Source organism: Arvicola amphibius, chromosome 1, assembly GCF_903992535.2.
Source record: "Arvicola amphibius chromosome 1, mArvAmp1.2, whole genome shotgun sequence".
Classification (NCBI taxonomy): domain Eukaryota; kingdom Metazoa; phylum Chordata; class Mammalia; order Rodentia; family Cricetidae; genus Arvicola; species Arvicola amphibius.
In genome coordinates, this window is record NC_052047.1 from 177,799,037 (window position 1) to 177,870,467 (window position 71,431).

The 71,431-nt window shown below is 42.0% G+C and overlaps 2 protein-coding genes across 2 annotated transcripts; both read left to right on the forward strand.

Annotated features, from left to right (window-relative positions):
• The first annotated feature begins 1,019 nt into the window (after nt 1-1,019).
• Nucleotides 1,020-51,314, forward strand: Kif11 (kinesin family member 11). Its single transcript, XM_038343930.1, has 22 exons — nt 1,020-1,132; nt 11,972-12,104; nt 12,273-12,370; nt 12,461-12,539; nt 15,045-15,230; nt 15,339-15,463; nt 17,292-17,382; nt 17,624-17,866; nt 19,277-19,372; nt 23,597-23,685; nt 30,602-30,689; nt 31,704-31,892; nt 32,333-32,540; nt 37,294-37,466; nt 40,208-40,333; nt 40,410-40,568; nt 41,898-42,004; nt 42,544-42,823; nt 44,238-44,460; nt 46,792-46,937; nt 48,059-48,175; nt 50,946-51,314. Exons 1-22 carry the CDS (start codon nt 1,056-1,058, stop codon nt 51,075-51,077), a joined length of 3,165 nt encoding a protein of 1,054 aa, XP_038199858.1. The 5' UTR covers nt 1,020-1,055; the 3' UTR covers nt 51,078-51,314.
• A 13,164-nt stretch (nt 51,315-64,478) lies between these two features.
• On the forward strand, nt 64,479-69,463 carry Hhex (hematopoietically expressed homeobox). Its single transcript, XM_038335247.2, has 4 exons — nt 64,479-64,899; nt 66,916-67,094; nt 67,279-67,329; nt 68,954-69,463. The coding sequence occupies exons 1-4, from the start codon at nt 64,536-64,538 to the stop codon at nt 69,167-69,169; spliced, it is 810 nt and encodes a 269-aa protein (XP_038191175.1). The 5' UTR covers nt 64,479-64,535; the 3' UTR covers nt 69,170-69,463.
• Nucleotides 69,464-71,431: the final 1,968 nt, after the last annotated feature.

The following is a 71,431-nucleotide window of genomic DNA, read 5'->3' on the forward strand; positions in this document are numbered from 1 at the left end:
ACAAGAGAAGCCCTTGGTTTGATCCTCAGTCCAGTATAAATGGGTATGGTGGTGAATGCCTATAATCCCAGCTCTGGGGACGTGGAGGCAGGGTGATCAAAGTCATCCTCAGTTATACAGTGAGTTCGAGGTCGTCTTGAGCTACGTGAACTCCTATCCCCCCAAAAAAACCCAAACGTCTGGGCGGTAGAGGCAGGTTGGTGTTCAGCCTGGTCTACAGAGTGAGTTCTAGGACAGCCAGGACTACACAGAGAAACCCTGTCTCGTACAGATAGAGTTCCGGTATGTCCACTTTGTGGGACATCTTTAGATGCCAGTGAGTCTCTGGGATACGGTAGTTTATCCGTACACATCTGACCGTGATTAGCCGAGAGGACCAGGGGGTCCGGACTGTGGAGCAGGTATTTGGAGGATACGTGGGCACTTCTCCCTGCACCCGCGAGTTGCATAAGCTCCCGTGGAACAGAAACGCATCTCCGGGCACCCACTGCGGCGGAGGAGTCGTCCTTACAGTTCCCCCGGCCCAGTCGCCGCCTCCACAAACCCCGCCGAGTCATTCGTTTGTCAGCTCTCCGGAAAGCGAGAGGTCTCAGGGGGCGAGCAGGACCCGGCGAGTACGGCGGCGTAGGCGTCCCAGGCCCCAGCAGCCAACGAGCCGCGGCTCTTCACCGCGTAACTAGGAGCACGGCTCCCTAGCCGGCACCATTTCCCTCTCCCTTCGGACACGCCCTAGCGTGCCGCGGTGACGACACGGCGTCCCATGATGCCCTGCGGGTCGTGCTTCGCCGCTACTGGCTGCGTAACTCCACTCCTTTTTTTCAAATTGAGGCGCCGAATCGTTGCTGGTTTCCGTGCTGAGGCCAGCTCGGGGGTTTCTGGCTGTCTGCTTGTGGCGGGCCGGTGGCCACGGCCAGAGGCTTGCGTGCACCGCGGGGACGCCGAGCTGCGGGTCTCGGTCCTGCAGGTCACGGCAGCATCGGACGTGAGGAAGCGGGCCCCCAGTGTCCCACCCCGTCGGAGTCGCCGCCAGGGCGGCAGGTTTGGGCACGAGCGTCATGGCGTCCCAGCCGAGTTCTTCTTCGAAGAAGAAAGAGGAGAAGGGCAAGAACATCCAGGTGGTGGTGCGCTGCAGGTAGGGAGAGGCTGGTAGGAGTCCGGACGGGGAGGCTTCTCTCTTGGGCTCCCTCTCGGGCCGTCTGCGGGAGCGCCTTGTTTACATTTTCTGAAAAGATGTAAATGGCCCGTTTCTAGGTTCCCGGTGTTTTGTTCGATAAAATGGTACCAGGTTGAGTTCTACATTAAGGTTTGTTTCTGAGGGGAAGAATGTTAGAATGTCACTTGATTGCGCTTCACTGAAAAGCGCGTTCCCTTTTAAAAGACCAATATCGTCGAAGGTGTAGGTGTCACTGCTGCTCTGTGCCACTGCATGCAGTTTGTCAGTTTGGGAATAAAGCTTCGTATCGACTTTGCAGATAGTTTGACCCTTGCTTGCCTTGGGCTTATTTGCACCTCGGGAAGAGTAAGTTGCTAGTTTTCTTTATTCTCGATGTGATAGCTTACTCATCTCTAATTATCCACGTAGACGTCACTGAAGTTAACTTTGAAAGCAAAGCTGTAAAGTGGGTTAATGAAGTTCACAACCGTTAAGGGACTTGTTTGTGGTGCAACATCTCTCTTTCTCTCTCTCTCTTTTTTTTTTTAGTTTTTGGGACAGGGTTTTTCTGTGTAGCCCCGACTGCCCTGGAGCTCGCTCTTTAGACTAGACTGACCTCGAACTCTCAGATCCGCCTACCTCTGCTTCCCGAGTGCTGGGATTGAAGGCGCGCGCCACCACCGCCCGGCCCTATTTCTCTTTTTCTCTGTCTTTGTCCACAGACTAAAAGAGAATTGTGAATAGAGAGAGGGTGTGGGGCTTCAACTCTTCGCCTGACTGACATCCAAATAGCTTACTCGAATTTTTTAATTTTTTGAGTTCTTGTGACGTTACCGTGTCCGGTCTGGAACTCCTGGGTATAAGCTAGCCTTCTTTACTGTCTCAGCCTCTGGCGGGTAGTTGGGATTGCTGGCTCACCGTTACAGGTACCCCACTACCCAGTTTTAAAATGAACTCGCGGAGAACGGATGATACTTGTTGAAAATGCGGTTTAAGTAGTGATTGATTCCCCCCCAACATTTTAGTGCTTTTCCCAGTATATTGTGTGTGTCTTACATCTGCTTTGGTTGCTGTTGAGAGTTGCAACTTTTTTTTTTGGTCAGTCCAAAAGTATTCACCAAACTGAAATATTATATAAAACTTTTAGGTTATATTGCTTACCAAGCTTTGGTGACTAAGTGTAGATATTGAAAATGATAAGGTTTGGTTTTGTTTTGGTGTGTAGTTTTTGAGTATGTGTGTGGGTTCCTTCCATTTTTTCCTTCCTATCGCAAGATTCATGAAGTCCACACTAATCTTGAGCATCTTGGCATAGCGCAAGATGACCTTGCAGGCCTGATTCTTCTGCCTCTTCCTCCTAAGTGCTGGGTGACAAATGTGTGCCACTGTGCCTGTCATTTTGGTGGGGTTTGTTTGTTTGTGTAACAGACCTAGTTGTCCTGGAACTCACTCTGTAGACCTGGCTGGCCTGGTACTCACAGAGATCCACTTGCCTGCCTCTGCCTCCCAAGTGCTGGGATTAAAGGAGTGTGCCACCATACCACTGTTAGTGTTCTTTATAACTCACATATTTTGCAAGTGATGAAGGAAACAATAGTACACAGAAAAGATAATACTCATAGTAATAATAAAAATTAACAAACTGCAAAGTAACTGTAAAAAGTGAGTTTGGGGGGCTAGCAAGATTGCTCAGTTTAAGAGAACTTCTCATTCTTCCAGAGGACTGAGGTCTGTGTCTGGCCCCTACACCTGGTGGCTCACAACCACCTCTGACTCCAGCTTTCAATTATCACTCAAACTGATAAATACAACCCCATGTGTCCTTATCCTCCTACACTTCAAGTCTTGCCTTAAGAGATTTCTTTTATATTTTTTACCAGTGAAAAATGTTGACATTGTGTCTGTCATGTACAATAATTTTGTCATAGGTTTTTCATTTTCCTTTCTAGCTAGCTTTTTCTCTATCAAGTAGTGTTTCTGGTGCAAATCTTGTCATTAAATATTATGAGATTTTCTCAGGCTGTTGAGTGTTAGATCCAGTTTTTCCTATATCTGTGTTTGGTGGCAGGGTCTCTCACTTCATAGCCTTCTGGCTAGTCTCAAACTCAGTTGGCTGTCCAGGCTGAGTTTCAGCTCAAGTTCTCCTGCCTCTGCCTCCTGAGTTACAGAGTTACATGTGTGAGCCACTATGCCTGTTTTTAATTCTGTTGCCTGTGTGTTTGGTGTCTTATTCAAGGAATCATTGCTAAAGCCAACATTGTCGGGCTTTTTATTCCTTCTCTGTTTCACAGTCTTAGTCTTAGGTGCAAGTCTTTTGTCCATTTTGAGGGTTTTTTTTTTATATAGTGTTAGGGGAATATTTGGCTTTGTTGTTTTATATGTGGATACTCAGTTTTCCTAGCACCAGTTGTTTAAAAAAAAAAAACTGTTCTTTAACTACTGAACAGTTTTGGCACACTTGTCTAAAATCATTTGCCCACATATGAGTGGGCTTATTTGTGGGCATTCTGTTCCACTGGTTTTTGTCTGTCTGTCTATGTCTGTCCCATATAGTTTTTTATTACTTATAGTTTTAAAATAAGGTTTTTTTTTTTTTTTTTTTTTTTTTTTTGGTTTTTCGAGACAGGGTTTCCCTGTAGTTTCTAGAGCCTGTCCTGGAGCTAGCTCTTGTAGATCAGGCTGGCCTTGAACTCAGAGATCCGCCTGCCTCTTAAAAATAAGTTTTAAAACTAAGAAGTGTGAGTTTTGCAGGTTTGTTGGTTTTTGTTTTTAGTCTTTTGTTTTTGGTGTCTCTGAAACAGGCTCACAAAAGCCTGTTGATCTGCCTGCCTTAGCTTCCCAAGTGTTGAAATTTGCTATAACTGGTTTCAGTAATGTTTTGTAATTTCCATTTTACAAATCTTTTTAACTACCTGATTAAATTAATTTGTTCTTGATGTTATTTCAAATTGAATTAGTTCTGTAACTTTCTTTTGGACTGTTTACTGCTGGAATATGTAAGTGCAATTGATTTTTACTTGCTAGTTTTCAATCTTATTATATGTGTATATGATGTGTACGTCAGTGCCAGCATTCATGTGCCACAGGGTGTGTGTGTGTGTAGAACAGAATACAACTTTTGGAAGTCTATTGTATCCACTATGAAATCCAGACTTTTAACTCAGGTCTTATAGACTTGATCCAGAAAATGCTTTTGCCATGTTACCCTTCTTAACCTGCCCTGGCTGTATCTTGATACTTTTGTTGAGTTTATTATTTAAAACTTTTAAATACAAAGATTTAATTTCATTACGTGAATGGTGTATGTCTGAACGTCCACCATATGTGTGCCTGCTTGCAGGAGCCAGAAGAGGGCACTGGATTACTTGGGGCTGGAGTTGGAGGCTGTTACGAGCCACTAGACTTGGGTATTGGGAAGTGAACTCAGGTCCTTGGGAAGAGCAGTAAGCTTTCTTAGCCTCTGACCTATCTCTACTGTCCCTACTTTTAATTTGTAATTAAAAGGTTTTTGTTTTGTGTGTTTTTAATTGCATGTGTTCTGCGTGTTCAAGCACATGCCTATGCACACATGCCACGACAGCCTTTAGCCATGCAAAGACAACACAGGAGTTTGTTCTAGCCTCTTACCCTTTGGGTCCCTGGAACTGAACCCAGGTTGTCAGATTTGGTGGGACGTGCCATTTCCCATTGACCTACCTCACTGGCCCTTAATTTAAAATTTTTGTTCTGGTTTAAAATACGAAGTATAGGATTTCATCATGGCATCTTCATATACTTATGATTTGATTGTTTTCTTCCCCCACTGCTCTCCCCTTTGACCTTCCTCATCTTTAGCTGATTTCGTTTCTTCTCTCAAGTAGTCTCTGAATTAATTTACTTGTCTTACGTGTATGTGTGTTTTATCATTAAGGGTCTCTCCTAGTTATTTAAGAGGGCAAGGCAAGAGGAGTGTCTAAATCCAGGAGTTCAAGATCAGCTTAGACATCTAGCAAGATCCTGTTTCTTAAAAAGAAAAAACAAAAACAAAAAAACTGGGGTGAGGATGTAACTCTGAGGGGAAATATTTACCCAACCCAGCTTGTAGAAGGCCTTGACCTTGGTCTCCAGCACACGTGCACTATACCTGTCTGTGTCTGCCTGCAGAGGGCAAAAGAGAGCATTGCATTACTTGAAGCTGAAGTTACAGGCAGTTGTAAGCCACAAACATGGGTGCTAGAAAACTAAACTCAGGTCCTCTGGAAAAGCAGCAAGTGCTCCTAAGTATTCTGTGAATTTCTAATATTTGACTTTTTAAAAAATGTATTTAACTTTATTTTATGTACGTTAATATGAGGGTGTCAGGTCCCCTGAAACTGGAGTTACAGACAGTTGTGAGCTGCTATGTGGGTGCTGGGAATTGAACACTGGATGAACAGTCAGTGCTCCTAACCCCTGAGCTATCTCTCCAGCCCCGTTTGGCTTTTTTTAAATTATTTATTTTTATTTTATGTGCATTGCTGTTTTGTCTGCATGAATGTCTGTGTAAGTGTGTTGGATCCCCTGGAACTGGAGTTACAAGACAGTTGTGAGCTGCCATGTGGGTGCTGGAACTTGAACCCAGGTCCTCTGGAAGAGTAGCCAGTACTCTAAACCGCTGAGCCATCTCTCTAGCCCCCCCCCCCAAAAAAATTTGGCTTTTATTAGAATTATTTTCCTTGTAGTTTTTGGTCCTTGAACATTTTTAACAGAAAGTGGATTTAAATTTTGTCAAAATACTGTTTCTGCATCAATTAACAGGAAAGTTTTTCATTGATTAGCTTTTGTAAGTCATCCTTGCATTGGTCATGTACATAATTCATGCTTCTAAATTCAGTTTGCTAATATTTTGTTGACTCCCCCCTTGGTGGGAGGGCAGTACACCAGAATCCACCATCATGGCTCTATGGTTTTGAATTCATAGGGAATAGTGATAATGATCTGTAGTTTTCTTGTGCCTTTATGTAGTTTTGACATCAGGATGAACCTTCTTAAAAAGAAAGAGAAAGCAAGAAGTATAAGGTATGAGTTGGGAAGTACTCCCTTCCTGTATCTGGTAGGGTTTCTATTGTTGTGAAGAGACAAATCTTATAAAGGAAAACATTTAATTGGGGCTGGGTTACAGTTCAGAGGTTTGTTTAGTTCATTGTCATCATGATGGGAAGCATGGTGGCATGGAGGCAGATGTGGTGCTGGAGAGAAAGCTGAGTTCTATATCTAGATTGACTGGCAGCAGGAAGAGAATGTATCTGGGTGTGGCTTGTACCTGAAACCTCAAAGCCCACTCCCAGTGACACACTTCCTCCAAGGCCACACCTCCTAATAGTACCACCCCCTATGGGCCTTTAGGGACCTTTTCAAACCACCACACCTCCCTTACTTTTTTTTCTCAAAGGGCATGGAAATTAATAATAGTTCTTGAATTGTTTGGCAGAATTCTCTTTGAAACCACCAGGTTCAGGGGTTAGTCTCTCCTTCCTTTTCCTCTTCCTCCATCCGTTTTCCTGGGTAAACTAGCTTTACTAGAGAAATCCAGGACTTCACAGGACTTGAGAGTTGCCATATAGGAGGAGCACCACACTGACAGGTCCCAGGTGCAGTTGCCACCCAGCTCAGCCTGTCTTCTCTTGAATTGAGATTTGGGAGCCAGACTTCTCATTTTTGCAGAACAGAAAACCATGGGCTTTTACCTTCCAGTTTGTCCTGACTACTTTTGGTGAGGGTCTCTCTCTCCCTTGCACTGGCTTAGGGTCCATCATTTGCTAGTAGTGTGTCTGCAAGAAGTATATCTGCTCTTTCTGGAGTGATGCTCTCCCGTGAGGGTGCACAAGGGTTGCACAAGCCTTGGTCTGCGTTGTCTTCCCTAGCCAGTTTCCTCTAGAGTCTATAGCTCCTGGAGCCTCTCAGCCCTGCTGTTCTCAGAAGATGGAGCTGAGGAAGAGGACTTCGTTAGGAGATGATGCTACCACTCTCACTTCCCGCCCCTGCCCCCACCTCTGATTTGGCCTTAAGTTTAAGTTTTTGTATTTCTTCAGCTGAGCAACAATTGTTGGTTCACAGTTGTTGTTATTTCTGTAAAATTAATAGAATTATCAGCACTTTCACCTCTAGTTAAATTTAAGCCATTTTCTTAGTACACCTAGCTAAGGCTTGCCAATTTATTCATTCATTTGTTTTTTTAAATTTATTTATTATGTATACAATGTTCTGTCTGCATTTTGCCTGCACACCAGAAGAGGGTACCAGATCTCATTACAGATGGCTATGAGCCACTATGTGGTTGCTGGGAAGTGAACCCCAGGACCTCTGGAAGAGCAGCCAGTGCTCTTAACCTCTGTGCCATTTCGCCAGCCCCTTGTCAATTTGTTGATCTTCATTGTTTTTCTCTAGTTTTCAGTTTTATCTTTACTCTTTATTATTTCCTACCTTCTGGCTTTGAGATTTATTTGTCTAAATTTTAGTGTTAGGCTGTCCTTGGATCTTTCTTGGTTCTTAATATAAGGATTTATACTGCTTAGCATTGAACATTCACTTTGCTTTATTATAGCCTTTTTTTTTAAAAATCAATTTTGCCTGCCCCCCTTCCCCGTGTGTGTGTGTGTGTGTGTGTGTGTGTGTGTGTGTGTGTGTGTGTGTGAGAAGGTTTGCATAAGAGCCATCGCTCATGGTTTCCTGCAGGCATTTCCATACATATTATGTATGTAGGCTTTTTCATTACTCACCTCGCTACCAGCCCTCATCTTCCTTAACCCCTTTTGTTGGGTCGCCTTTCTCTAAATGCCCCCTTCTGCTTTCAGGTCACATATAGTTCCCTCCCCTACCTCGGGGTGTGCTCTGTTTTAATTTCCAAATGTTTTCTTATTTTCCTTCTGCTTTCTTTGTTGATTCTTGATCATTTAAGCACACTTTATTTACTTATTTATGTGTGGTACTAGCAAATTGAATTCGAAACTACAAATTTTTTTTTTCCAAACTAGGTTTCTGTGTAGCCTTGGCTATCCTGGAACTTGTTCTGTGGACCTCGAACTCACAGAGATCCGCCTGCCTCTGCCTTCCAAGCACTGGGATTAAAGGCCTGCACCACTGCCTCACTTGAAACTACAGTTAATGCATCTGCTGTGCATATTAAGACCCTGTAGTTTCTGTTGTCTCTCTGGAAAGCAATACCTGCATGTCTGATCTCTTCACATTTAAATTCTGCTCACATGTCACCTCATTGGGAAGCATCTCATGATCACCCCAAAATACTACTCATCTATTGTCTTATCACTTCCTATGCCCCCTTAGTTTGCTTAGTTTTATTTTTAGTATATTAGTAGCTAATATATTTATTTGGTAATCTCTTCCAACTGTTGTAAGTTTCCTGAGGAGGATTTGGTGATATGTTTTCGTTTAGTTTTTCTTTTTTTCTTTTGAGATGGAATTTGATGTGCCCAGTGGTGCAGCATAAATAATTAAAAACCCAGAGACAGATATTGGGATTGAAGCTGAAGATCAGAAAAGCAAAATAGCCCAGCCACTAAACACGTCTTGCCTCTTCCAACGCTGGACGACTGCAGACTGAGCCCTGAGCCTCTGTCCTTTTCTGTCCTATGTTCCCCTTTAGTGCTGGGATTGAAGGTGTGTGACACCACTGCCTGGCCTCTACTGGCTTAGTTTTACCCTCTGCTCTTCAGGCAAGCTTTATTTATTAAAACATAAATAAAATATCACTATACAGTGACCTTGTTCTTAAACACCTTGTCTTTCTGCCTCCACTTCCTGAGTGCTGGGACCACTGGTGTGCACCACAGTGTCTATTGTATGTGGTGCTGGGGATCAAGTCTATGGCCCTGTGCATCTTAGGCAAGCAAGCAACTCCTATCAGCTAAGCAACAGCCACAGCAGCCCTTTTAAAAAGATTTTTATTTTTAAGTATGTGTATATGTGTGTATAGTTAGGTGCATGGGAGTTTGATGTCCCTGGAGTTAAGAAGAGGCTGTTGGATCCCCTGGATCCAATGTGGGTTCTTTTTTTGTTTTGTTTTTGTTTTTGTTTTTTGTTTTTTGAGACAGGGTTTCTCTGTGGCTTTGGAGCCTGTCCTGGAGCTAGCTCTGTAGACCGGGCTGGTCTCGAACTCACAGAGATCCGCCTGCCTCTGCCTCCCGAGTGCTGGGATTAAAGGCGTGCGCCACCATCGCCCAGCTCCAATGTGGGTTCTTAATTGCTGAGCTAGCTCTCTAGCTCCCAACTTGTTTTCTGATTTTTGTTTTGTTCACTAGTTTATCCCTACTTTCTATCATATAATGAGTATATGATGCTGAATATTTGTGGAGTAACATTAGACTTTTAAAAATTTTTTAAAAAATCTTTAGTGTCCCTCCCTTACCATTTTGGCTTGAAGGTTTTATCTATCTGTATTGAGGCCCCAAATTGATTGAGTTTGTCAAGATAATTAGCAAGATCCTTGCAATTTTTAGTTAGAGAAATCTGGGCAGGAAAATAGTAGATTGGAAGTACTTTTTTTCTGGTAGCCCTGACAGTCTCTAAAGAATATCTCGAGAGTTTTACAATTCTATCCCTACCCCCACCCCCACCCCCATAGCTGTCCTGTACCTTGCTATATAGACAGGCTGGCCTGTAATTCAGTAATTCACCGGCTCCTCCTTCCTCTGCCTCCTGAGTGCTAGGATTAATGACATGTGTCACCATGCCCAGCATGTGTTTTCATAATTTTTAGTAATGTGTGATCTGTATAAATTTCTTATTATTCTTTCCTGACAATTTGAATGACATGCGTTCTGTAGCTTAATTTCTTTTTTTTTTTTTTAACAGAGTGCGGTTGAATATTCAAGGGGGTAATGAAGGGGGAAGGGAGATGGGGAGAGAGGTGGAGGCGAAGCCGCCTCTCCGAGAGGAAGATGGAAAAGAGCTGTAGCTTAATTTCATATTCATGCAAGAAAGTAATGTAGAGATGCTGGGAATAGAAGACTAATTGGAAAAGCTTTAGTTAATGAAAACAAATCCATTATACTTGATAATCTTACTGCAATAGACTTAGTTTTTAGTGAATTCTTCGTAATGTATATTCCCGTTGGTACTGTGCATTGTGCAGGCTTCAGTATAGTGACAAAATGACAGCTACTCTTAGCCAGGAGGTCACAGATTTGTTCCTCTGACCTCCCAGTAATATGTTAGTGAATTAGGTACAGGAAAAGTCGAGGTATGCATCATAAATGAATAACACCTTGGTTGTCTAGCAGTGAGGGAAGAGATTTTCTACTTAGACCTTCCTTATATACTGAGTGGGATAAATAACCCAAGTTGTTTCCTTTGGCTCAGGTAAATATTAAGTGTATAAGTGAAATGTTAAGAATGCTATTCTGTGGACTATGGTTTTTTGACAGGGATTAAATGGAGCTAAACTGATAATGCTATAGCAAGACTGTTAAAGGTTACAGTTCCCAGAAATAAAATAGGTTGTTTTAATTTTCAGTTTACTTAGTTTTTTTTATCATTCCTCTTGGGATGACATTTATTAAGTAATATAGCTTGACATAGAGCCAAGCATAGTGCTGGGTCCTGGGATATAGTAAACTAAACAAATATCCTAGTCTGAGTTCTGTTAGACACTAACAGGTGATTATGAGAGATGACGTTTGAAAAGGAATGTGATGGGAACATACAGCAAAAATTGAATGTGGCAGTGTTTATGGGGAGAAGAAGACTATGAGAAGGAATCCCTGGGTTTCTTTTTGAGACAGGTGCATGCCAGACATACTTCCAGTTGAGTTTCATCATAAGCTCAGGAAATAAAAAACATTTATTTCTCTGTTCATTTACTTTTGGTTGGAGGCATATGTAGAGGACGGAGGACAGCTTGTGGGGGTAGATTTCTTTCACTGTATGGGTTCTAGGGGTTGAGCTCATCTTCTCAGGCTTGGTGGCAAGCACCTCTACCCAGGAGGCTTACACATACTTGCTTTTTTTTTTTTTTTTTTTTTTTTTTTTGTTTTTCGAGACAGGGTTTCTCTGCAGCTTTTTTTTTAGAGCCTGTCCTGGAACTAGCTCTTGTAGACTTGGCTGGCCTCGAACTCACAGAGATCCGCCTACCTCTGCCTCCCGAGTGCTGGGATTAAAGGCGTGCGCCACCACCGCCCGGCGCCTTTTTTTTTTTTTTTTAAGTAAAACTATTTTTTATTAAAATAGAAAGCAGTTCAGATATTCCCCAGGGACAGACCATTGGCATGGATGGAAGAGAAACAAACAGAACAGCCGACCAGATAAGCAACCAAGACATCTGGATGCAGAGCACAGGCGAGCATCCCAGCGAGCCCAGAGAACAACACTGCATCTTCTCATCAGATCTTCTCAGACATCTCATTCAACTAGGCTTTTCAGTGAGCTCTGGGGTCCAACCTGCTCTTCACTCTTGGACTGCCAGTACTTTATTCACTGATCCCTTGAGCCCTTCGGAAATAATACTACTTTAAGTCTAGGCATTTCTTTAGAATGAAGACTACAGATGTCTTCTTCTGGTTTTTTGTTTTTTCTATTTGTCCCGTATCGCCCTCCCCACCCCGCCCCCCGGGTTTTTCAATAAATGGTTTCTCTCTTTAGCTCTGGCTGCCTAGAACTCACTTTGTAGACTAGGACGGCTTTGAGCTCAGAAATCTGCCTATTTACTTCCCAGTGCTGGGATTAGAGGCCCGAGCCACCACTGCCCAGCTGTGCACATTTTCTTGATTAATATAGTTAAGGATGTTATTTCACTTGTTAACACTTGTTAACTAAAAGTTCCTAATGTTGTGTATTTTTTTTCAGACCATTTAATTTAGCAGAGCGGAAAGCTAACGCCCACTCGGTAGTGGAATGTGACAACGCGCGGAAAGAAGTCAGTGTGCGCACTGCAGGGCTGACTGACAAGACCTCCAGGAAGACGTACACTTTTGATATGGTGCGTACCTCTTCTGCCTTCTCTGCTTACTCACTAAAGTAAAGTGATCCTGGGAGAATGGTATATACTTCTGAACTTTGTCTTCAAGTTTGTTGAGCGAGTTTCTAGTGGGCAAAATCATTACCATGAATGATGTGTTTTCAGTGCATTTCTCTCTTTCTTAAATAGGTGTTTGGAGCATCTACGAAACAGATTGATGTTTACCGAAGTGTTGTCTGTCCAATTCTAGATGAAGTTATTATGGGCTATAACTGCACCATCTTTGCGTAAGCAAAACAACTAATTTTCAAGTTGATGAGAAAGTTTAGATGTGTGTATTTGTTTTTGATTTAATACTTTTTTTGAAATCTTGACAGATACGGGCAGACTGGCACTGGAAAAACTTTTACGATGGAAGGTGAAAGATCACCTAATGAAGTATATACCTGGGAGGAGGTATTTATTGTTTATAATGTCCTTTTATCTTGAGTGTGGCAAAATTTTGGCCAACTACAACCTGGTTATGGGTCTCTGAGATGCAGAAGATCAGAGAATCATGTTAACCATGAACTTAAGTTCTCTATATTAAAGTACAATAAATGGTACTTAAGTAAAATTTACTGATGTATCAGAAATGTATGGTCTCAATGAGTGAGATAAGAACAATGCATACAGGGCTGGAGAGATGGCTCAGGGGTTAAGAGCATTGCCTGCTCTTCCAAAGGTCATGAGTTCAATTCCCAGCAACCACATGGTGGCTCACAACCATCTGTAATGAGGTCTGCTGCCCTCTTCTGGCCTGCAGACACAAACAGAGTATTGTATACATAATAAATAAATAAATAAATTAAAAAAAAAAAGAACAATGCATACAATATAGTTAAGTGATAAAAAAGAGGGGTCTAGTTGCCAGGTGGTGGTGGTGCATGCCTTTCTTTGATCCTAGCACTCAGGAGGCAGATGCAAGAGCATCTTGCATTCCATCCTGGTCTCAGAGTGAGTTCCAGGAGAGCCAGAGCTGTTATACAGAGAAACCCTGTCTCAACCTTCCCCTTCAAAAAAAAAAGGAGGGGGGAGGGGTCCTACTTACACTTCAGAATAGCACCCAAGCGGTGGTAGCACACACCTTTAATCTCAGCACTTGGGAGGCAGAGACAGGTGGATCTCTGTGTGTTCAAGGCCAGCCTGGTCTACAGAATGAGTTCCAGGATAGGCTCCAAAGCTACACAGAAACCGTGTCTCAGAAAAAACAAAAAAATGAGACAAAAAACAAAACAAAACAAAACAAAAAATCCCTCCAGAATAGCAGGAGCAGAATGTAGTCCTTCCCTCTACCACCCTGTTTTATCTGTAGGGAAATGGTTTAGTGTTTCAAGACCCATAATGGGTACCTAAAATAGTGAATAGTGTATATACCATTTCTTTTCTTAACGGGTGTACCTATGATTTCATCTACTTCATAAATTTGGCATAATAAAAATTTATCAAGAATAACTAGTACTATAACATAAGAAATGTAACAATATTATATAATGTGTTATTCAGATATGGTTTCTGTTTCAATTTTATACTATTTATTGTGCTTTAGCAATAGTTTAAAATTATTATCATTACTACTATTATTATCAGTATTTTGGCTTTTTGAGCCAAGGTCTTATACTTATAATCCAGGCTGGCCTGGAACTCACTATGTATCACCTTTGGACTTGAAATAGTTGTTATATCATAGTGCTGGGAGTAAGAGTTACTCAAACATTTAACACTGTCCTATCAGAACATTGGTTCTGATAACCAATAGTGCTACCAAGTGGCAAACAAGTATTATAACCAGATATAGGCAAAGGCGTGATTCATAATGACCTGGAAGGATGGTCATTATTTTATCATGCTACTCTGTATTATGCCCAATTTTTAAGTTTCATAGCTGTTTATTTCTCACTTTTCTGTTTTCTATTTTCAGACTATGGTTGACTATAACTGAGACTGAAGTGACCTGCTTCTCTGACATGATGAGATTAGTTAGGTTTTTAACTTGCCTTGGCATGTTGATCCCTCAGTAGTTACCTTCAATATCAGGGGAGAGGAGCTGATTCTAGTACACACACCTAAGTTTGAGGATGCTCAGGAGTTTTTATCAGACGGGACAGTATTTGTACATAGCTTAAATCATCTGTAGGTTCTTACAATACTTAATATAATGCAAGTACTATGTAAATAATTGTTGTGCTGTGTTTTGGGAGGGGGATTTTTTTTTTTTTTTTTTTTGGAGACAGGTTCTTATGTAGCCCAGGCTGACCTTAAAATTGCTATGTAGCTGAGGCAGGCCTTGAACCCATCCTCTTCTCTGTATCCTAAGTGCTGCGGTTCTTGGCGTGCATCACCACGCTCAGTTTATATTGCATTTTTTAGGGATGGTGACAAAGGGCAATGTCTGTACATGTTCAGTACAGACAGAATTTTCTTCAAGTAGTTTGTTGTGATTGGTAGAATGCAGAACAAGTGGATAAGAAGGGTTAACTGGCTGATATTGAAATGAAATATAAACCAGGTGTGGTGACTTGTGCCTGGAATATAGTCCTTGGGAGGCTGGGTTAGGAGAATTGCAGATGGAGGGTCAGTCTAGGCTATATAATAAACCTGAAATAAACTAGGCTTGAGTATGATGGTGTGCAGCCATAATTCTAGATACCCTGGAGACCGAGGCAGAAGTATCTTGAGTGTGGGGCCAACCTGAGCAATGTAAGGGAGACTCCTGCCTCTGAAGAAAAACAGGGATGGGATATATAGCTCATTGGTAGAATGCTTGCGTAGTATGTGTAAGACCTAGGGATCAATCCTCAGTATTGCAAATACAGTAATAAACTCTGAAGGAGGGCTTTGTCATATTTTAACTGTTGTAGCAAATGGCATTTTGAGTTCAATTTTTTTAGTTTATTTTAATTCTTATTAATATAATTTCAGGATCCTTTGGCTGGTATAATTCCACGCACTCTTCATCAAATTTTTGAGAAACTTACTGATAATGGCACTGAATTTTCAGTCAAAGTGTCCTTGTTGGAAATCTACAACGAAGAACTTTTTGATCTTCTTAGTTCGTCTACTGATGTTTCTGAGAGGCTGCAGATGTTTGATGATCCCCGGAACAAGGTATCTCAGTTTGAGATAAAGTTTCTGAATTTTAATATCTGAGTCTTTGAAAAAATCTATGTACTTTTTCTTTACAAAGTAATAGATATTCTTTTGATATTTGATCAGAGAGGAGTGATAATCAAAGGTTTAGAGGAAATCACAGTACACAACAAAGATGAAGTTTACCAAATTTTGGAGAAGGGGGCAGCAAAACGGACAACTGCAGCAACCCTGATGAATGCTTACTCCAGGTAAGGGAGTAGTTTCCTTTGCTCCGTTCTCCTTTAGGAGAAATCCGGAGGCGTCAAGTCAGGACTGATCAGGGAACTGCGTTCTAACAAGATTTGGTGCTGTAAGGGGAGTTCTTGGTACTCGACCTCCATCAGAGTCAAAATGGCGGCAATTTTGGAACATTACTGAAAGGAAACAAAGATTATTGCAGAAGTAGTAAAGTTTTTTGGTTTTTCGAGACAGGGTTTCCCTGTATTTTCTAGAGCCTGTCCTGAAACTAGCTCTTGTAGACCAGGCTGGCCTCGAACTCAGAGATCCGCCTGCCTCTGCCTCCTGAGTGCTGGGATTAAAGGCGTGCGCCACCACCGCCCAGCAAGTAGTAAAGTTTTAAAAACAGAATTCTTTTTCAAATGATGGTCTGCTGCCTGTGGTGTGGTGGTTCATGTCTGTGATTCCAGCATTTGAGAGGCTGAGGAAAGAGGCTCAGGAGCTGGAGTTCAGAAGGACATATATAAGTAGGCCAGCTAGGCTACACACTGAGACCTTGCTTCCAAACAAAAGAACCTTAAAACACAAACTGTCTTATTTCTAACCCTTCTGTTGACTCAAAAACCCAACCAAAGATGGGCCTGGTAGGGTTCACCTTAATCCCAGCCACCTTAATCCCAGTACAGAGGCTTGGAGGCTGGTAGGATTTTTGGAATTTGAGGCCTTCTAAGGTCACATAGTGAGCCTTTGTCTCAAAACCAACCAAAGAACCAACAAAACAAATAATTTAAATGGAACCATATCTGCTGGGAACCCCAATTAAATTTTAGGATGAAATGCACAGAGGCTAAGCTACCTTTTTAGAGTGGCCTCTAAGGCACTGTTATATAACATGTACTGGAAAAAAAATCCTATGGTCTCAATAAAAAGAAAATCACATGTTAATTTTCATTCTTTTGTGGTTTTTTTTTTTTCAGGTATACTGGGAATTAAATATGGGACACATATTAGGCAAGCACTTAATCACTTGATTGATAGAATCTGAGAGCAAGGGGCTGGAGAGATGGCTCAGAGGTTAAGAGCACTGTCTACTCTTCCGGAGGTCCTGAGTTCAATTCCCAGCAACCACATGGTGGCTCACAACCATCTGTAATGAAATCTGGCTGCAGGCATACATGGAGGCTGAATACTGTGTACATAATAAATAAAAAAAAAAAAAGAAAATGAGAGCAAATCTTTGTTTTAAAATGATTTTCTGGGGCTAGAGAGATGGCTCAGTGGTTAAGAGCACTGGCTGCTCTTCCAGAAGTAATGAGTTCAATCCCCAGCAACCACATGGTGGCTCATAACCATCTGTAATGAGATCTGGTGCCCTCTTCTGGCGTGTGAGCATACATGGAGGCAGAATGTTGTATACATAATAAATAAATAAATCTTAAAAAAACAAGAATTTTTTAAAATATAAAAAAGAAAATTAAAAGTTACTTTATTTTCCACTGCTGATCACATTAACAAATGCAGCGATGTTCTGGATGGGAGCTATCTTCTCTGAGACATTCATTCCTCTTTTTCAGAGGTGCCTGAAAATTCTTTGTGTGTGTGTTGCTGGGGATGGAACCCAGGAACTGGTGTGTACTAGATGTAGGCTTTACATCTCCAGCCCTAAAAGTTCTAGGGGAGTTTAGATAGCTTTTTTTTATGGTCAGTATTGTAGGTAGCAGGTAGAAATTTTATCATTGCAGGTTTTATTGTTGTCTTCCTTTGTGTGTTTAGATCTTCCTTTCCGGGTTTTCAGTATTTTGTAGAGAACGAGTAGTGCTTTACATTGTAATGATTGGACAACCTGGTCTTGTTTTCTAGTCGTTCCCATTCAGTTTTTTCTGTTACAATACATATGAAGGAAACTACAATTGATGGAGAAGAGCTTGTTAAAATTGGAAAGTTGAATTTGGTAAGCATCCTGCCTTAATGCCACTGTGTTATTCTTGATTACTTCCTAGAGATGCTTGGGATTTCACTTACATACAGTATTTTTATAGTTAACTCCATTAATTACTTTGGAGTAGAAGAAGAAATTTGTGGAAAGTTTATTTTGCTAGCCATTTAGTACATTATATATAATAAAAGATATAAAAGAATACAAATCTTTGAATCCAAATACAATAGATTGACATTTTCTTTTTAAATTAAAGGTTGATCTTGCAGGAAGTGAAAATATTGGGCGTTCTGGAGCTGTTGACAAGAGGGCCCGGGAAGCTGGGAATATCAATCAGTCCCTGTTAACTTTGGGAAGAGTTATTACTGCTCTGGTGGAAAGAACACCTCATATTCCTTATCGAGAATCTAAATTAACTAGAATCCTGCAAGATTCTCTTGGGGGGCGTACAAGAACATCTATAATTGCAACCATTTCCCCTGCGTCTCTCAATCTTGAGGTAAGCCCTTTGAGAGAAAGCTACAGATGTGGGAACTGTAAGCCTTTCTTAACTGTCATATTTTTAAAGTTCACTTTACTTGCTTCATTCTATACTGTAATATATAGGAAGCTGGACATTGTATATGAACATATCTTGAGGTTGCTACTACAATAAAAAGCTGGTGATGACTTCCAAAGTGGTTCCATTTTTTCTTCTCTCTCTCTGTCTCTCTCTGTCTATCTCTCTTTCTGTCTCTGTCTCTCTCTCTCTCTCTGTCTCTCTGTCACTCTCTCTTTGCTAGTTTTCTTTTGAGGTAAAATTTTCTGTGTCTTTCAGGTTGGCTAAGACTTGTGTTCTTCTTGCCTCAATTTCCAGAGTGCTGTGACAGTAGGCATGTGCTGTATCAAACTGGCTTGATAATTTAAAAAAAAAAATTCTTTGTTTTTGTTTTTCAAGACAGGGTTTCTCTGTGTAGCCCTGGCTGTCCTGGTACTCACTCTATAGATGAGGCTGCCTCTGCCTCCTGAATACTGGGATAAAAGGCGTGTGCCACCATCACCCAGCTAAAATAACTTTTATATTTATTTGTTTACTTATTTTGTGTATGTATGTGTGTGGGTATACAGATTGGGATCAGAAAACAACTTGTGGTTGTCACTTCTACCATATGGGCTCCGGGGATCAAGTTGAAGTCATTTGACTTGATGGCAAGTGCCTTTGCTCATCTTGCTAATCCTTCATATATTAAAAAAAAATTGCTGGGGCTGGGAAAATGGCTCAAAGATTAGAACCTTTGGCTGCTCTTCCAGTGGGCCCTTGTTGGATTTTTAGCACCAGCATGGTGACCCACAACCATCTATAACTCTAGTTATAACTGATGTCCTCTTCTGGCTTCCTTAAGCGCTAGACCCACACAGAGTGCACAGTTTTATACATACAGGCAAAACACCCATACACATAAAAAAATTGCTGAGGGTCAGTAGTGCTGCATGCTGTGTAGGGGTTCATTGAGAACTCAGACCGAGTCAAGACTTTTTTTGGAACATTGACTTATACTTAGCACACTATTTTCATTATGATATATTATTGTGCTATGTTGAAATTGTGCTACATATCAACACTACTTTCTTTTTATGGGTGTGTAATATTTAATTATATGGATATAGGTGTTGTGTGACAGTGTTCCTTGAATCTCATGGACAAATGTCCACTCACCTCAGATAGAGTGCATGCCAGACCAAAAGCAAAGACATTGCCAGAGCTCACCTTGGTGAACGAATGGGTTTTATTGGGGTTACTTATAAAAGCAGAAATGACTCAGACAGCTGTATCACCAAAAGCGTTCTCCCTCTCCCACGTACGTTTTAACAGAAGTGTCTTATCTTCATCCTCATGCCTTCAGTAATTAATCTTTCCTTTTCCTGACAGGAAACTCTGAGTACATTGGAATATGCTCACAGAGCAAAGAACATAATGAATAAACCTGAGGTTAATCAGAAACTCACCAAAAAAGCTCTTATTAAGGTAATTGTGAATTTGTATGGAATAATGTAATTGTGTTTGGCATGTCTGAAATACATGATTAGCAACAGATATAGTAATTTTCTTTTTCCCCTCAAGACAGGGTTTCTTTGTGTAACCCTGGCTGTCCTGGAACTCATTCTGTAGACGAGGTTGGCCTCTAACTCAGAGATCTGCCTGTCTCTGTCTCCCATGTGCTTGGGATTAAAGTCGTGTCCCACTAGGCCTGACTAAGAATAGCAACAGTTCACCTTTAATCAGGATTTGTTAAATGTCTTGTTGTAGACATTTGTTAATGAGTGATGGTCTCACTGACCAAGAGAAAGGGTTCTGCCCACAGTGGTTCTCGAGAACTGCTGCACTAAACTGCTACCAGCCCCATGTGGTAGGGCTTTTATATAGTGATTTAAAGTAAAGTAAATGCCTGCTGTTACAGTGTTCTAACACTGATATGTTGACATTCCCAGCTTTATGGCACAGTTGACACTCTTGACATTTGTGTTAACAAGTAGAAATTTTGTTTACATCTTTGAGCCGAAATTTACTCACCGTGGCATTTACCTCTTGTCAGCACTTATTTAAATATTTAATACATTAATGTAGTTCCCCAACATCTATACAATCCACTCTTAGAAGAAAATTAACATTGTAGTTTCCCGTCTTTATAGTCAGGTAGCCACTAAAATGCTTTCTCTGTGTCTATCTGTCTCTGTTTTGTTCTTGAGCAGAATCTTAAGTTTGTAGCCCAGCCTGTCCTGGCGTTTGTCTCCTTTCCCCCCTGCTCGACCTCTTTAGTTTTGGGATTGCAGGCACAAACCACCATGCCTAGTTTATCAATACACTTTCTAAAGATAGTTTTGATTTTCCTATACATTTCCTACACGGAGAATCATATACTATTTGGCCTTTACTTCTATCTTTTACTTGGTATAACATTTGAGATTTTATTTATGCTGTTGTTGATGTGTGACAGTAATTTATTTCTTTATGTTGATGAATAACATTCTTTTGTATGGATAATACTATACTTTGTTTAAACATACACAAGCCAGTAAATTATTTCCCAAAATGCCGTAAGATGCTCATAGAATTCTCTCCTCTCCTTAGTGCTAGTTCCTGCACTCACTACTCTGTTCTATAGTATTCTGTAGTTTCAAAAGTATTATTGAGTGCCGGGCGGCGGTGGCGCACGCCTTTAATCCCAGCACTCGGGAGGCAGAGGCAGGCGGATCTCTGTGAGTTCGAGGCCAGCCTGGTCTACAAGAGCTAGTTCCAGGACAGGCTCCAAAGCCACAGAGAAACTCTGTCTCGAAAAACAAAAAACAAAAAACAAAAAACAACAAAAAAAAATTATTGAAGGGAATTATATACAGTACATAAACTTTTGGAGTTGTCTTTTTAAATTTTGTATTCTCTGAGGTCTCACCCAAGTTGTCATGTATCTATCTCAATAGGTCTTTTTAGTGCTGAGTGTTTTATGGTGGCTAAACTATTTGTATAATTTGTGTGATCATCTTGAATGATATATTGAATAACTTCAAATTTTTTTTCTGGGGATTTGCTGACAGTTTCAAAAGGTTTAGTCCATGGTCATCATGGTGGGGAGCATGATAATAGGCAGGCATGGCATGGTACAGAAGTGACAGCCAAGAGCTCACATATGATCTGAAAGATGGAGGCCGAGAGAGGAAAACAGCCTGGCGTGCGCTTTTGAAAACCTACTGACATACTTCCTCCAACAAGGCTCTGACTCCTTCCTAACAGTCAAACTGGGAACCAAAGATTCAAACACATGCGCCTATGAGGGCCATTCTCACCCAAACCACCACAGCACATTTTCATTTAAAATTTTATTATTATTATTTTTTGTTTGTTTGTTTTGTTTTTTTTTTTTTTTTTTTTGTTTTTCGAGACAGGGTTTCTCTGCAGCTTTTTTAGAGCCTGTCCTGAACTAGCTCTTGTAGACCAGGCTGGTCTCGAACTCACAGAGATCCGCCTGCCTCTGCCTCCCGAGTGCTGGGATTAAAGGCGTGCGCCACCACCGCCCGGCTAAAATTTTATTATTAACTATTTACATGCCATGGCATACATGTGAAAGTCAGAGGACAGCCTTTCGGTGTCTCTTCCTCCTAACCCTGACCCAAACCCTGATCCTAAACCTAACCATGGGTCCAAGAGATTGAATTCAGGTTGTTAGGATTCTGTGGCAGATGCTGTAGCAGCCAAGACATCTTTTCTGTAATGCACTTTCATTTCTTTGTGTTAATTGTCAGAGAGTGAATTTGCTGTGGTACATGGTAACTAAGTACATCAGTCAGTATTTGTTTTTTCGAGATAGAGTTTCTCTATGTAGCCCTGGCTGTCCTGGAACTTGCTCTGGTACCAGGCTGGCCTCGAACTCACAGACACTGGCCTGCCTCTACCTTCTGAGTGCTGGGATTAAAGGTGTGAGCCACCACCACCCTGCTAATACTTCAGTTTTTAAGGAATGATGAGGTGGTGTTACTCTGTAGCTCAGACTGGCATGAAACTCTTATTCCTTCCACCTCTGCTTCCTGAGTGCTGGATTTACAGACATGTACCACTAAGCCCAGCTCTACTAAGCCATTCTTTAGAGTGGGTTTATAATCTTGCCTTCCCTCAACATAAGTGATATAGTTTTTCCATATCCTCATCAGCATTTGGTGACACAGCTATTTTTCTCTTTAGCTATTCTGAAAATGTGTGGTGGGTGTTAGTTTTATCACTTGGTTTTAACTTATATTTTTCTAATGATCAGTGATGTTGAACATCTTCTCTTGTACTTGCTTACTTGATATTCATGTCTTTTTTTATATTTTTTTTTCTCTTTTTTTTTATTAGATTTTTGTTGAGCTCTACATTTTTCTCTGCTCCCCTCCCTCCCTTTCCCCTCCCCCTTCAACCCTCCCCTAAGGTCCCTGTGCTCCCAATTTACTCAGGAGATCTTGTCTTTTTCTACTTCCCATATAGATTAGATCTATGTAAGTCTTGCTTAGTGTCTCATTGTTCATATGTCCTTTTTGTTTGTTTTGTTTTGCTTTGTTTTGTTTTTCAAGACTGGGTTTCTCTGTGTAACCCTGGCCGTCCTGGAACTTGCTCTGTAGACCAGGTTGGCCTCCAACTCAAGAGATCTGCCTCCTCTGCCTCCTGGGTGTTGGATTAAAGGTGTGTGCCACCACCACCCAGCTCAGGTGTCCTTTTTGGTGACATGTTTGTTTATGTCTTTAGCACTACTTCCTAATGGATTATTTGTTCTTTTTTGGTGCTTTAGAGTTGTTTTATAGATTTTTTTTTTAAAATATGAATGGGTGTTTTCTTTGCAACTACGTTTTACTCCTTTGTGGTATGGCTTCCCATCTTTCTTGTTATCTAGTTTATCAAGTTTTTTAGATTTATGTGGGCCTATTTCTGGACTCTGTTCGATCCCATATTTATTCATCTCTTTTCTCACTAATATTACTACTGCAATTGTATAATGATCCTCAGATTGTCCTGGTTAGTTTTGTCATCTTGACATAAGCTAGAGTCATTTAGACAGAGGGAACCTCTATTGATAAAATGTCCCAAGCAAACTGGCTTGTAGGCTTTTGAGGTTTTTGTTAGTGATTGATGTAGGAGGACCCAGCTCACTGTGGATCGTACTACCTCTGGTTAGATTGTCCTTGGGTATATAAGAAAGAGGGCTAAGCAAACCATGAGGAGCAAAGCCAGTATGGCCTCTGCTTTGAATTCCTGCCCTGACTTCCCTCAGTGACTGAGTATGACCTGAGGGTTGTAAGGTTAAGTGAATACTTCCCTCCCAAATTTCTTTTGGTCACAGTATTTTATCACAGTAGAGATCAAAGCTGGATAGGAAGTTTAGAATGAGCACATTTAAAGACTCAATAAGGCAATTGAAAGAATATTTCTAGACAAATTAGCATGAATTTAAAACTATATAGCTATATATAACTATATAAGTAGAGGTAAGGTCTACACATATGATCTCAGCATTTCAAAGGGTGAGACTGAAGCTTGCCATGAGTTCCAGGCCAGCCTGGACTTTGGAGTGAACTTCTATTTTTTTTAAAGTATAATTATGACTTTTTATGTTTGAAAAACATAAAGGACTATCATTTATTTCCTGTATGTTCTCTCCACACCGAATGATAGAACAAGAAAAAAAAAACCTAACTTGGTGTCTGTATATAACATGTTTTTGTGTAGGAGTATACAGAAGAGATAGAGCGTTTGAAGAGAGATCTTGCTGCAGTCCGTGAGAAAAATGGAGTGTACATCTCTGAAGAAAGTTTTAGGTAAATCTTTGGCTGTGCAGTTGATAAGTTTTTTTTTTTTAAGTTTACTTATTTTAAAGATATGTGTGGGTTTGCCTGCATGTATGTTTCTGTACCCTATTCAGGATGAGCTGTATGGGCCAGAAGAGGGTACCAGATCTCCTGGAGATGGATTTATAAACAATAAGCTGTAAGCTGCCATGTGGTCCTGGGAACTGAATCCAGTTTCCCAGATGAGCAGACAGAGCTCTTAACTACTGAGCCATTACCCCAGCCCCTTAATTTCGTTTTTAGAGATGGTTTCACTGTGTGTGTGTGTGTATGCATATGTATATATTTATGTATATACACACATACACATATGTATATATACACATATATGCATATGTGGATATGTGTGTACACACACACACACATGTATATATATATGTCCCAGGCTAGCCTGGAACTCTCTGAATCCTCACAGTTCAGCCTCACAGTTACTGGAATTACAGATGTGTCCTAATATACTCATCTCTAAAAACCATACCTTCAGATAACAGGTAGTTTGATGTAAAACTACCTATACTTATAAGTATGTAGCAATAAGGAAATGTTGTCTACTGCCAATAAGTGCTTCTTTTGGTTTGGTGTTCAAAAGTAGTTATTGGGCCAGCGAGGTGGTTGTTTGTAAGGGAACTTGCTGCAGAGTGTGACTTCAGTTTGATGCCTGCAACTCACATGGTAGAAGGAAAGAGCCCACTTCCACAAGTTGACCTTTGATCTCTACATATATGACATCATATTGCATGCGCACACATGCGCACGCACACACACAAAACAAATAAAAAAAAAATAGTTTTTTTTTTTCTTCCTAAAAAGTGGCATGCCCCAGGAGGCAGAGATGGAAGGATTGAGAGTTTGATGCCAGTCAGGACCACATACCAAGACTGGTCTTAAAGGTAAAGCTATGATCGATGAGATGTGTCATCAGATAAAGATGCTTGCTACTAAGCCTGAGGACCCAAATCCTCAAACCCACATGGTAGAAGGAGGGAACCAGTCAGGCCTCCAGAAGTTGTCACCTGACCTCCATATGTGTGCTGTATGTAGCACACACCATCTCCCTCACCAAATAAATGTTTGCACACACACACACACACACACACACACACAATTGCTATCAAACACTTTTTAAAAAAGATTTATTTATTTATTATGTATACAACACTCCTTCCACGTATGCTTGCATGCCAGAAGAAGGCACCAGATCTCATTATAGATGGCTGTGAGCCACCATGTGGTTGCTGGGAATTGAACTCAGGACCTCTGAAGAGCAGTCAGTGCTCTTAACCTCTGAGCCATCTCTCTAGCCCCATCAAACACTTTTTAGAAAGCTTTTTAGCTTTTTATTTTAAAATAATCATTGGTTTATGTGGAAAGTTCTCAGTGTACAAAGTAGCCCCATGCATAATGATCATTTATTTAGTCAGGGTCTCATGTAGTCTAGATTGGTCTCAAGCTCATTTTGTAGTCAAAGATGACCTTTAACTTCTGATCCGCTTACCTCTACCTCTAAAGTGCTGGGAGAAAGGCATGTGCCACCATGCTTAGTTTTATGGAGTCCTGGGGTTAATCCAGGGTTTTGGATGTGGAGCAAGTACTTCACCATTTGAGTCACATCCTCAGCCCTCTTAATATTTTTGTTTTTTTATGACAGGGTTTTGCTATGTGGTCCTTGCTGGCCTTAAACTCACTATGCAGGTCAGGCTAACTTTGGAGATATATATCAATTCTACTTCAGCTTCTGAGTACTAAAATTACAGTGTGGCTCATAACACCTGGCACCCCATATATGATTTACCCAGTTTCCACCAATATTCCTTTATATAACCATGACTCAGTAGTAAATGTAGGAGATTGGCATTGATGCCTTGTGTATATATGGTTCTATTCCATTGTGATACATGTATACATTTGTGTAACCATCACTGCAGAGAAGATACATAGACCTCTTTTTTGCCACTTCTTTGAAAAAGGTCATATTCATCTTCCCTTCTCCCTATGACCTCTGTCATCTAACAGTTCTAGACCCAGTCATTTCTCAGATTTCCTAACACTCAAGAAATCAGTGTAACCCATTAAAACGGATCTGGAAGGCTTATGAGTTTTGTGTTTCAAAGCATTGCTTCAGTCAGGTGGGATATCCCATGCCTTTACCAGCGTCTGTCTTTAAGAAGAAGAATCATTAGCCGGGCGGTGGTGGCGCATGCCTTTAATCCCAGCACTCGGGAGGCAGAGGCAGGCGGATCTCTGAGTTCGAGGCCAGCCTGGTCTACAAGAGCTAGTTCCAGGACAGACTCTAGAAACTACAAGGAAACCCTGTCTCGAAAAACTAAAAAAAGAAAAAAGGAAGAATCATTCATCATACTTTATTTTACCTTTTTTTTAATGGTTTTTTTGAGACAACTTTCTCTGTAGCAGTCCTGACTGTCCTAGAACTTGCCCTTAGACCAGGTTGGCCTCAGACTCAGAGATCTGCCTGCTTGTGCCTCCTGAGTGCTGAGATTAAATGTGTGTACCACCACTGCCTGGCTATTTTACCTTTTTATACTTTGATTTTATGTTCAAATATTTTTGTTGAATTTTATTTCTGTTACCCCATTTTTAGTTTGTAAGAGCTCTACCACATCTTTCCAGACCTTTAGAGAATATGGTGTCCTATTCTAGTGTAGGTAGATTGTACTCCTCAGAAAATTGTTAATATTGTTAAAGTTTACACTTCAGGATGTGTGTGTGTTTGTGTCTGTGTCTGTCTGTTTGTGTCTGTGTTTTCAAGACAGGGTTTCTTGGTGTAGTTCTGGCTATCCTGGGATTCACTCTATAGGCCAGGCTGGCTTCAAACTCACAGAGATCCATGTGCCTCTACCTCCTGACTGCTAGGATTAAGGTGTGGGCTATCACTGCCCACCATATCAGGATCTGTTTTACTTTTTGTTATTTCCTCAACTGTCTAATGAGTTTTGGCTGGCATTAAAATATGAATTAGTTTTGTGGGGGGAGAGACTTATAGTCTTGTAAGTTGACTGACTGGAGTGTAAAAAAAGGTGATTCCTGGAATCACATCGGGGCTTCCATCATGAATTTTCCTTGGTTGAATTTTTTGCAGGGCAAACCAATTGAATCTTTCTGAGAACACTCACCCAGTTCTCTGGTTAGAGAATACTCTAGCCACTATTAACAATTAGCATGGGGTTAAAGGAGTTCACTGGTCACTGGAATTTTCATTCAGATGCCTGGCTCTTCATTGTGAGTAGTGAGAGGGGAGCTGAAGTGGAGGCTCCTGGCTCTCAGGAAGGAGGTTCATTGCCCCCTAGAGGATATTCAGCAATATCCAGGCCTCTTATTTGTTCTAAGGCGAAGACTTTATTGGATGAGTGTTACACAGCATTCTTTAACATTTAACTTGAGCAGATGGAAGGTGAGAAGCAGGGTGCCATTCAAGTCCATAAACTGAAGCAGGCCTGTGAAGATGTAGATAAAAACGGTAGTATGAAGCAGAGCTCAAAAGTTGAAGTTGTGGGGCTGGAGAGATGGCTCAGTGGTTAAGAGCCAAATGTTCTGAGTTCAGTTCCCAGCAACCATTACATGGTGGCTCACAACCATCTGTAATGAGGTCTGGTGCCCTCTTCTTGCCTGCAGGCATACATGTGGACAGAATATTGTATACATAATAAATAAATATTTTTTAAAAATTGAAGTTGCAACATGGTAGCTTTTTATAGTGAAAATCTAGTTTGTAATAAAATGCCTTTGAGAAATTTGTCATGAGAAAAAAATGGGGAAAAAAAAGAGTATTAAAACCTGACCTTTCCTACTGCATTTTGCCTTTTTAGTATTGTTTTGGTTAATTCTATCACTCTGCAAATAAAGATTCCTAAAGTTTGAAAGTCTGCCTGATACAATCCGTGCAAAATTCCATGTGGCAGGGAGACACCTGGTTCCGGGTGAGCCTGAAAGGTCTGGGTGGTCTGAGTACAAGACTGTGTGTGATTCAGGGCTGCTCCCCACGCTGCTCCCTGCTGTAACAGTTCCTGGCCATTTGATAAGATATTGCCATGTGGAAGTTCCCAGAGCCATCACTCTAACACGAGGCCAGGACTTTGTAGCACCTGCAGTGCATTAGGATCCAAATTAAGCTCACCCAATTCAGCCACCGCCCCACCCCACCCGAATTTTCTTCTTGAATTATAAATCAGATCACAGTTGGGTTTATTAAATGTCCTAAAAATCACACCCAGAGCCCTTTGTTACTCCTGAGCATGAAAGATCATGGAAAGTTTGAGCTGTTAAGCCACGTGCTCACTCATCCACTGTATTTCTTCAGATGATTTCTGTAGGTTGATTTCTTTTTTGGCTTTTATTACTTTTCCTTTAGTAACCAATATGGTGTTATCTTTCTGGTTTAAAAAATAAATTAGTATTGCTATTAAAATTAAGTTTTATTATAATTAAAGCACTGTCAAATACAACATTTTTAAAATGTAGTATTACCAGATCGATTATGATTTTTCTCATGTTTTCTTCATTCATTAAAACAGAAACATTAGCTGCGCAATGGTGGCGCACACCTTTAATCCCAGCACTCGGGAGGCAGAGGCAGGCGGATCTCTGTGAGTTTGAGACCAGCTTGGTCTATAGAGCTAGTTCCAGGATAGGCTCCAAAGCTACAGAGAAACCCTGTCTTGAATCCCACCCCCCAAAAAACAAAACAAAAATCACCAGAAACATTAAGTGTTTTCATAGTATGTATTTAACAAAGATTACAAAAAGAAATGTGGTCTCTATTTAAGAATTCATGCTTCCCCGCACAAAAAGTTTAGGCTATTTTCATGGATCTGGTTCTGTCACTTGTTCCCCAGAGCCAAGGCCAACTTGACAGCTGTGATAATTTCTTGCACTTAGAAGTAGGGGCTCTAGCCGGGTGGTGGCGGCGCATGTCTTCAATTGCAGCACTTGGGAGGCAGGCGCAGGCGGATCTCTGTGAGTTTGAGGCCATCCTAGTCTATAGAGCTGGTTCTAGGACAGTCAGGGCTACACAGAGAAACCCTGTCTCAGAAAACAAAACAACAAATGAAATTAAGTAGAGGCTTCTTTTGGTGTAAAGTGGTCCAGGTGAGCACTGACACCGTCATCTTTTCTGGACAGCACTGCTCAGTAAGGAGTGAGGGGAGAGGTGGTAATAAGTCTGTCCAGCTTAGAATTAAGATCTAGCTTTTGAGAGTATGCATTTTCATCTCAGTATCAACACTAGCTTATCTGCTTGGATCAAAAATATGAAGAGACGAATGTAGTTATAAAAATGCATAAAATGTTCTATGCTAGTAGCAAATAAATGCATCTTAATATGTTCTAACAAGCAAGTATATATTTAAGGTAGTACAGTCAGTCCTGTTTTTATTTAAACAGCAACAACAATAAAAAAACCATCCCATCACTTTGCTTCTGGAATTGGGTGGGGCACTTATCCATCCTTTCAGCAGGCTATCAGGTCATCTTCCTGCTGTTCCTATTGGCTCCCTGAAGGAAACATTATGTTGCTGTTTCATAGCAGCACCATCTAAGCACACCTTTGCCCAGATCTGAGCTGATTAACAAAAATGTTGGAGAGAGCACAAAGGTTAAGTATGCGAAACAGTTCTACATTTCTGCACCACCCTAGACCTCACCCAGGCCTCTTTGATGGTCTCATTGGTATGGGTGGAGAATGCTACTGGCATCTAGTAGATAGGAATCAGTGATGTTACTGAATATCCTAACATGTGCAGGATAGCCCACAGCAAAAAATTATCTTGTACAAAGCACCTGTGCTGCTGAAACTGAGAAATTCTGCCCTGGTGAATGTCACAAGGCCCAGTACTAGGCGTGTTAACAGTATACCTAGCACTGGTATAATTGTGTGTGTGGCATCCCAGTAGACGAAGAGGACTGATATGGTTCCATAGACTTTGATTCAGTCTTCTAGGTGGTTTTCGACATTTATCTCACCCATTTCTTGTGATGTTTCATGTCTTCAAGTATTAATGACTTACAACATGGGGAGGCATCTTTATATTATGTATCACTGATTCACTGATTGGAGTCACTTATAATCCCCATCCCCAATCTCCACTTTGTGTTACCTTCCCTCTCTGTCAGGTTTTTTTCTTCTTAAATTTTGTTTTGTTTTGTTCTTTAGAGACCGACTTTCTCTGTATAACACTGGCTGTTATGGATGTCGCTCTGTAGACCAGGCTGGCCTCGAACTCAGAGACCGCCTGCCTCTACCTCCCGAGGCGTGCTCCACTACTGTTATTTTATGATGCTAAGGACCAAATCCAGAGTCTTTCTTGTGCTTGCTGACAAGCACCCTGTTACTGAGCTACTCCCCAGCTCCTTTGCATCTCTAATTGGGTTTGCACACCATACCTTTCTTTCATAGATAAAGGTCCTCAGTTTCAGGGTAGAGGTCAACTGAGAAATGTTACATTTATATAACAGCGAGGGACTGGAGGGATAGTTTAGTTCTTGAGATCCCTGGCTCTTCAGAGGATCCAGGTTTAATTTTCATCACTGGCATGGTGACTGACAGCCGACTGTAATTCCAGTTGCAGGGGGATCCGGTGCCCTCTTCTGGTCCCTATGGACACCACGCATGTAAGTGTTATGCAGACATACATGCAGGCATAACACTCATCCATAAACTAAAAAGGAAGCATTTTTTGCGTTTTATACTTATTTATTTACTATTTATCACCACTTAAGTCACACATGGGGGTAAGAAGTGTGGAGTTGATTTTATGTAGCTGCCATAATTTTGTTATAATATATGTTGTATTTTGTTATATAATAAGATTAAAATTTTTTAGGATTTAGAACAAAACATTAACTGTTAAATTTGTATTAAACTCTGTTTTAGAGCCATGAATGGAAAATTAACTGTTCAGGAGGAGCAAATTGTTGAGTTGGCTGAAAAAATCGGTGTTCTTGAGGAGGAGCTCAGTAAGGTAGGCACTCTGGGTGACATGCAAGATCACTTGAAAAGAAAATGCTGAAGGAAATTTAGAATTTGTAAGGACTTTTTCCCTCTTTTGAACAAAATTTTTTTTTTCTTTTTGATTCTTCAACTAAAGTTGTATTTTTTACCTTTGGTTGTAATGAAAAAGCTTCTGTTTGACTCTTATTAATACAACTTCAGAGGAAGTTAGTCAGACATTTGCTTAATGACTGGGTTGTGTTTTTGAGAAGTGTATTTTAAATGATTTCATTGTTGTGTAAATACTATAGAGTATACTTGTACAGACTTCCAAAGCCTGCTACAGGCCTAGGATTCATGGTAATAACTCAGTTTTTATTTTTAGTTTGAGACAAGTCTCTTGTGGTCTAGGCTAGACTCAAACACGTGCCTTTAATTACTTAGGAGGCAGAGGCAGATGGATCTCTATGAATTAGAGATCAGCCTAATCCAAGCTGTCCAGGGCTACATAAAAAGAACCCTCCTCAAAAGAGCAACAAAACTGTGTAGCCACGGATGACTTTGAACTTCTGGTTCTCCTGTTTCTGTCTGAAATTATAACAGTTCATCACCAGGCCTTGTTTTATGCAGAGCTTGGGGTGGGATCTACGGCTTTGTTTATGCTAAGTAAACCTTCTACCAGTTGAGCTTTCTCTCCTGCTCCTTTTCATGTTAAAGATTTCAGAAACTGGGAGACATTGGACACTTAGACAAGCAACCAGACTTCTGAACCACCCTCACGTGGCACCTTTATAATGACAATCCACTGAAGTCCTGGGCGGAACCTGAAGAACTAACTAACATCACCACATTAAACCTGTTATTTAAATTTTGAATAAGCTTTCTAGGAAGAAACCAGATGCCATTAAAATATTCTAATCAGTCTAGCAAAGTCTTGCATTTAAAGAATTTTTGTTTTCCTAATGTTATTAACTAGCTAAGTGTTTCACCAACCACCAGCATTTTTCTAATTCTTAAAAGAATTGTTTAATGTTATTATGTGTAGGTTACAGAGTTATTTGTGGATAGTAAAAATGAACTTGACCAGTGTAAATCCGACCTGCAAACTAAGACCCAGGAACTTGAAACCACCCAGAAACATTTGCAAGAAACAAAATTACAACTTGTTAAAGAGGAATATGTCTCTTCAGCCTTGGAAAAAACTGAGGCGAAGCTTCATGATACAGCCAGCAAGGTTTGTACTTTGTATTGAAAATATTGAAGATAGAAGTACCCTTGTTTACTTATGCTTTGATTATGAGATTTTAATTTATTCATTCTAAATGTTATTTGTGTACATTTATGAAACAATATTACACTATTTGACCCATGTTTCTTTTTAAAACTGGAATGAAAGTACTGCATTTTTTATCAGGTATACTTTTGAGGAGACAGTAAAACAAAAGGAAGAACATTTGTGTGAAACATAAATACTGGAATGATTTGCCAGCTCAGCTTTCTGTGTACAGACGGCTGGCTGGGAGAGAGCAGACTTGGTGGGGACTCAGCATTCGAGCACTGGATCATTAGAGTGTCTTGTTCTCACCAGAGACAGAGCCTTGTGGAGCACTGGTACATTGATTAGACTGTTTTTATGTTATCTTTTTCATTTTGTTTCTTTGTTTAAACATACAGTTACTTAACACAGTTAAAGAAACCACCAAGGATGTATCTGGTCTCCATTCTAAACTGGACCGTAAGAGAGCGATTGATGCACACAATGCTGAAGCTCAGGATATTTTTGGCAAAAACCTCAACAGTCTGTTTAATAATATGGAAGAATTAATTAAGGATGGCAGTGCAAAACACAAGGCTATGCTAGAAGTTCATAAGACATTGTTTGGTAAGTTTAAGCATTTCTGTGGGCGTGTGTCGTGTGTGTGTGTGTGTGTGTGTGTGTGTGTATGAATATAGAAGCCAGAGAACAACCTTAAATGCTATTCTTTTTTTTTTATCTTTATTACATATACAGTGTTCTGCTTGCATGTATACTTACAGGCCAGAAGAGAGCACCAAATCTCATTACAGATGGTTGTGAGCCACCATGTGGTTGCTGGGAATTGAACTCAGGACCTCTGTTAGAGCAGTCAGTGCTCTTAACCTCTGAGCCATCTCTCCGCCCCTTAAATGCCATTCTTTAGGGACCATCCATTTTTTAATTTTAAGAGTTATTTTATTTTATTTTTTTTTTGATTTGCATTTTCTTTATTTTTTCTCATTTTTTTTATTAAAGATTTCCATCTCCTCCCCCTTCCCTCCCCTCCCTTCCACCCATACCCCCACTCCACTGGGGTGAGTGAGGAGTTATTTTATTTTTGGTTGCATGTATCTGATAATGTCTGTATGTGTGAGTGCATGTACCCAGGGTGGCTAGAGGTGTTGGATTACCTCCATTGGAATGTGAGCCACCTGATAATGGGTTTGGGAATCAAAATCTGCTTCTAGTACAGCAATATATACTCCTAACCACTGGACCATCTCTAGCCCTCCACCTTATTTCTTTGGAGACAAAATCTTTCATTGACCAAGTAGACGAGGTTGGCTGGCTTAGTTGAACCCCAGGCTAGCTCACTCACTCACTCTCACACTCTCTTCTCTTTCTACCTTCTCTCCACCTTCTACCTTCTTTCCTCCCTCTCTCCCCCGTTTTCCCCCTCTACTCTGCCTCCCATTTCTTCCCCTCCCTCCTCTCCCCAGTCTCTCCCTCCCCTTTCTTCCTTCCCCCACCATTACACCAGCTGGTTTTAATAATCCTTCAGTCTCTACTTTTTAAGACCTAGGATTAAAGGAAGAGTGTCACTAAACTCAGCTTTTCTGGTCTTTTTTGTTTGTTTTTGAGGCAGGGTCACAGGTATCCTAAGCTGGTCTTAAACTTGGTGTGTATCAGAGGATGATTTCAAATATCTAGTCCTCCTGTCTCCCACCTGAGTACTGGGATTACAGGCCTATCCGTCATGCCTGGCTCTATGCAGTGGTAGAGATGGGACCCAGGACTTCATGCATATTAAGCAAGTGCTCTGGCAACTGAGCGAAACCCCCAGCCCATTCCTAGTCTTTCTTTATGTGTTTCAGATGTATTAATTCACAGTTTTCATCTTGCCCCTCCCCCAATAAAAGATGCCCATGTTTAATGCAGTGCTCCCGGGTAGCACTGGGAAAGTATGGCGAGGGAAAGAGAGAAGGGGAGACCACGAGTACATTCTCTGTGGGGCAGTTTAAGTACCATGTGGGAGTGGTCTTGACCCTCCCTGGGGAGGGGTCTTATTCCAGGAGCTGGGGTGAAGCCTCCAGGCAAACAGTCCAGACTCTGTATAAAAGGTGTTTGGGAGCTGGGGTGATGCTTGCGACAAAACATTCCAGGCTTTTTGGATAAGGGGGTACCAGCAGGCTGAGGTGAAGCCCCTCAACCAAACATTTTAGACTCTTTAGACAAAGGGGTGCTGGCTCAAATTTGGCTGTATCCTGCAGGCATGGGGTGACATGGGAGAGGGGAGAGCTGGGAGTTGGTGGGTCATGTTCAGCGAGAGGTGTGGCTGGAGCAGCATCCAGTTTACTGTCATCCTGGAGACCTCAGGCGGCTGTTTTTTGAGGGAGATGAGAAGGCAGGTGGCTAGGAGAAAAAAAATATTATTATTGGCCCTATGAATGGGGTAGCCATGGGAAGTCATTAACTGCCAGACAGAATGGGACAGAGAAGTGCCCTGGAGGCTCGGGTGTATAATTGGGACACAATAGTAGATAGAACCAGATTTTAGTTGGTAGGTCTCCTTGATCCTGATGAGTTGGTACCGATGGTGAAGTCCTAGGAGCTGGTGCAGGTGTTGGTGTTGTCTGGAGAGCGCTTTGTAAGTTGGTCTTGGCCCAGACAGCAGAAGTGACCTATAAACTATGCTTGAAAATGGATGGGGTTAAAATACACCCTGAAGACTGTTAGTTTTTACCAGGCAGCAGAACTTTTTTTCAGGAACCTGTAGGTACTTGTAAGAGAACTGAAACAGATTTATATCTTGGTGTCATAGCAAAAGGCTATTGCTTTAGGTTAAAAGGTATGAACATTTTAAAAAAACAATTAAAGGGAGTTGAAAACTCTAAACCTCTAAAGATACACCTGAAACCTGTTAGTCCTGGACTATGAAGCCTGTTAAAGAGGTAAACCTGTATGTATTTTAGCAGGAAACTTAACAAATGAAGTAATGAGCTACCAGTACCCTTAAGTCATCAATGCCATTAGACAGATCTAAGAGGGATAAATGAGCAGAAATGAGACAGCAATCCCAAATCTCTCCTTCATCTTTAGAGAACACCAGCCTTAGAAGCAGTGCTTGCTGTTAGCTGCTGAGTACAAGAGGCCCAAAGAATTTCTGGTGGGGGGAAGATTTAGTCCACCTGTCTTGGCCAGATGAGATTTGATTCCCTGGGTGGCATCCAGGAAGCTCAAGAGGGGGAAGGCTGCTTTTTGCTGTGTGATGGCTTTGCCAAACCTAAAGGCAAACTTCAAGGTGAAAGATCTTTTGCAACCATGTATCTTCTTGGAGGAGCTATAGGATGCTATGGGAGGTGGCATCTCTCAGTCTGATCACTGTGTAGATCAGGCTGGCCTCCAACTCAGAGACCCTCCTGCCTCTGCCTTAACCAGTGCTGGGATTAAAGGCATGCTCTACCACCATCTGGATGAACTATATAAATTCTTGACAAAGAAAAAATGCAAAAAATTCCAATCAGACCAAATTAAACCAAATGAAGGTGCCCATGTTTAATATAGTGCTCCCGGATGGCACCGGGAAAGCATGGCGAGGCAACGAGGGAAAGATAGAGAAGGGGAGACCACACGAAACCTGGAGACCACTGCTTTTTTTTTTTTTTAAATCTGTTTATCTATCTTGAGACAGGGTCTCACCAAGTTAACCAAGTTGAACTTAAACTCACGTCTCACTTTGTAGCTGGCTTTGATTTGGTGATCCTCCTGCCTCATCTTGAGTACTAGGGTTACAGGTATGAGCTAACAAACACATCTCAAACAATTCAATACTATTTTAAACAAAAACAGATAACTTAGGTGACAGTGTCACTGGTACCTGTCCCATTGAGTATGTTAGCTGTTTAGGCAAGAGATTAATGGTTTTGCTTTTTTTTTTTACAACAAATTTTAGAGGTTTGTTGTTGATTTTAGACTATCGTCTATAAGTTAAAATTTACCAAATTAGCATATTATCATTAGAAATAAAATTTATCTTTATTACTGAATCCGACTAATTTCTTTGAAGTATTACTATTTAATTTCTTGGATCCCTTCCTAAACGTGTTCTTATTTTTAAAAAAATTGTAAATTGTAGCTGGAAAGAGTAGCTTAATTCCCAGCACCCACATGGCAGCTCACAACCTCCTTTAACTCCAGTTCCAAGGGATCTGACATTCTCTTCTTGCATCTTAGTGCACAGACATAAATACAAAAAAAATAATAATTTTAAAAATTGATTTTTTTTTTGTTTAGTATGCGTGCGCACATGTGCACTCGGAGGTCAGAGGAGGATTCCTTTTCTCTCCTCTCATGTGGACCCCAGGGATTGCACTCTAGTCATTAGGCTTGGTGGCCGGTGCTTACCCAGTCCCTTTCCTAGATATTTCCTTTGAATAAATTATTTTGTAACATTTTTCCTGTGGAAAGACATATCTTAAAGATTTGCTGTATTGTCAGAACATGTATGTGCGCATTGTTTTTTATGCTGTCTTTTGAGATAGGTATCATGTAACCCAGTTTAACCTCCAGTTTACCGAGTAGCTGAGGGTGACCTTGAACTAGTTAACTGAGCCTGACCCTTCTGTCTCGACCTCTAAAGTGCTGGGATTATAAGTGAGTTTTACCCTAATAAGGTGTAGTTTTCTCTTTTTCATAAATTCCTCTCTACTATAAAACTGCATATTTTAGGCACTAATTTTATCTATCTATCTATCTATCTATCTATCTATCTATCTGTCTATCTGTCTGTCTGTCTGTCTGTCATCTATCATCTATCTATCTATCTATCTATCTATCTATCTATCTATCTATCTATCATCTATCTTGAGACAGGAGCCTGTCCTGGAAGTTGACCAGACTGGCCTTGAACTCACAGAGATCCACCTGCCCCTGCCTCCCGAGTGCTGGGATTAAAGGTGTGTGCCACCACCACCCAGTTTAGGTACTAATTTTAAGAATTTTCTAATTCTTTTTCTTCTCTTCTCTTCTCTTCTCTTCTCTTCTCTTCTCTTCTCTTCTCTTCTCTTCTCTTCTCTCTCTCTCTCTCTCTCTCTCTCTCTCTCTCTCTCTCTCTCTCTTTCTATTTTTGGGACAGTGTTTCTTTGTGTAATGCTGACTGTTCTGGAACTTGTAAACCAGGCTAGCCTTGAACTCACAGAGATCCACCTGCTTCTGCCTCCTGAGTGCTGGAATTAAAGACGTGTGCCACCACTACCCACCATATTTAAATCTTATTATTTAGTAAGATAATTCTTTAATGTAGTTATTGGAAATTCCATAAAGATTTTAACTTATTGAAAGTGATCTTAACTGCATTTAAATATATGTATGCTAAAGTTCACATCTCTCTCTCTTTTAGGTAATCTGATGTCTTCCAGTGTCTCTGCATTAGACACCATTACCACGACAGCACTCGGATCTCTCATGTCTATTCCACAAAACGTGTCGGCTCGAGTCTCCCAGATCTCGGATAGGATATTGGAGGAGCAGTCTTTAGCAGCACAAAGTAAAACTGTGCTGCAAGGATTGATTGTTAGTAAATCTGTTAATGTTTTCAAAGCGTGACTGGCCATCAGAAATGGCATTAGCTGCTCTTAGCTTAAGCTTTGCCAGAAACAGTTAGGAACCTTTTGTTTCCCCCTCATGGAAAGACTTGTTTGCCACCAGATGTGACTAAACTTTGAAAGTATTTCCACTCCCTTGGTGTAGCTGAGACTAGGAATAATTAAGCCATTATCATTCACATGCTTGTAATTTTAGCGTTTGAAAGGTGGAGGCAGAAGGATCGGATCAGGAGTTCAGAGCCACCCTTGGTTCTTAGTGAGTTCAGAGCTACGTGAGACCTGCACAAACACAAGAGCAGCAGTTATTGATAAGCCTTCTTGTCACAAAGAGCAGCCCAGGTGGATTCAGGAGATTTGAGATCTGTTATCTGGCCTCTTCACCAGAGCTAGAGCTAGTTAACCCAACAGGGGATAGCAGGTTTCTTATTTAGCACAAATGACCAAACATAAGTAGCCCATTTTCTTTTTATTTCATGAGTGTGGGTTTGTGGACTGGAGCGAGGGTGCATGCTACACGTGTGAGCTCCAGGACAAAATTTCAAAGTGCGTCCACTGTGGGTTCTGGGTCAAGCAGAGGTAATCAGTCAATCAGGCTTGCACTGTAGTGCGTTACCCATTGAGCTGTACTGCTTGTTCATGGGCAGCTATTGTAAAACTTAAATAATGTGTGCTAGTAACAGGAATAAGAGATGAAATGTAATAGCAATTTAGAAAAAAACAAGTAGAATCTAGGATCGTATAATAATGATTCTTTGCATTAGATCTACATGACTAAGCCCTACTAGGCCTTACTCTAAAAGTTTTTCTCTATGGTTCCATAGTTAATCATACTGCCAGGTATAATGGCATTTACAGCAGTAATTCCAGCACTTGGGAGGTTGAGGCAGGAGGACCATGAATTTGAGGCTAGTGTAGGCTGTATAGAGATTGCCATCCCAGTCTGAGTTATGAGATCCTGTGTTAAAACCAAAGCCAAAAAGTCACCATAGCTGGACAGTGGCTGGACAGTGCCCACTTTTAATCCCAGCACTCGGGAGGCAGAGGAAGGCAGATCTCTGAGTTTGAGGTCAGCCTGGTCTACATAGAGAGTTCCTGGACAGCCAGCGCTACATAGTGAGACCGTCTCAAACAAAACCAAACAAATGGGGAGGGAGTGCTGCTTGAATCAAAGGAAGAGATGAGCACTGTTCTCACAGAATTGGTTGAAGTTTGTTTGCTTTCAAAAACCAAATAGCCTGTTTTCTTTTTACTACTTTACTCATTTCTCTCATTTGTTTTTCCCTTTTTGTTTTGTGTGTGTGTGTGTGTGTGCGCGTGTGCGTGTACGTGTACGTGTATGTATGAATGGATAAGGAAGGAGACCTGAACAGAACTTAAGATACCTCTCTTAAGGTGCTTTTTTTTTTTTAAAAAAAGATTTGATTTGTTATTATCGTGGGTATGGTGTGTATGTTGCCATGTGTGCACATGACAGTTGGGATAACGAGTCTCTCCTTCAACCTTTACATGGGTTCTGCAGATGAAATTTGGGTGTCTGCTTTCCTCCGTGCTATACTCAGCTTGTTTGTTTTGGTAATGTGGACTCTGGGGGCTAAACTCTGGGCCTGGTGCTTCACCACAAGCACTTCACTGCGGCATTACTAACTCATTTCTTCTTAGATCTTGTATTTATTTATTGCCCTTTTCCTAGTGAAAGGATTTTTTATATTCTCAATTTCACATGTTCCTCTTCAAGAACATAAACACACAAGTTCCAATGCAATAGGCTCTAGGGCTCGAGATCTTCATAGTTAAATACTTCTAGCTTAATAGCTTGCTCTCCTGCCTCCCCTGGTGTTTTGAAATAGGGTCTTACTTTGTATCTGGGGTGGACCTAGAACTCACTCTTTAGTCCAGGCTGCTTTAGGGATCAAGCTAATCATCCTGCTTTTACCTCTTGAATGTCATTGTCTCAGGCATGAGCTATAGTGTCTTTCTCCAAAGCCTACTGTTTTGTTGTTGTGTATGTGGGGGTGGGAGGGTGTATGCACGTGGATGCAGGTACCTGTGGAGTCAGAAGAGAGCACTAGATTCCATGGAGCCATAGTCACAGACAGTTGTGAGCCATCTAAAGTGGGTGCTGCTCCTCTGCAAAAGCAGCAATCTTCCCAACCCCCTAAGACCTACTCTTAATGACTTTTTGGCTTAGCTTTTTTGATTAATGACTTAAAGCTGTTTAAAATTCATTATGTTTAAATGTATTTATAGATTTTTCCTCCATGGTGGGGATCAAACAGGAGTGCTGGAATCTTAACACTTTACCGTCATTTTTCTCCTCTTCTAAACTTTATCTTAGATCATTAAATTGACTATAGGAGGCAGGCATCATGGTACATACCTGTGATCCTGGTAGTGTGGAGGCAGGAGGAACAGGAATTCAAGAGCATCCTCGGCTACAAGTGAGTTTGAGGTCAGCTTGTCTACGAGAGACCCAACAAACACAGAATAGGAAATTAATTCAACATTTACTACACTTAGTGAACACTGTTTTAGTTAGTGGAGCAGGACCACGTGTTTTAGGCAGGATATAAATCCTAGACATTCAATTATTTCACCTTAGGTTATTAAGAATTGGGAATGTTGGTGTTTGTTTGCTAAGTATCTGATATATATCGGCCAAGTTAATGGAAATGAAAACATTTTTAAAGATGCATTTGTTTTTAAAAACAGAATGAACTTGTGACTGACCTTCTCGCTTCCCTGAAGACCATCTTAGCCCCTGGTGTGGTTTCCATCTTGAATACCAACAGGGAACTGCAGCATATTTTCAGGAGTGCGTTGACAATGGCTGAAAAGGTACAATGTTATTTTCTTAATACCTCATATTTGATAGGTTGCCAAAAAAAGAAACTAATATTTTTTCTCTTTAAAGATAGAAGATCAAAAAAGAGAAATAGACAGTTTTCTCAGCATATTGTGCAATAATCTACATGAACTCCAAGAACATACAGTTTCTTCCTTGGTTGAATCACAGAAGCTTTGTGGGAACCTAAATGAAGACCTGAGGATAATAAAGGAAACCCATTCGCAGGTATCACTTAGTTGATGTCTTTAGTGGCCCGATAGACTTCATTCATAATCTGTGTCACGTGGTTTGAACGCTGCAAAACTGCTGTGGAAACCTGAGGTCGTTTCTGGTGGAGATTTGTGTGAAGTAACTGAGAATACTTCTTTAGATCAGCTAATATTTGAGAATTTGTTGCATCTGGAACTCTGTTCTTAACAACATTGTGACAGACGAGATGGCCTTTTCCCAGCAAGAAGAAAGGGATGGAAAACAGGCCCATAGAGCAAGGTTGCTGTAGCATTTTAACTGAAAATGTTGCAAGTTCTTTCTAGAGTGGCATGGATAGTTACTCCCTCTGATAAACTAAGCCCTGACTTCTCTCATTGCTGTATCATTGCTCATCCTACCTCTGCTTCCTGACTTCTTTGATTATGGTGTGTTCCACCATGCCAAGCTCCAGCATCTGTTATTCTTAGTCATAATGGATGATAATAAAGCTTTGGGAAATGAGCCGATTGCAACAGAATCACACTCTTTGGTTATTAAGCTAAAAAAATTGTTAATTCTTTACTCTTTTTTAAAAAATTTTTTTTCAAGTCCTAAAATGTTCCTTTAATACTCCTTTCAGGGCTCTCCTTTGTGTGTGAGAGGAGAAATTAAAAATGTTTTGTCAGGGCTGGAGAGATGGCTCAGTGGTTAAACGCACTGCCTGCCCTTCTGAAGGTCCTGAGTTCAGTTCCCAGCAACCACATGGTGGCTCACAACCATCTGTAATGAGATCTGGTGCCCTCTTCTGGCCTGCAGGCATACATGCAGACAGAATACCAAGATAATGGTGCACACCTATAATCCCAGCACTTGGGAGGCAGAGGCAGGTTGATCTCTTGTGAGTTCATGGCCACCCTGGACTATAGAGCTAGTTCCAGGACAACCAGAGCTTCACAGAGAAACTCTGTCTTGAAAAAGAAAAAAAAATTTTTTTCTTTGTCAAGAATTTATATAGCTCAGCCAGGTGGTGGTAGAGCATGCCTTTAATCCCAGCACTGGTAAGGCAGAGGCAGGAGAATCTCTGAGTTGGAGGCCAGCCTGGTCTACAGAGTGAGCTCCGGGACATCCAGGGCTACACAGAAACCTGGTCTCCAGAAACCAATAACAAGGACAAAAAGAATTGATGTAGTTCAGCTGAGCGTTGTGTCATGCATTTGTAATCCCAGCATGCAGTGGCTGAGTTCATTATGAGACCCCATCTCAAAAACCAAGTTCTAAATTCTAACCTGTCATCATTCATATTCTGAAAGTCAGCATTTAAATATTGCCATTTTAAATCTTTTCCTCCCTCAATCTTCCTTACAGGAACTTTCTCAGTTAATTAATATTTGGACAGAGAGATTCTGTGCTTTGGAGAAGAAGTGTGAAGACATCCAGAAACCACTGAGCAGAATTCAGGAAAATACAGAGCAGTAAGATACTTTTAATTTCTGTTGAAGGTTTCTGTAAGCCTGGGATGAATTTCAAAAGGAAGAAAAACTTCAAATTGTACAAACAATTTTTGTTTGCTTACCAGTGAATTAGTGATTTGTTGACATATTATTTGTGTGTGTGTGTGTGTGTGTAAATGTGTTACTTCCTCTCAACCCTCCCGTTCTTGAGACAGAACCTCACTGTAGCTCAGGGTGGCTCACCTTCCAAAGTGCTGAAATCACAGGCGCAAGGCTTTTGACTGCTTTTTGAGACATTTTCACGATGACTCCTATAAGTTTGCCAGATAACTCTAAAGTGTTCTTGTTCTTGGCATCTGTTGATTGCCTTTCTCTTTCAACTGTGGTTATCCTGACTCTCGTAAGTGATGATCAATTTCAGATAGCCTGGGGGTTTTGTCTTGTTTTAGTGTTGGTTTTTGAGAGTCTTACTCTGTAGCTCCATTGCTCTGGACTGTGACTTGTAGACTAGGCTGCTCTTGAACTTAGGGTTATTCTGTTTTGTTTTTGTTTTTCTATAGGAAGTCTGCAGATATAATCAACAAGACAACAGTCCAAAGTAAAAAACTAATGGCTGATTCTGATGTATTATTACAAGAACTCAGACATTTTGGTCAAGAAGGCACACAGTTGGTTGAAGAATCTATACAGCACTGCGATTCACTCAACAGCAACCTGGAAACTGTATCTCAGGAGACCACACAGAGATGTGAAGCTTTGAACACAAGCACAGTTGGATTTTCTGAACAGTGGGCATCCTGCTTAAGGAAGAGGAAAGAGGAACTTCAGAACTTAATGGAGGTAATATGTCTGTGCCGGGACTAGAATAGATATAATCAGAAATGAAAATATTCTTGACTTAGAATCTATTTTAAAACATTACGTGAGCCGGGCGGTGGTGGCACACGCCTTTAATCCCAGCACTCGGGAGGCAGACATAGGTGGATCTCTGAGTTCGAGGCCAACCTGGTCTACAAGAGCTAGTTCCAGGACAGGCTCTAGAAACTACAGGGAAACCCTGTCTCAAAAAAACCTAAATAAATAAATAAATAAATAAATAAATAAATAAAAATAAAGCATTACGTGAGTTGAACATAGGTGGTGCAAGCCTTTAATCCCAGCACTTGGGAAGCAGAGGCAGGAGGATCTCTGTGAGTTCAAGGCCAGCCTGGTCTACAGCTGGGGCTGTTACATAGAGAAACCCTATCTGGAAAAAAACAAAAGAAACAAACAAAAAGTTTTCTTTTATTTGATGTGTGTTCAAAAGCTTTATTTGGTGTGTGTGTGTGTCAAAAGAAAGCATCTGATGCCCTGGCGTTGTTGGAGTCACAGGCAGTCCTGAGGAGTCCTGAGCATAGGCAAGTGATCTTAACTACTAAGCATCTCTTTACCCCTTAAAATGATTATTATTGTGTTTGTGTGCAGGCATGCATGCCATGGCACATAGTGGAGATCAGAGATACAGTTCCTTCCACTTTTACTTAAGTTTCTGGAATCAAACTGAGGCTGCATAGAAGCTGTCCATGGTGGTATACACCTGTGATACCATCACTTGAGAGCCAGAGGCCAGGGGGATTCTGAGTTTGAATGAGTCCAGTCTGTGCCATAGTCTTAAGACTCTGTCCTAGAAAGAATATAAACAAAGAAAACCTGGAATAGAGATGGGTGATCAAATCCAGAACTCGAGACATGGAGTAAAGACCTAGTTTCACCCTTTCCCTGCCTCCCGCCCAATCCCTTTCCTCTCTTTTCTTCTCCTCCCCTATTCTGTCTTTGAACTCATTATTTAGCCCAGGATGACCCTCTTCCACCTCCTTGTGCTATGGGTAAAGGTGTGCATCACCTTGCCCAGCTTAAGGCCTGGTTTCTTTAAAAAAGAAAAGTTTTTAAGTTAAAAAAAAATCCAAAGAATTAAATTACAGAGCAAGCAGACTTAAGACTTAGCCTTCAGTCTAATTTCCTTAAGCCAGGCCTTCTTACATCTGTATACTGGAATAATGTTAAGAATGAGTAGTGGGAGAGATGGCCTAGCAAGTCAGAGTGCTTCAAGCCTCAGCATCCCCTTTGGCAGTGAATATATGGCTAATTGCCCTCCTCTCTACTGTGATATGTGTTTTTAAAACGTATTATAGAATATTTCAAGGTAATTAAAAATGGTACATGGGCCAACTTGCTTCCAACTTTAGTAGTGAAAGCTTGTTTGTTTCATTTACAGTTTGTAAATGGATGCTGTGAGGCTTCACGTTCAGAGATCACTGAAAAACAAAGTGGACACACAGCTGCTATTGAGAATCAGCACATCTCCTTTGTTGAGCAGATAACTTCTGATGATGAGAAATTCAATGCAGGAAGTCTAGAGCTTGATGAAGCTATAAAAACTGGTTTGACAAAGCTTAATTGCTTTCTGCAACAGGATCTGAAACTTGATATCCCAACAGGTATCTTATTTTAACTTTTTAGGGTTTATTTTACTTATATGGGGAGGAGTAGATGGACACGCACTTGAGCGCCGTGCCTCTGGAGCCAGGTAAAGGGATCTCTCTGCAGCTGGAAGTAGAGGTTGGTATGAGCTGCCCAGGGAGGTGCTGGGAACTGACTCTGGGCCTCTGGAAAAGTGATGTCTGCTCTTAATCACTGAGCCACCTCTCTTTTATCCCAGTGGGTATTTTAGAATTGCTAAAGTTTTTGAAATTAAATCCAGCTGTATACAGTATTAGATACTGTTTGAAAGTGAGCCCTGCCTTTGTCTGATAAGAATTTACCATCTCTCTGTAATAAATTTAAATAGAGAAAATTTAGAACACCTAGATAATTTAATTCAGTCTTAGCTGTTTCTTGTTGGTGGTATATTCCTAGAAATTTGGGCACAATAGAAAATTTCATAAACATTTAGACAATTGGCTTTGTTAAGAACAGTCATTTTTTAAGCCTGGTGTGGTTTAAAAGCATGCATATAAACAAAGCCAGTTGTCTGAATGTTTATGGCATTTTACAATCTAGTTTCCTCAGGAAACTGAGGAAAGAAAACTGTTACTTAATGACCACCCTGGGCTCCTGATGAAAGAGAAAAAAATAAAGATGTTGGGTGTGGTGGCACACACTTGTAATAACAGTCCTCAGGAGGTGTAAGCAGGACTGTTGGAGTTCATGATCATCTTTGGGTAGCCTGGGCTACATGAGCTCCTGTTTCAAAACACAAAACCAAAATCAAAAAGCATTTTAAAAAAACAAGTAAAATTGCCCAACTATTTAGTCAACACTGTGTCTAAAATATGTTTTAATGCCCAAAATGCTAGATGGCTGTAAAAGCTAAGTTGTTGAATACAAAGTTCACCATGAAGCACACTCTGTCCGTGTTCGTCTAATTTGTCTGTCTCATTGACTGGCATCATTTAGAAATCACCACTTTAAAGACAGGCAGTGGTGGCACACACCTCTAATCCTGGCACTTGGTAGGCAGAAGCAAGTCGAGTTCTGAGTTTGATGCTAGACTGGTCTACAGAGTGAGTTCCAAAATAGCCAGAGCTACACAGAGAAGCCCTGTTTTTGGAAAAAAAAAAAAAAAAAAAAAAAAAAAACCCAAACACTCTCCACTCTCCCCCCCACAAAAAAAAGAAATCACCATTTTTAGAGATCAGAAATGGCAAAGATTGGTAAATATCATGATTGATAAGCTGATTTACAAAGATTAATAGTTGGTTCTTCATTGGATTGTAAAGTCATTGAATTGTACACTTTTTTGAATGATTTTTGGGGCATATAAATTACATCTTAAAACCTTTTTTTAAAGAGTTTGTGCTAAAAGAACGTTGGTTTATTTAGTTTTGCCAACCTTTCAGATTTATTGTTAACAATGAAAATGACTGTTAATTGAAAAGGCAACTCCCGTATAAGGAAATGTAACTGCGTTCAGGCACTACAGCAGAGTTACAGAGAGATGGTTACTTCTTCCAAAGTGATCACATTGTAAAACTTTTAATTCCAGTAACACCACCATTTCTCAGAATACCCCAAATTCATTTTTAAGCCTAATACATGTTTGTACATTCTTAGAAATGGAAACTTCATAGTTTTGGAGGTAAGATGACTTTTACGAATTGTCAGATCTACTAAAGATCATTGAGTGGCTGGGAAACGAAAAAGCAGACTCCATCTTCAATTATGGGGCTAGAGAGATGGCTCAGCATTTTAGAGCACTGCTGCTCTTCCAGAGGACCTGAGTTAATTCCCAACACCACATGGTGGCTCACAACCCTCTATAACAGGATCTGATGCCCTCTTCTGACAGGCAGGCATACATGCAGAACACTCATACATAAAATATAAATAAATAAGATTAAAAAGGAAAAAGAAATGACTTTCTAGCAGAGACTTGACTTAAATAAAGCCCTAGAAGTAGAAGAAAACCAATCTTTTTTTTAAACAAACCAAACAAACAAAAAATAAACCTTAGGCGGTGGTGGTGCACTCCTTTAATCCCAGCACTTGGGAGGTAGAAACAGGTGTATCTCTGAGTTCGAGGTCAGCCTAATCTACAAAGCAAGTTCCAGGACAGGCTCCAAAGCTTCACAGAGATACCCCCCTCCCAAAAATAATATTACTATGTGAAAAAATGTAACTAGCTTCAACCAGTTTGTGCCTGGTAGATAAAAAAAGATATATTGAAATCATTTTTGTTTTTGGAAGACATAAAAGTATACCTTTTAACATAATTTAAAAAGTTATATTTCATATAATTTTCCCTTGCTTTTCTAATGTCTACTATAAAGGTATGACACCAGAGAGGAAAAATTACTTATATCCATCAACACTGGTGAGAACTGAACCACGGGAACAGCTCTTTGATCAGCTGCAAAAGAAACAGTGCAACCTATTAATGCTGAACTGCTCAGAAAATGGCAAAGAGACCAGTCAGGTAAAATTTAAAACATAATTTTAGAACTTTCCCATAAATCTTACACGTGGGTGCACACATGTGCATGGGGGTGTGTATACAGCATGTGTGTATCTGTATGGAGGTGGGAGGTTGACTTTGGGTGCCTTCCTTAATTGACTATATTGAGGTAGGATTTCTCACTTGAACCCAGAGCTGCTAGTTACCAACTTTCCTAAGTGCTGGGATTACAGGTGGGCTGCCACGCCCATAAGATGATAGGTGGGGGCTAGGGATCCAAATCTGATCCTTACATTTGAACAACAAATGCTTGACCCTCTGAGTCATCACCCTTGCCCCTGTAAACTTTTGATGTGGTGGATTTCATGTAATGAATGTGTCTTTTTGTTCTTCAGTCCTATGCTGTTTTCTGTGAGAATTGCTGGCTTTTAAGCCTTTCTTTTAATCTTATTAATTTTGATTTTTTTTTTTAGGCTAGTAGATAATTTCTAAGCCAGCATTTAAGCAACGATTGCATTCCAGGCACTGTTTTAAGTTCTTTACATGTATGCTAACTCAACCCTTTTAATAACCCTGTGGGAGGGTACCACTGTAGTACATCTTTTGAATGAATAAACAGAATTCTTTTGTCTCAGGTTACAAAAATGAAGCTGCAATTAGAAGCAAGGCAATCAAACTTAAAATTTGTGTTCTACAGTTAATAGCAAGTATAGAAAAGTTAAGAAAGTAGAGATTAAGTACAAGCTAATACATTATATTTTATAGATTTTTTTGCTATTTATTAATGTTCAACTTCTATATAATGCATATAAAATCACTTAAAGAAGAAAATTGCCTTTATGGTATTTCGTATTTTTGAGACCGGGCTTCTCTGTGTAGCCCTGGCTGTCCTGGAACTCTTTGTAGATCCACCTGCCTTTACATGCCAGGATTAAAGCCACCACCGCTTGGCTTACATGATGATTTTTGGCTTTCCCTGGTTGTCCTGGAACTTGCTATGCAGACCAGCTGCCTCAAATTTGCAGCAATCCTCCTGCCTCTGCCTTCTGAGTGCTGGGTATAAAGCACATCCCAGTCGTATCCTACTCTGTGTGATGATCCAGAGCCATGGAATTGCCCACTCATCCAGCTTCTTATTTTAGGACATGGATGAAGAGGAGGAGGTTCTGGAACAATGTACTGAAGAACTTTTAAGTCAAGAGACATTTGTACATACCAGTGTGGGTTCCTCTGTAACTGGTGGTGTTCCATTTTTCCAGGTATTTGATAATGTGTTTCATGCACCCTTCCTTCCTCATCTGCTGTCCCTCACATGGTTTTCCTATTTAGTATAAAGGGATTATGCCTAGCTTAGCCAAGCATGATGATATACACCTGACGTCCCCACACTTGTGAGGCTAAGGAGGAGCTAGCCTAGGCTAATAAAGCAAGACCTGTCTTTAAAAGCAAAACATAAAGCAGTAACAAAACCAATATTCTTGTTAGCACAACAACAAAAAAATTTAGTCATTCCCTTCAAATGGCTTGATAATTTTTATTTAAATTGTGTACACAGACTGATATTGATGAAGGAATCTTCTAGAGAATACATAAAGGTAAAATTTAACTTCAATAGATGAAGCTATAGAGATGTCAGCAAGTAATCTTTGGCTGTTATTTTTATCTCATTTCTGCCTCTTACTGTAGAGCAGTTATTTCTCTTACTGTACCTTGACCCAGTAGGTCCTGGTATCCATCTCTGTCCATTACACTTTGAAGGTTAAAGGATTTAAACGTTTGGGACTATAAATTGTATTAGTGGTTTATCCTGCCCACAGGAGGCTCTTCTTTTATTAATTAGTCCCCTAGGTTTCCCAAGCCTTTCTGGTGCTGTACAATTAAATTCTGTGACAGATCCTATGTCCACCACCTTGTTTGCTTTTGAAACAGTCTCTCTGTAGAATAGCTAGCCTAGAATGTAGCATCCTTGGCTGTAGCTTTCCATGTGCTGGGGTTACAGATGTATGACATCATGCACCTCTTATAGTTAGAGATGAGCCATTCAAAACTGCCTGGTACAGGTGAGGTGTCACACACCTTTGATCATAGCACTTGGGAAACAAAAACAGTTATCTCTGAGCCCAAGGCCAGCCAGGATCACACAGTGAGACCCTGTCTCCAAACAAACTCACTCCCCTCAAAAACTGCTCGGCATCTTTCCCTGTATTTTGAAGATATGAGCATAGATAAAGTAAAAATTTCCTTATGCAAGACATGTAATATTGAATTACAGTTGAAATGAGTGTGTGTTTTGATTTTTCATTGCAGGATTTCATTGTGTTGTATAGCCCTGGTCATCCTGGATATCACTCTGTAGACCAGGCTGGCCTCTGTCCCTGAGCACTGGAATTAAAGACGTGCAACACTAACCTGGCTATATATTATTTTTACATTATATATAAATGCATATATGTTGTATTTATTTATTTGTTCTTTTGAGGCAGGGTTTCTCTGCATAGTCCTGGCTGACCTTGAACTTGCTCTGTAGACCAGGCTGGCCTCCATCTCAGAGATTCGCCTGCCTCTGCCTCCTGAGTGCTGAAGGTGTGCACCGTTACACCTCCGGCTACATTTCCTTAAATCCTTTATGCATCTCAAGGCAGTTTCACCCCACTATTCTTTTAATCTTTGTTTTTGGTCTGGTATTGCTAGTCAGTCATACCACTGATTGGTACAGACAGCCCAATTCTTTATTATTGATTGTGGCTTTTTATTTCTTTTGGTGCTATGGTTAGAATTCGGGGCCTTAATACATGTCAAGTAATTGAGTTATATCTCTAGAGTCTAAAATGTTATAAAAAGTTGGTTTGTGATTTGTCTTAGCATTTATATAATTGAGTATGCAGCATTTTAATTTTTCCTGAAGTAGGGGGCTTCCAGAGGTATAGAGTCCCCAAATGCATAGTATGAATCAATCTCTCCCTCCCTCTCTCCCTCCCTCCCTCTCTCCCTCCCTCCCTCCCTCCCTCCCTCCCTCCCTCCCTCCCTCCCTCCCTCCAGGGTTTCGAAACCTCTGTGTAGCCCTGGCTGTCCTGGAACCCTTTGTAGATCAGATTGGCCTCGAACTCAGAGATCAGCCTGCCTTTGCCTCCTAAATTCTGGGATTATGGCGTGTGCCACCACCACCTAGTGTGAGACACATTTGCAGTGGAAGATAAATGGAAGAATGGAAGTGTTTCATAGTTGCCCTTGCCAGCTTTTCCGCTTAGAGTGGAATGGTCTTTTCTTCATGGTGACAAACCTTTCTCTCTCTAAGCAGCACTGTTGACATTCTAATCTGGGTAATTCCGTGCTGTGGCCAGTGGCCCTTGAGTTTGAACACTTTTATCCAGGGCCAGTCCTCACCAGAGCTAGGAACACTTGTTTGTACTGTCCTAAAATGTCTCAGTACATTGGCCTATGTCCGCTAGAGGGCAGAATCACTTGCTGTTGAGAACCAATGTCGCAAAGGAGAGTTTACAATTACATTTTAGAAAATGATGCCAAAAAGAAGTATTCCTTGCCAGTGGTGGTAGCACAAGTCTTTATCCCAGCATTCGGGAAGCAGAGGCAGGCCAGCCTGGTCTACAGAGTGAGTTTCAGGACAGTTAGGGCTACACAGAGAAACCTTTTCTCAGGAAAACAAACTGCTTCCTTCTACTTCCATTACTAGTAAAATAAAAAAAGGCTGTACTTGTGTTTTTTTTTTTTTTTTTTTTTTTTTTTTTTTTTTTTTTTTTGGCTCAAATTTGTGCTGTCCAGGCAATGGTGGTGCACGTCTTTAATCCCAGCACTCAGGAGGCAGAGACAGACTGATCTACAGAGAAACCCTGTCTCAAAAAAACCAAAAACAAACAGCCCCACCAAAAATATTTTGTGGGGAACCTTTTCCTTTTGTGGTTTTCTAATTTAAACTTTTGCCTGTAATATATAACACTTGGAAATAAAATGTTACAACATCTAACAAAATGTTACATTATTGTGACTTTGTTTTTCCTCTTAAACCCACAGCATAAAAAGCCACATGGAAAAGACAAAGAAAACAGAGGCATTAACCCAGTGGAGAAGTCTAAAGTGGAAGAGACCTCAGAGCATTCTGTATCAAAAAGCAGACTGCCACTTCGACCTTCAATAAATCTCTGAGGGTTAAGGTTTTCTTTGTAAAGAAATGAAAGCCAAAACCCCACAGTTTGACCTTGTGTACAGATTACAGTGGAATAGACTATGTCAAGACATCACAGTAAATGTAGGTGACTTGAAAGTCCTTTTTTATCACCCTTGTAGTTCAAGTATGTAGTAAATTCGGTTTCATTTGGGATTTACATTGAATATGTGTTTCTAGCTCATTATATAAAGTAGCTCTTTTTCCTTATATATTATTAAATACCAAATATATGGAAATAGTTGTTCCAGGCCTGGACTTAAATAGATGAATGCTATATCCCTTTCTGTCCTGCTAGGGCTGCATTCAGTCTGTATTTCCTTACCTCTAACCTGCCTTTTTTGTTGTCTTCCCAGCTCCTTCTCCCTGTTCCTATCACTAAACCATTTGTGACCTGCAGAAAGGTTTGTTATGAGAAACCCAGGGCTTCCCTGGAAATCTTATATGTTAGTGATTACCTCTACAATCATTGCCAATAATAAACCTGACCCTGGAAGAACCCTTCTTTCAGCACTTGATTTGTTCCTCCTTTGATATGCAAGCATCTCGTTCCTTCAGCAGCACGCGCACACGGCTTCCACTGTTCACCAGCGGCCTCCTGGAGAGGCAGCTGCTATCACAGGAGTCCTGTGGAGACTCCATCCATCAGAGATCCCATTCTAAGGCCTGCGTCTTAGAAATAACAAAACCTTTTAGACTTCCAAGTATGACGACAACTTCTATTTTGTCTATCTTTTAAAACTTTATTCTTTGTATATAATAAAATGTGTATATACATTCACTCAGTTGAAATCTTAACCTTCTGACTACTGTTTCTGGAGGTTGGGCCTTTCCGTATGAGGAACCAGAGCATTTACCTAGAAGGAATGAACGAGCGGATGCGGAGAGTAAATGTGCTCACATTGAGTTCAGTGTGGACATCTTAAAGTGATGTAACTTCTTATACCTGAGACAGTCTCACTGTGTAGCTCAGCCTGGCTTTCCACTCACTGTGCAGCCCAAGCTACTATCCTAGAACCCAGGACAATCTTTTATAATCTTTACAAGGGCCAGGGTACAGGTATGTGTCACTATGCCTGGTTTTAGAGATTTGACTTTGTAACTAAGAACTAAACCATAATAGGAAATTAGAAAATATGCTACTTCAAGAAATTAAATTTCCTGCCTGGCAGTGGTGGTGCACACCTTTAATCCCAGCACTCAGGAGGCAGAGGCAGGCAGATCTCTGAGTTTTGAGGCCAGCCTGGTCTACAGAACAGAGTGAGTTCCAGGATACACTCCAAAGCTACACAGAGAAACCCAGTCTTGAAGAACAACAACAACAACAAAAAAGACAAATTAAATTGCCTTGTTCCATCTCTTTTGCCCATTATAGAGATAGAAATGTTATTTTAATAAAAATAATGGATAAATTTCTCTGCAAACAAATGTCAATCTAATCTGTGCATATTACTAATATGTTATTGGTAAATCTATAATTGGTAAATTTGGGTTTTTTATATTAAATTATTTTTTAAATTCTTTTTGTGTATGGATGTTCTGCCTGCCTGTATATCTGCTCCACTTTCATGCTTGGTGTGATTGGAGGCCAAAGAGGATATAAGATCCCCTGGAACCGGAGTTAGGACAATTGTGGGCCACCATGTGCACAGCCAGAATTCTTGGCCTCTGAGCCATCTCTCTAGCCCTAGATTTGTTTCCTTTACTTGCTTGCCCATAAGTTCTTATTTGGCAGTGATATTTATAGATGTAGACAGGTGGCATTAAAACTCCTAAAGCAAGCTTCTATATAGCTGCCATCGAGGAGAAAAGCAGGCTTTTCCTCAGTGTACTCCAAGGACATAAACCTGCATGATCAGTAGGGAAGCGGCTCACCCTACACTACTGAAGCATAGCTTATGTCGTTGTTCCTTAATCGTTGTAAAGTTCTCTGGGCATGGCAGTACAACTAACTGCCAGACAAGCAAATACATATCAAAATTAATACCAGAGCCATAAATTAGCTCTACAAACCATATGAAGTATCAGGCACTCAAATAACCAAGAGTGACATCATCCAAAATGGGAGAGTTGCATGGTATAGTGGCAATGGTTCTTAATTCTGAAACCCAGGAGGCTGAGACAAAAGGATCATAAATTTAAAGTTACCTGGGCTACATAGTAAAACCCTGTCAAAATCAAGCAAACAAGAATGTATTAGTAGATAACTTCAAGGACTTGAGAAAATCAAGTTAAAGATTTAGCACTTTGTCCAAACTCTGGAAACGGTCAACGATTCATAGCCACCACGCATGTGCTGAGTCAGGGCAAACCGAAGCAGTAATTTACCTGGCCTTTTCCCATTCCATCTTGAAGAGTCTACAACCGTTGTGAAGTTGCAGCCCCAGGACCTAGGGAAATGGCTCCTCTGGTAAAGTGGCTACTAAAGATTTGAGCATGAAGATTTGAGTTTGGATCTTTAGCACCTACCCCAAAGCCAAGCAGGGCCAAGCAACAGGCAGGGTAGCCCCAGAGATGGGTAAAGTGGAAGCAGGTAGAGACAGGTGGGTTCCTAGGGCTCGCTGACCAGTCAACCTCGCCAGTGGATAAAGTCCAGGTACATATATACCCACACAACACACATACATACAAGAAGATGGGGTCCTGGTGGTTTCTAGCTCCTAAGGAGTAGGCAGACTTCATTCTCAAAGTCAGCCTGAGACAACCTGAAGGACACAAAAGTGGGGAACAGCTCTCAGGTTCAACACAGGTGAGCAACCCACTACCACCTGGGGTAAACAGTTAACTGTCGAGATAAAGATGTGCATATAGCCCAAGGGGAAGCAGTGGGAAGATTTTACTAGGTTGTTCAAAGGAGGTCTCTAAAAAAACAATTGCAAGTCCTGGGAAATTCAGAAAGTTATGTACACTGCCACAGTGAGGGGCACACAGATCCAGAAGATCGTGTTTACTGTGCCCGATCTGTAGGCTCCATGCAAGGAGGGAGTAACAGCAAAGGTGCATTTTCAGTAGCCCAGGGAAACGCTGAAGTAACTCAACACAGCTCATCTGTCAAAATGATTTCTTGATCTTATTCTTGCAGGTGTCTGGTCTTCAAGGAAACTTCATTTTCATTAAGGATTTGTATTTCTTTCATGTGTATATGTGTGGGCATGTGCATTTGCATGCAGGTGCTCTTGGAAGCCAGAAGAAGGTGCTAGATCCCCTGGAGCTGGAGTTACAGGTGGTTGTGAGCTGCCCAACATGGGTGTGAGACCTAACCCAGGTCCTTGTGTAAGCAGCAAATGTTCTTTATGGCTAAGCCAATCCCCAGCCCCCTCAAGGAAACTTCTGTTGACAGTTTAGAAAAGTCACTAAGTCCCTACAGCCATAGCAAGAAACATGGAGTCTGAGTGGAAAATCAGATTTGGAGCCAGCACATTATAATATTCAAAACATCCAGCTTAAAAACAAAAACCATCCTGGCACATGGGAAGAAATAAGTGTCACCCATTCACAGAGAAGTACATTTCTCACTTGTAGAAACTTTCTAATTTCTAGCTTGAGAGTTACAGTGTAATAATTTTCCCCTTTCTGTTTTTACAAAAAATAAATTCATTGTGTATGGAGGGAGTGCATGGTGACAGTATGCATATGGAAGTCAGGGGACCCCTTTGTGTAATTGGTTCCCTCACTCCACCTTTACGTGGGTTCCTAGAAGTGAGTGGGTCCTCAGGTTTGCACTGGTGGGTGGCAAGTACCTTTACCCACTGAACTGTCTCCCTGCTTTCCTTTTAGAGACAGTCTCATCAACCCAGGCTGGCTTTGAACTTGCCATGTAGCCAAAGATGAGCTGCAGTGTCTCTAGGGTTACAGGTGGGTGTCAACATGTGTGTCTCCCAGTGCACTATCTTGTTACCTATAGCCATCCTATTTTGGAATATCCAAAACTCAGGACAGCCTAGGAGTTTAGTACTAGAAAAAAAACGTAAAACCAACCCTCAGATATTCTCAAAGAACCAAGCAATACAAGGAATTATCCACAAGTTGAGACTAAGTAAAAAAACTTCTATAAAAGTAGTCAAAAACATCACCCGGGGTTCTGAGAAGTTAAGACTGTTTTGGGCTATCCAATGAGAGACCTGTGTGGTATCAGTGAGGACACAGACATTCACAAAACTGTAGCCCCAGAGGAGAGCAGAGAGGAGCAGAAAGGACGTTAGAAGCAATAATGCTCAAAACCACCTCAAATTTATTAGAACTTTTGAATCTATACAACCAAGAATTTATTGGACTCTAAGAGTGAGTGATACACTCAGAAGAAATTCACACCAACATAAAATATTATGAAACTGTCTTAGAGCTGAAGACAAAAGCTTCTTGCAAGTTCACTGGGAGAGAAAAGTTGCTGGTGTCTGCATGCCGATTTTGAATGTATACTATATATAAGACTACCATAAAGCGGAACAGAGCTGTCTGCAATAGTGAAATTTTGTAGGCTACTGCTATTGTGTTGGTATTAATCTGGGAGAACAAGTGTTTTTAGCTGCTGAGTGGTGTGTGTGTGTGTGTGTGTTTATGCGCTGCTACATCAGTCATGGACAACATCAGGGGCACCGTCCGCGTAATTCCATACTGAGTTACATCCAAGGCAATTGGATGACTCAGAAAAGTTTTTTAAAAAGAGCTACCTTAACTTTTAAAAAAGTTTATGTGTGTTTTGCCTGCATATATGTCTGTAAACCATGTGTAGTGTCCTCAGAAGACATTTTGGGTCCCTTGATACTGGGGATACAGGTATTTTGAGCCACCATGTGGGTGCTGGGAATCAAACACCCAGATCCTCTGCAAGAGCAGCCAGTGTTCCTAACGGCTGAGCTATCACTTCAGTACCCTTAAGTGTTGTTTTTAAAAATCACTTTGACTTTTTAAAAAGTCAACATTAGTACTGTATGAGCTGATAAATGTAACTTTTTCTGAGTTTTCTATAAAGACAAATAATGAGGCTATCTCATATTCTTTGCACAAAAAATACAACTTTAAAAAAATAAGGAGTTGGGGGCTTAGCTCAGTGATAGAGGTTTTGGGTTTGGGCCTCAGACACACACACACACACACACACACACAAGATCAGGCTCAGCAGTTAAGAGCACTGGCTGCTCTCCTGAGGTCCCAGGTTTGACTCCCAGCACCTACGTGGTGGCTAACACCCTGTATTACTACAGTACCAGGGAATATGATGCCCTGTTTTTGCCTCCATGGGCAATACACACACATGGTACAGACATACGTACTTGCAAAACACCTATACACACAAAATAAGAATAAATCCTAAAAATACATATTAGGTAATATATTGAGCATGGTGGTGCACGTCTTTAATCACAGCACTTGGGGGACAGAGACAGATGGATCTCTGTGAGTTTAGAGCCAGGCTAGACAGAGCTACATAGTGAGACTCTGCTTCAAAAATAAACAAATGCCTTTAATCCCAGCACCTGGGAGGCAGAGACAGGCGGATCTCTGTGAGTTTGAGACCAGCCTGGTCTACAAGAGCTAGTTCCAGGACAGGCTTCAGAGCTACTGAGAAACCCTGCCTCGAAAAACCAAACAAACAAACAAAAGAGGGGCTGGAGAGATGGCTCAGTGGTTAAGAACACCTGTTGCTCTTTTTTTTTTTTTTTTTTTTTTTGGTTTTTCGAGACAGGGTTTCTCTGCAGCTTTTTAGAGCCTGTCCTGGAACTAGCTCTTGTAGACCAGGCTGGTCTCGAACTCACAGAGATCCGCCTGCCTCTGCCTCCCGAGTGCTGGGATTAAAGGCGTGCGCCACCACCGCCCGGCCTCACCTGTTGCTCTTGCAGAGGCCCTGGGTTCAGTTCCCACAACCCACATGGTGACTCACAACTATAATTCCAGTTCCCGAGAGTCCAAAGCCTCTGCTGGCCCCGAAGACAAGAGCCTGGGGATAACTAGTCCATCACAGCTGTCATTGTCATTGGAAGGACCAGACTCTGTCTAATCTTCGTGACAACTGTCACTTACTGAATACTTACCATATGCCAGAAAATTTGCACTGAACCATGTATTTAACCTTCACAGCTACATCATATCATGAAAAAGACATTGCTCCAAGCCCATGGCTACATTTAAGGCAACAGGAGCCTAAAGTTGCTAAGAACTAATCAAAGAGTGTCACTCAGAGGTAGATTGTAGGAATGTGGGATGTCCCTGGGTTTGAACCACCACATCACAAAACATCAAAACTCAAAATTAGGGCCAGCAAGATGGAGCGGCAGGTAAAGGCACTTTGCTTCAAAAGCCTGATGATCTTAGAGGAGCCCCAGTCCACTAAGGGTTCAAAAATACCTATTAATCCCCTACCGTGTGCAAACTGTTTAGGACCTGAATTCAAAATTCAGAAGTACAAAATGGGGGCTTCATAAAGCCACTTCCTATTTCATTTTCTCGTGTGTCCCTACCGTTGTCCAGTTTCCATCTTCTAAACATTTTGAGTTTCTTGTGAGACCTATAATCTCAACTAGGAATGTCCCTTTTAGGTCCAGCCTAAGTGTGAGGAACATTTTCCCCACCTCTCCCAATAATTCCAGAATCTGTTAATAAGCCAGTTTAAAATAATTTCATATTTCTAGATCATTTCACAGCTGGGAGAAATGTGACCTCGGAAAGTCAGACATTGCTTGACAGCAACGCAGTCCTGCGGGACCCCGTGGGTGAACAGTGCTCACTGCAGGGGTACCCTGAAGCTCCAACTTTCAGATGGGCACCCCAGCTCTCCCAGATCCCCATCCTTCAGAGTGCCAGTGGTTTTCTTCCACCTCCTTGAGTTGATCTACTTCTCTCTCTCACACACACATACACATATATACACACAACTCTCACACATACACACATCGGTCTCTCTCACACACTATATACACATACAACTCTTACCTCATACACATACACACATTGGTCTCTGTCTCTGTTTCTCTCTTCTCTCTCTCTCTCTCTCTCTCTCTCTCTCTCTCTCTCTCTCTCTCTCTCTCTCACACACACACACACACACACACCAGCAACCCTAAAGGACATAATTTTAAGATTTATGACTTGGCCTCTTGACATTGGTTGCCTTTTCTTCTCTTAGAACAGAATTCTTAGAGTCAAGGATGGGGGAATTCAGTCCCTAGAGTCTCTCAAATCATTTCATGAAATCTTAAAAATCAAGACCAGAATCTAGACTATTTTGTTTTCTTTAGATATTTTGTTCTTTGGCAATGAAGTCCATCTTTCTCTTGGGGAGGGGGGAGAAACGAAAGAAAAAGAAAATGAAAATGAAGAGACCATGGGTCCAGTAGGGCAGGTTGGTGTGCCGCCTAGAAGAGCCCATGGGTCCAGTAGGGCAGGTTGGTGTGCCGCCTAGAAGAGCCCATGATTCAGCCAGCCAGAGTACTGGCTCATCGTTTCTGCTACCTTCCCCAGAGCTGTCGCCTAGGAGTCTGGCTGTACACCCTCAGACTTAGATTATCTGTCAAGATATCACTTCTGATGTTGTAACACTTGCTGAAACCCGAGGTTACACACATAAGGCTTCCAGATGACATCATTTCCTCATTACAAGAACTACAAATGTGAGCTGCTACTTCAGTGAAATATTTTACATATCATACAGTTCATCCCTTATTTTCCCCCTTGGGCTGGAAAGATAGCTCAGTGATGAAAGCACTTGCTGAGCAAGCACCTGAATTCAGATTCCCAGAGCCTGCATAAGTGCTAGGTGGGCATGACAGCCTACTTGTAATTCCAGGAAAGACAAGGGATCCTCATAGCAAATTAGCTAGCAAGACTAGTCATATTGGTGAGACCTGGGTTCAATTGAGAGGCCCTGCATATACATACATACATACACACACACACACACACACACACACACACACACACACACACACACACAATTTTTTTTCAGATACACTGTATCTGAAACTCCCTCTGTGGACCAAGCTTGCCTGGAATGCAGAGATCCACCTGCCTCTGCCTCCTGAGTTTAATCTCCTTCTGTGATTAAAGGCATGTACCACTACACCTGGTTAAATAATATTCTATTGTACAGATATACTACATTTTTATTTATCCCTTTGATGGACATTTGGATTGTTCGCTTTGGTTATTGTGTTTCCATTGTTTAGCAATTATGACTAATTCTGCAGTGAACATTGTGAACGAGTTTTTCTGTTAAAATATATTATCATTCCATGAGTCTAAACCTAAAGGTGGAGCTCTACAGTCGTCCACTGAAACCAGCGTTCTGGTATTATGGTAATGGTTATGGTGTGTTTAGTCATCCCGAGAAGAATGAGAGTGTTTTCCTATTTCATTTATGGTGCTGCCCACCAAAATATGAGGATTCCAGACACTACATCCCCCATCAACACTTTTGTTTTTGAAACCTTCTCATAGCTACCCTGTGCAAAGTGGCGTCTCATTGTGGTTTTGATTTGCATTTCCCTGGTGACTAATGATGTTGAACATCTATCTCTTCACGTGCTTACTGGCTACCTGTATCGAATTTTCTGGGGAACTGCAACCTCAGATCTTGTACCCATTTAAAAAGCTTGGTGCTCTGATTATTCAGTGCATCACCTTTTTAAAGTGTACAAATAAATACCATAAATTATATAGTCTGTGGGCAGTAAAATCCACCCAGAGGAGCGTGCTGTGCAGTGCATGTGGTAGTTTAGGAAATGTGGGAAGGGACAAGGGTGACGATGCCACGTGCCTGTCACTTCTGTTATTTCAGTATTTTGATATCATCTGTGATATGGACTAGGTATCTTTATTTGACGTATTAGTTTTTAAAAAACTCCTAAAACTCTTAGTTTTTGTCAAATATTAAATAAGATAAAATGATTTGATACATAGTTGAATAAATTATTCATCCCAACAACTGAACATCATAATTTTCAATGCAAATGCAGACAGAACCAAGTCATGACAAAAAAAATCCACCAATTTGCTCAAGCACAGCTAATTCAAAATTTTAACTCTATGTATACTTAATTATTGAAAACAAGTTGCAGAAGTTTACCTAAGCTCTCATTTGATAATTGAGAGGCCAGAACTACTTTTTCTTTCTGCAAAATTTGTTCTCTTGCACAATAACAATGACGAAAATAAATGGCACCAAATTTTTGGTGAGTCCCGTTTAATTCGGCATATAATTAAAATCTCATGTAGCCTTATTGGTTTTAGTATCCAGCAGAGAGAAAATATTGAAACTCCAAGAGATTTTGAATTAAATAGCTACAGCAGCTTTGTTTTATTAGTTCTGACTGTGTGAAAAAAATCATAAGGACAACTCTGGAAAAATTGAGTTCTTTTAGAGCCCCAAATGACTTTTAAAACAATAAAACAAACTATAAACCCTTACACAAGTGATATTAAAATTATGCAGTTCAAGAAATGTGGCATTCACAAATGTGGTTGTAATCTTTTTAACTACAGCAAAGTGGACAGGATCTACTGGGGTCTGAAAAGCAGTGTTATATAGTTCAGCAGAATTAAATGCTTCAGTTTGCTGGTGAGGATTATGTAGCTGAGTTGGAATGTCAGAATCAGTGCCTCTAAGGTCTCTGCCCACTTTCCAGGGGCTGCAGCAGAGAAAGGACGGATGCACCTTTTACTGGCAATTATTTAACAAACCTGCATTAGCGGCTATTTCCCCAGCACCTTAAGCTTTACTCTCTGAGGTTTACAGATTTGGGTCTTCTTGGCTGGTAGCTGCATCAGACTAAACTTGTACCCTAAACCAATGTATTCCTGAGGAGGAGAATGAACAAACCGTTGGGGAAATATTTCATGAGCAAGAATAGTCCCCTGATAGTTCTTGGGTATTCAAATATAATTTTTTTCTTTTTTTTTTTCTTTTTTTTTTTTTTTTTTGGTTTTTCGAGACAGGGTTTCTCTGCAGCTTTTTTAGAGCCTGTCCTGGAACTAGCTCTTGTAGACCAGGCTGGCCTCGAACTCACAGAGATCCGCCTGCCTCTGCCTCTCGAGTGCTGGGATTATCAAATATAATTTTTGAAGACACATTTGAACTTCAAATAATACTGGTCTTTACTTGATCCCCAGAATCTAAAACACACTGAATTCTCCACCAGGCCAGGTGACGAGAATGGTAGGTGGTGGGATCACCTATGGAGACAAAGATTCTGTAAGAACCTGCCCCCAAAGGTTTCCAAAGACAAGACACTAATGAAATTGTATATAGGCCCAATGAATAACTAAAAACCAAACCAAAATTTAAAAAAAATTTCTTGAAAATTGAGTGGTACCAGGTGTGGTGGCTCAGGCTTGTAATCCTAATTATTTCAGACACGGAGGCAGGAGGCGCTCAAGTTCACATTCATCCTAGACAACTTAGCAAGACCCTGCCTCAAAATACAAGAGGGGAGGCTGGAGTTGCGGCTCAGTTGGTAGAGTTTTCCCTTAATGCGCAGGAAGCCCTGGGTTTGATTCTTAGTACTGCACAAACTGGGAGTAGGGTGTGCCTGCAACCCCGGGACACCAGGAAGAAGTTCAAGACCGTCTTCTTATTGGTCAGCCCTCTGGTCCCACCACATCCCAGTGACCAAACTCGGTCATCAGGCTTGGAGGCGAGTGTCTTCACCCACCCAGCTATCTGTGGCACAGTGCTTTCAGGTTTTTAATATATAAAACTATACTTAATTCTTTTCCAGTTTTTTATACTCAAAATTTTCAAAACTACAGTGAAGCTAAAACAATAGCACAACAAAACCCCATGTGTTCTTCACCTGAACTCGCCAATTTATATATATAGTTGTGTACATATGTGTAAGTATAATGTGTATAATGAACTACTGGAAGGTGCATCATGACCATATCCTTAAATACTTCAGTTTACTTCTCTTAGTATGGGTTTTCCGGTATTTAACTCACCATACGAAAATCACACCTAACAGTACCACTGAAATATTGCCGTCTATGTACAATTCATTTGATTTCTCCTTTTACCCCAAGTCCAAAAAATCCTCTAAGACCTTGTCAGAAATATCAGAATCCTCATCTCCAACGTTTCACTCAATAGTTGTGTGTCTTTCTTGAATGAATTATTTCCTGAATCAATAAAACTTTCTACATTAAAATTTATCTCATTGTTATTGTGGATGATGTGTGTTGTGGGCATTCATGCCATGGTGCTCCAGTGGAGGTCTCTCTTTCCATCTTTTGTTTGTTTTGTTTTGTTTCATTTTTGAGACAGGGTTTCTCTCTGTAACAGCTCTAGCTGACCTAGAACCAGCTCTCATAGACCAGGCTGGCCTTGAACTCAGATATCCCCCTGCCTCTGCCTCTCCAGCGCTGGGACCAAAGGTGTGTGACACCGCCTGTTTTTTGTTTGTTGTTGGTTTTTTTTTAAATGTGGGCTGTGGAGATTGAAGTCAGGTCTGCATAGGGAGGCAATCTCTCATAGGCTGAGCCATCTTACCAGCCTCAAATATTTTATATTTGTCCTGGTATTCCTCCAGTTTTCCCATCCGCCATTCCTTTATTTTACTTGAATTCAATGGACGTAGAAATTGTCATAATTTATCATATGCTTTCTGAACCTCATTATTGTTATGTATTACGTGTGCCACGGCAAGCGTATGGAGGGCAGAGGAAAACTGTGGATCAAAACTCAGGGTCCCAGCTAGCACCTTGACGATGTAGTTTTGAAGCGTAAGTCACCCTAAGTTGCCCAAGGGAAGCCCCTTTGAGTTGTCTGTTGTCTTCCCACGGTGTCTGGCACAAGATGTTTTGAAGCTCACCAGAAGCGTCACATGGTTCAGTTCTCCAGGTATTCATAATTATTCTCTTCGTGCCCGTTCCTCTCTTGATGGGGAGTCAGCGTTAACCCTGCTGCTTTCCTTCCACCGTTCATGTAACAGAGTGAACACATGGAGATAGAGTCTTCCTAGCTCTCAAGGTTTTAACTCAAATAACAGCGCTTCATACTCAGTGGTTTGTCTGTGCTCGTAGCTTTTGTCTGTCAATTATTCTAAAAGGTGTCAGTGACTCCATCCCCAAGCAGTTAGGAAACTTTATGGCAAGTCCCAAATGTGTCAGATGAGAAAAGCCCATGGCAATAAACTGACCCAGACTGTATTAGGTACATGCTCACAAGCGCTGCTCTAACACCCTAGGCTTGTTGACACCTACTTATCTTCCAAACATCATTTCCTTTGGGAAGACTTTACCTTTCCTTTCTCAAAGCGACTCTCTTATTCATTTTGTTTCCTGCTTCCATGAGGATACGGACTACCTCTCTCGTTTGCTAATGACACACAGTAGTTGTTCAAGAAAAAATGTGTGATGTGAAACTCGAACCCAGGTCCTCCAGCTACCCAGGTTTTTTCCCCTCTTTTGCCTGTTCAGTCCCGTAGCAGCTGAAGATGGAATTCCAAAGGGTAAAATTTAAAATCTCAATAGAAAAGAGTCTATTAATAAAAAAAAAAAAACCTTAGCAGAAACTGCCCAACTCAAGGTGTGGTCACCGCAGGAGGACGTCAATCAAGAAAATGCCCCTTTGCCCCAGAGGCGAGTGAAGCCGCATAGGGCCGAGGCCACACTGAGCAGCGCGCTACAACTTTCAATAGAAAACACGTGTAAAACCTCAGAGCCCGGCTGCGCACAGCTGTGCATTCAGGGCCCTGGGACAGAGGTCTTCTCCCGCCCCCCATTGGATCGAAGAACACCGCACAGCCTCTGCCGGACGCCGGGCGCAGTAAGATCCAGGTCTTGCCTTGATTTCCGTCGGGAGCAGATTCTGCCAGCAACGAGTGGTTCCCAGGTAGAGAATCTGGAGCACCTGCAGCCTTGCCGTCAGTACCCGCCTGGGACGCAGCTAAAGGCTAGGGTCTTCTCCTCGGAGCTCTGAGTAGCAGAGGGGCCCGCACTACACAGTGCCACCGTTACCCCCAAGGAACGCAGCCTCGGGGGACGTTGCTCTGGCGTGCCAGAGGTGCCCTCCTGCCGGCGACCTCCTGGCCAGCCCAGTCCCATTGCTCCTCCAGGGGCCAGACGCTGCCTGAGTTTCGGCAGTGGCGCCTTCCCGCTGGGATCCGCGTTCCTGGCACATGCCTTGTGCTCACCTCTTCGACGGTCGCAGTCGGACTCTTGGTGCCTGGCACTCTGGGGGACAGCGGGACACCCTGGAGCAGGGTCCCCGGAGCTCCGCGGCCCGCTGGTCTCGGGGGCGGGAGCTGGGCCGACGGGGGCGGGTCGGGCCAGGGGCGGAGGCGAGTCCGCGGCCCGCCCCATTGGCCGCAGGGCCTGGCGGCAGGAAGGGACCCGAGCGCGGCCCCACCCCGAGGCTGCCGGAGCCTATCGCCGGGAGCGCGGAGCGCAAATAAATGTAGCGCGGTGGCGCGGACCGGCAGCTGTGTCCGAGGGGCTGCGGTGCAGCCATGCAGTTCCCGCACCCAGGGCCCGCGGCTGCGCCCGCCGTGGGAGTACCGCTGTACGCGCCCACGCCGCTGCTGCAGCCCGCTCACCCGACGCCCTTCTACATCGACGACATCCTGGGTCGCGGGCCCGCCGCGCCCACGCCCACCCCCACGCTGCCATCTCCCAACTCCTCCTTCACCAGCCTCGTGTCCTCCTACCGGACCCCGGTGTACGAACCCACGCCGGTCCACCCCGCCTTCTCGCACCACCCTGCCGCCGCGCTGGCCGCCGCCTACGGTCCCGGTGGCTTCGGAGGCCCTCTGTACCCCTTCCCGCGGACGGTGAACGACTACACGCACGCCCTGCTCCGCCACGACCCCTTGGGTAAGGCGACCGGGGTCTGCGGGGCCGAGCGCGGGCGTCCGTGAGGAAGGCGGGGTGGCAGCGCGCGGGTGGCGGCGGGGACGGACGGGAGACGCAGGAAAAAGTTGCGGCAATAGCTCTGAGCCGGCGACTCGCGGGTGCGCGCGGAGACAGGAGGCGCGGGACTCCTGGTGGCGCGCTGCCGGCGCTGGGACGCTCGGCTACTCTGATTGCTTTCCCTGCACCTTGCAGACATCGGGGCGAGCGAAGTCGGGAGAGGCCTGGGACGCCCGGGGTAGTAGTGAAAGGCAGCCCTGGCCACGCGTGTCTGTCCGGGTGGGGCTCCCTTAGCGGGCGACACCGGGAAGAGGACGTCGGGGCGCCCCGAGCCTGGCCCCTGCAGCGCAGGGATAGCTGGCGGGCCGGGCGGTTCCTGGGCTGGGCTTGGTTCAACAAGCTTGTGTAGTGAAGGAGCCTGACCCTTTCCGTTCATACAGGAAATCTTGAGTTCTCGATAGGAGTAAATCTGGTTTCTGAAGCTGTTAAGTGTTTTCCTGGCTGCATGAAGCAGACCCTTCCCCCGGAGTAGTGCACGCTGCTGATTATTTTATCGACATCCTCAATACAGACAAATTCAGGAAACACTCGACGTCTGATAGGCAGGATCCGTTTTTCTGATATTGTTCATTTCCTCTGTGTGGGATGTGACTTTATGGCAGCTAAAATAACCAGTTGCTTCCTCTCGGCTCCCCCCCCCCCCACTTTGGAGGCTGTTTTGCACCAGTCTGAAGCCTGACGCAAGCAAAATCTCGAAAAAACAATGCCAGCTTTCAGAATGTTTAGGTGTAGGCCCGAAGACAGAAGGACGGACATACGGACGCACCGCTACCACTTTGGAGTAGGAAGGTGCAGACCCCGAACAGTTAGGAAGGGCGGTGGAGACAACGCTGACTGCATGGGATTTTCGGGGTTTGTCCCCCGCAAGGTTCATAAGAAAGAAATAAGCAACGGTGACGGAGTTCGGGGCCTGAGTCCCTCATCGCCTGCGCGGTCCGATGGCCCAGAGCGAATATGGAGGGCTTACCAGGGTTTAAAGTCAACACCCTGGCAGTTTCACTGGGGACCTCGGAGAAAATTAACATCTTAATGAATTAGCATTTTAATACCAGTATTATTTTGACATAGCCTCCAGCGCTCCCCTCCACTCACCGCTACCGGGATTTGTGGTGTGGGTGTTATATAATTTTGTACTTTAAAAGTTATATTTGTATTTTTAATATTTCAACCTGCAGGGTGTGTGGCCGGCCCCCCACTCTATCCCCTGTGGGGCAGGAACGGCCCTGGGGCAAACGTTTTCACAGAGATCGCCTTGGTTTCCTTGGGTTTCTGCTGGGCCTGAGCAGAAGGAAGCTTTTTTTTTTTTTTTTTTTTTTTTTTTTTTTTTTTTTTTTTTTTTTTTGAGACAGACCAACAGGAAACACATTGACGGAAATGTTGCCATAGCCCACGGGGTGGCTTTAACTGGCCGCCCCCGCAGGCCGAGTGTGAAATCAGAGGAGGCCGAGGTGTGCTCCAGCCACGATTGGAGGCCCCACTGGAGGCCTAACACGAGCGCCCTGCTAGCGCTTCTGTGCAACCAGGCCTTGGGAAGTTTAACAACCCCACTCCTCCCATAAATGCGCATCCTTTGCAAAAACTTGTGTATGCACAAAAACTGGTCGGTTAAAGAAGATCGCATTTTAAGCCCAGCAGGGCTTCTCTCGGGGTTGAGAAGATTTGTTTGCATTTAGCCACAGGTGTGATGGTCGGGTAGTGCGGTGTCTCGAGTATCCGAGCTGGTTTGTGTGCTAATGCAGTTTAGCTGACTTTGTGCGGTGGTAGGGACTATTGAGTCCATCTGTACACCTGAGAATGTATGGGTTGGGAACAGGTCTGCGTTTTGACCTCCCGCCTTGTGTCACCTGGGACCAGGTAGGTCTGGGGACTGCCCAGAGGACTCTAGCGCCGGGGTTCACCCGCCGTTCTTCTGGCCCACAGGCAAGCCCCTGCTCTGGAGCCCCTTCCTACAACGGCCCCTGCACAAAAGGAAAGGCGGTCAAGTGAGGTTCTCCAACGACCAGACCATCGAACTGGAGAAGAAGTTCGAGACTCAGAAATACCTCTCCCCGCCTGAGAGGAAGCGTCTGGCTAAGATGTTGCAGCTCAGTGAGAGACAGGTCAGCCCACTGGGTCCCACAACCCCAGCTGGTTTCTAGGGCTGAAGAAACCATCCGCTCTGGGCACGTTCTGCCTCTACCCGACTGTAGGACTGATCCTCGCCATAGCCCCAGGCCCTTCTCCGCCCCTCCCCGGGTCTCTCGGGATTTGGAACTGTCTGTAAACTTGCTTTCTTTTCTGTAGGTCAAAACCTGGTTTCAGAATCGACGCGCTAAATGGAGAAGACTCAAACAGGTATTGACATGGCTCCGTTTCTATGGAAATAAATGTTTGTATCATGTTATCTAAATGCGGAGACCTGTTATGGGTTGTATGCAAAAGTCATTTGAAGAGACTATTTAACCTCTTCACCTTGATTAAAAAGGCAAATAGTCCCGCTGAAATTCAGGATGAGTTGCTCAGGTGGCACTAATGCTAAAAGCACCTAATGCAGTTCCTATATCAATTAGCTAGGGTTTCACACACCGGCCAGTAAACCGCCTGGCTAATTGTTTTATAAACCCCATATGTTGTTTATCTCATTAACGCAGGAAAGATAAAGTAATTGACAGTAAATGACTTAAGTAGTTATCTTTGGGAGAAAATTGTTTCTTTTATTTACACAGCCATAATAAAACCAGGAAGGATTCAAGGGTAAATATAAAGACACAAACACCTTTAAGTCTTTATTTGCACTTTTCGAAAAAGAAGAATTAAATATCAAAGAGTTTAAAATTATTATCCATCTTTGCCAAGCTCTTAAAATGAATATAAAACACATAAAGAAATTGCCAGGCCTATTTGGAAGGTAGCTTAAACTTCCTAAGGAGTCTTTCAGTAACCTTGTTAAGAAATATACAATTAAAAAAAAAAGTAAAGGGAGCATCCTCCAAAGCTACCCTGCTGACTTAGAGCTAAAGATTTGTTTTTGAGGTCCCAGACCAGGTGTTTCCAGTTCTCGGACAACCGCTGATGACTCCTGTGTATTGATCACACTTTATATTTAAAAAGAAAAAAGATGCTATCCCAAAGGACATTTTGAAACAACAAAAAGCTTCCTGTAGCTTTATTATTCAGAAGTATTTGAGGATTCCCCTCTCATCACTGACCTAGTATGGCTTCTGCAGACTTGCTCTCTGAGGAGTACATTGTTTCTCTACAGTGATTGTAACCTTATTAGACACCGGTAAGCTTAAACACTCACTGACTGCCCTTGGTTCTTATTCAAAGGCTTGGAGCTAGTTTCCCAATGACTTTTAAAACAGTACTTTCCATGAAATGTGGGAAACTTTTCCCCTAGGAAATTTTGCCTAGATTTTAAGCAAATTGCAATTGCTTCATCAATATTATTTGGTCCTGTGATTTTTCTTTGTCATGATCTTGAAATTTGGTACATAGTTATGTGTATATGTGCTCATAAATTACTTCAGAAGACCAACAGAAAAGGATTTTAATCTATAATTTCGAAGCTTCTTAATTTAGTATATCTTTTTCTTTTCTTTTCTGGGCGGGGGGGGGGCTTGGTATAACAAACCAGCCATTAACATTTGTTCTTTAAAATGCTAGAAAATGCTGTCTGGGGCAATATTTACAGAGCAGGGACAGTGCAGCCTGGACTGAACTGAGTTTTTTTTTTTTCTCCTAAGCTGAAGATCTTGAGATCATGGATCTGTGTTATATATAATCTCTCTCTGATGTGACTTCTCCCTCTTCTTTCAAATGGGGACAAGAATCACAAGTGTGTCTTCTTAGGAAAGAGATTTTAGATGAAAACAGTTGATAAACTAAACTTTGTAAGCAAGCTAAAGGCTGGGGGGAAATCCATTTTGATTTTTATGTCTTTGATCTCACCGTCTGCATTTTCATTCCCTTCTTTCAGGAGAACCCTCAAAGCAATAAAAAGGATGAGTTGGACAATTTGGACACTCCCTGTGGCCAGGGCCGGGACTCACCCAGTGAGCAGAATAAAGGCGCCTCTTTGGAGACTTCTCAGTGTTCACCTTCCCCAGCTTCTCGGGAAGACTCTGAGATCTCAGAGGATTCGGACCAGGAAGTGGACATTGAGGGTGACAAAGGCTACTTTAATGCTGGATGATGGTCACTGGCGTCGTCTAGAGATTGGACTTGCAGATAATGTTTTGCTACAAACTGGAAGACTATGGGAGAGAAAAAGAATGTCATTCTTGTAGTGTTCTGAAACTGTTTAGTGCACTGGCTAATTAACAAATATGCATTGAAACCATAATTTTGACTTTACAGATGGTATGTATATATACACACACCAGTTTTAAGTTGATAAAGTGGCTAAATGCATCCCTATTAATTTCTATTTATGAGAAGTAATTTGAACTTTCATTTAAAACTTAAATTATAACTTTAAAGGTTTTAATAGGCTGTGCTTGAATGACTTTTCCTAAATCTGTGGCTATACCCTCAGACTTCAGAGGGTCACTTAGAAAGGGGGCCCACATTTGTGGCTTCTTGGAGCAGTTTAAAAGGACACACTTGACTTTTACATAACATCTTACATTGCTGCCTTAGCTCCAATGCCATTCCCGAGCACCTGGATCTAGGAGTGTGCTCTTATAAGCAAGATAGTTGATAAGGTTCTGAAAATCTTGTATTTCTCACCCAGTGCCTTTGTTAAGGGATGGCACAGTCTGACAGGCAGGGAAACCGACTCGACTCATTTGTGACTGCAGGTAATCCCATGTGAACTAGAACTAGCAGGACAATTAAATGTAAGTAGATTGTAGATAGTGTGTTTTATAGAAACAATGTATAGCATGTATATAGAATTATTCCGTGTAAAAATCCTGCCAAAATGATGTTTGATTTTTTTAAAAAATTTTTTTACTTGATGAGTTAACTGTCGTGACCCTATTGGAATTCTCATTCTTTGCTTAAAAAGACCTAAACACATTACTTGAATGGCTTTGGGGTATGTGTATGTGCTTGGCACAGGGCTAGGGGTAGGGGGCCCGATGGACGGTGGGGTGCCCATCTCCTGGAGTGTGAATTTGAGTTTTCTTAGGAGTGTTAGCTGGAGCAGATGTGTGTGTTGGGGACCGAGCAGGGCAGGTTGGAGCTGCTACGAACACCATCGATTGGTGTGTGTGGCCACTGGCCTTGACCAGCATGAGTCAACAGTGCGTTACCCTCACTCTGTCGGGAGGGAGCCGAGCTGCTGTGCTTTGTGTGGGGCAAGGAAGGGTTTGGAGGAGCAGGAGATTTAGAAACTCTGGGAACGTGAAAGTCAGCGGCCTAGAGAGAATGAGAGTGATAGCCGCTGCTCTGAGGTGCTAGCCCGTGTGAGGCCCGTGTGAGACCCGTGGGACCAGCACTCCGCCTCACCCCCCCCTCCCACACACACACATAGGTTTCCCTTTGGTAACTCTGTCCCTTTGGGGACAACAAGCAGAAGCAGGAAGCATCAGGAATCTGATGGCTGGGAAGAGTGTGTGGGAAGAGTGCTGACAGGCCTCCCACAGAGACCTTCTGAGGAGAGGCCCAACTTGGCCTCTGTGGAGTCTTCTAGTTGTGCAGTAAAGAGCCTGTGACAGAATCTGTTCGAGGAAATCTGTCACTCCCCATACGTAGACATCCAGGAGAAGATGGGTTCTCACACCCTGCCTCCTGAGAGTCCAAGAAGGCCATGGAGTTGCGGGTGAATTCGGTTTCCAGAAAATACTGAGCACTGAGTGGTCCTTAGGCAGAGGGCAAGGGTAGGCCTGGGAGCTTAAAGGTCTAGGTTGTAATTTTAGTTCTTTGTCTCAGAACTTCAAGAGAATGTCCCAATTGAGCTACGTGACCGGCTCCAGGTCCCTCAGTCCCAGCCCTGCAATGCCTGATTCTCACCTCGCCTGGATGTCAGAGCCCAAACGAGCCATCCAGAGGGAGAGTTTTGTTTCCCATCAGCAGCAGGCCCCTAGTTCTAGACCTGCCTAACAGGTTACATGAAGTTTCAAAGGCCGTAGTCGGTCTGCTCTGAAAGTGGGACTGTCTCTATCCACATTCTGGAGAATGAGGCATTTGAATGGAATTAAAATGATCCTGAAATCTCTGTGTTTCATTGCTGGAGATAACCTCTGGGTAATGTTTACTCGCGGGAGGAACTGGATCATGACTGCTAGGCAGAAGGTCAGCAGCTTCTGTATTGATTGACACTAGAAAAGCTAAGGGGTGAAATCTCGTTTTAAAGTAGACAATTCGCTGAAAGCATGCTGTTTTCCAATTGGAAGCTAGCCCAGGTTCCCTTCAAAGTCGCTCGGGTTCTGGTTCTGTACATGCCCTTAAGACTTGAGCATGTTGGTTGGAGGAGGCCCAGCCTTGTCAGGACGCAGGTTAACATTAACTC

What these genes read in the sequence shown, in the direction of transcription:
- Hhex (XM_038335247.2), top strand. Translation starts at nt 64,536, where the DNA reads ATGCAGTTCCCGCACCCAGGGCCCGCGGCTGCGCCCGCCGTGGGAGTA. An exon ending in GCTCCGCCACGACCCCTTGG is followed by an intron (nt 64,900 to 66,915) that starts GTAAGGCGACCG and finishes TCTGGCCCACAG; the next exon opens with GCAAGCCCCTGCTCTGGAGC. An exon ending in TGCAGCTCAGTGAGAGACAG is followed by an intron (nt 67,095 to 67,278) that starts GTCAGCCCACTG and finishes TCTTTTCTGTAG; the next exon opens with GTCAAAACCTGGTTTCAGAA.
- Kif11 (XM_038343930.1), top strand. Translation starts at nt 1,056, where the DNA reads ATGGCGTCCCAGCCGAGTTCTTCTTCGAAGAAGAAAGAGGAGAAGGGC. An exon ending in AAATTGGAAAGTTGAATTTG is followed by an intron (nt 17,383 to 17,623) that starts GTAAGCATCCTG and finishes TTTAAATTAAAG; the next exon opens with GTTGATCTTGCAGGAAGTGA. An exon ending in GAAACTTGATATCCCAACAG is followed by an intron (nt 44,461 to 46,791) that starts GTATCTTATTTT and finishes TCTACTATAAAG; the next exon opens with GTATGACACCAGAGAGGAAA.